The sequence below is a fragment of the Corylus avellana genome, chromosome 6 (genome assembly GCF_965113065.1).
Source record: "Corylus avellana chromosome 6, dhCorAvel1.hap1.2, whole genome shotgun sequence".
In the NCBI taxonomy this organism is placed as follows: domain Eukaryota; kingdom Viridiplantae; phylum Streptophyta; class Magnoliopsida; order Fagales; family Betulaceae; genus Corylus; species Corylus avellana.
In genome coordinates this window covers 11,472,681-11,537,881 of record NC_142495.1, presented here as the reverse complement: position 1 = coordinate 11,537,881, position 65,201 = coordinate 11,472,681, and the positions used below count along the sequence as shown (strand labels likewise).

Below are 65,201 nucleotides of genomic sequence, written 5' to 3'. Positions count from 1 at the left end.
GGCCCACACCACTAATGATGTGCGTCCTGTAGTGACCGCACATTAAGGTTGCGTCAGTCATGAAACAACCATTGGATCCAATGTTCATATATCAACACACACATTTGACCATAAAGTTAACATGTATAGTAAGCCCATGACTGTTATCCCGCTCGTACCGGTGTACCATGTCATAAGATGCAATTTTATCTTATCCGTATTTTACATACATGCTTTTACAAGTCTCACTTTCGTTAACATGTTAAGTACAACGTTTTTCATAAATGTTAGAGTTCATGTGCAGCAGAAAATATGTTTTCGTGAGAGTTGCAAATATGCATGTTTTTGTACACAAAATAAACATGCAAATGTAGGAAAATAAATTATAAGCATTATGTGAGTTAAAACTCACCTGCGTAGATTAAAGTCTCTAAGTAATCCTCCAACAAGTTTGGGTTCACCAAATATGTAGAAAATCCTCCCATTAGTCCTAAGTTCACTAAAACAAACCTTAGACTAAAAAACAAGGGTCATTGGGTGCTTGGCCAAAAATGACATCTCCTGAATGTCCAAGGCGACCGCTCGACCTAGGGACGAGCGTTCTTCTAGTGAAGTTCAGGTGGAAACCTCATTTGACACACTTAATTCCCGAGCTTTCTAACTGTTTCTTATGCTATCAAAAGGCTTTCTAACACTATTCTAAGCCTAGCAATGTTTCTAACAGTGAGATTAAATCTAAGCAAGAGGAAATGCTAACCAACAATAAGGCTTACAACAACTAAGCTATTAGAACGAAACTCAAAGAAAATGGTATAAATTACCTCAATCGAGCAAGTCCTCCAAGTAAACTCCACCAACACTCACAAAATCTCATTACTCTCATAAAACCAAAATGACAGAGTTTCCCTAAGCTTCTAGGTGGAGAAAATCAAATGGGGTGGAATGGTATTTATAGGGGATGAATCTAAGGGCAAAATGGTGAATAACAGGAAAGGGGCGAGCGCTCGTGGTACTACAAGAAGCGAGCGCTCGTGTACTGCTGCTTAGAGGGGTCAGGTGGCAGGTGACACGTGCAGATAAAAACCAGCTGTCAACAAAAGGTCAACGAACACTCGACCTGGTCCCCACACGAGTGTTCGTGTACGGTTGCCAGGCGAGCGCTCATGTGTGGTTCCCCACACGAGCATTCGTCTATTGTAGCTTCGAGACCCAAAAGTTTCAAAAATGCCCCTCCATGTGTCCTTAGTGACCCAAAGCCCAATTAACCTTCTAATTAAGCTGTCTTAAGCCTAATTGATTATTTGGGTCACTACACTCGGTACCCGGTTTCGGTTCAAGTTTTTGGCACCCGGTTATAACCGGGTAACCGGGCATATATATAAAATAATATTTTTTTTTTATTTTTTATTTTTTTTTTTTAGGGCATTTTTAAACATTGAATTTTTATGGAATTTGTAAACATTTGATTTTAAGGGCATTTTTAAACATTGGATTTTTATTTTTTTAGGCCTAGATTATTTTGGGATTGTTTTTTTTGTTTTTGTTTTTTTTTTTTTGAACAATCACAATAGAGCCCAACTTATTGGGACAAATATTCTAATTGTCTTTAAAAAAAAAAATGGGCAAAATTAAGCACAAAAATAGACCCAATACCTCAAATAAGTTCAAAAATTAGGCTCAATACCTAAAATAAGCTCAAAATGATTTGTTTTTTTTTTTTAAAAAAAAAATGGGTTACCCAGTCCAGATAACCGAGTACCAACTGGAACCGGCCGGTTTTCGTATAACCGGATAACCAGTTCCAGTTTTCCAAAATAAAAAAATCGGGTACTCCAGTTCCGGTTTCCAATTTTGGCCAATAACCGGGAACCGGGTTGACACCCCTAATCACTAGTCACTTCAGCCTCTCCCCAGGCCATCGATCCTTACTAGCTCAGAATTTTTGGGTCAAACCTTTCAACGGTCCACGAGTTTTCGGGCATGATTAGCCTCTTCAATCAGCCCTTTCTCTCAATTCAGCTCAGCTGAAGAGGCGAGACGGTCCATGGGTTTTGAGCCAAATTAGCTTGTTTAACCAGCCATTTTCTCTTCACTCAGCCGAACAAGCGAGCTAGTCCATTACTAGTATATGGTTTTCGAGTCAAACTACCACCATGTGACTTAGGCTCAGATCCAAATGCATGACTTAATTCAATCAAGGCCGATCACAACGACCCAATCCACTATTACATCAGTAGGCCACTGGTCTCTGACAACTTTTATGGCGTCACTACGGCAACTTTTTCAGCACTAGTAGCTTTTCTGGCGCTTTAACTCTTTCTTTCCCTTTCTTTTTTCCAAACTCAAGCTTACACCTTGAGTTTGAGGAGGGATGTTAAGAATATATTTGATATTATTTTAGGGTTATTTCCTTCCTTATGTTTTGTAGGGTTTCTTTAGTCTACTAGGTTTACCTTTCATTAGTTTACTAGGTTTACTTGTCTATCACTCATAGCTTTTTTATAAATAAAGGTCTCTCTAATACTTCATAATAATCAATCTTACTACAATATAGTCTATTATATGCTTCCGCTCTCTTCTCTCCCTCTTTCTCTCTCTTCTTTAATATATCTCTCCAATATATTTAACATTATTCTCACCTGATAGCTAATGAATCCATGACGTGCAAGTGCTATACCAAAAAGTATTCAATAATTTGATAAGAAAACAAATTTGTTTGAAAACTTCTTTCTATGCAATTTCACTATTCAACTTAGGCTACATTTAATTCGGCCAAAACTTTCCTTCTGATAAATATTTTCTAACAAATTCATTTTTTTAAAAAAAGAAAATTTGAAAATATTTTTCTGCATTTGGTTAGTATAAAAAATGAGCAATGGCGAAAAACAGCAAGCGGCTTCTAACAACCTCCGATAGTAGTCTAATGACGGCGATTTTAGAAGGAGAAACTCAAACTCAAAAAATAGTTTACAATTTTAAAAAATAATAATAATAATAATTTAATAAAAACTAAAACAAATTTTCTTACCAAACCGAAAATGTTTTATGTTTGATTATAACTTTCCATTGCACCAAAATATTGAAAAATACCAAGAATATTTTTTAAAAAGGGATAACTGCAAAATTGGTCTCTGGCCTAATTTACAAATTACTCCATGTGGTTTAAAAAATAATTTATAGGTCCTTAGGGTAGGCCAAAATAACATTTTACTCCCTGAACTCATTTTCCGTTAAATTACTTAACAGAAATCGTTTCATTGCCACCTTGCACCCAATAAAAATAAGACACGTGTTTTTTATTTTATTTATGCTTTTAAAAAATGACAAATAAGATTTTTCACGTCATTTTGAGGCTACAGCACACACTCCACATCAAATTAAATAAATCTAATCCCTTTATATCTTCATTGTGCCACCGTCGTCTTCATCTTCCCCATCGATTCACTGTCCATGCCGTTGTCTTCATCTTCCCCACTGATTCTTGCGTCCATCTCCAGGTGAGCTGTTGAGTTTCGTAGCACGATTAAAATCACCGAAAACGTCAGGACGATAATTAAGCCACCTTACTTTGGAACTTTTTTACTTTCGCTTTTAAGATTTTGAGCATCTTCGATATGTGAGTTACTCAGAGATTTTTGGGCATCTACATTTTTGGAGTAGTGCGTTTTTAGACAATCTTTCTATGAAAATTTGGATTTGTTTTTGGGCATTGAAGCATCTTCAAAAATTGTTTTTGGGCATCGGAAACAATCTATCCCTGTGTGTGTGTGTGTGTTTTTTTTTTTTTTTTGGTTCTTTGGCAAGCACTTTACTAGTAGGCACTGATGAATATCAGATATCATTTTGGAGTAACATCAGGCACAAAGTACAAATGGTGGATACCACAAAAGAGTGTCTTAGCAAAGGAACAAATAAAAAAATAAAAAATAAATGAGGAAAAAATTGGGTGATGGCTAGCAGTCAATTTTTTGTTTTTGTTTTTTGTGGATTTTCAACTCTCAAAATCAGACATGAAGATGACGGCATAGACAGTAAATCGGTGGGGAAGATGAAGATGATGGCAGCATAGGGGGATATAGAGGGATTATGTTTATTTAATTTGACGTGAAGTGTGTGTTGGAGCCTCAAAATGACGTGAAATGGCTTATTTGTCATTTTTTAAAGCATAAATAAAAAAGAACACGTGTCTTATTTTTATTGAGTATGAGGTGACAATGAAACAATTTCTTTTAAGTCATTTAAAGGAAAATGAGTTTAGGGAGTAAAATTTTATTTTTGCCTATCCTAAGGACCTATAAATTATTTTTTAAACCACAGACAATGATTTATAAATTAGACCAACTACATGAACCAATTTTGCATTTATCCTTTTTAAAAATCATTACTTTGTTGTAACAATATTAACCGTATTAGTGAGCTCGTGAAGGCCTATATCGTTTCCATTTTCGTATGATGAGGCTAATTATGTTCGTGGTTGTCGGAAAATGAATCAGGAATACTCACAGAGGCACACGTGGCTCCTCCTTGTCTTGGAGATAAGTTGATGTGTGACTCATACTGCTCTCTTAATCTCAACGTACCCCATCACCCTTATGAAAATTAGTGGACTTATCCATAATGGATTAAGTCTTTATTTGCAACCTTTTTAGGATAATTTTTTTTTTTTTTTTTTTTTTAAAAAAAAAAAGCAATTCAAAACACAATATATTATTTTAAAAAAATTATTATTATGTCACATCACAAAAAAAACAAAAACAAAAACAAAAACAAAAAAAACAAAAAACAAAAGAGGTTTGATACGGATACAACACAAACCCAACTCATGACCAATTTTTCTCCTACGTGTAAAAAAATTTTGAATTTTAAATCAAATTAATTGGTTTTTTTTTTTTTCCCAAATTTTTAGAATTCCAAAATCCTTTCTGTCAATTTTTTTTTTCACAATGGAACCTTAATTCCTCTACACCTACATTGAAAGCAAAGTTTTTGTTTTTATTTTTATTTTTTTTCTATTTTTCTTATAGCAACTTAACCATTCGATTTGCAAATCAGACTAATATGTTTTATTTAGATAATTTAAATAAATAATGCTATATACAACATTTTTATCTCACAATTATTTTACAATTGCGTACAAAAATGAATTCAGGAATAGTCATAAAAGCACATGTGGTTCATGTGTGACTCAAACTGCTCTTTTAATCTCAATCCTATCAGCTTTATAAAAAGAGGAATGCTAGGCTTACAAACAAATTAATTTTACTAAAAACAATTTACAACCTGATGTGACACAACATAATTGAAAATAAGATAAATTCAACTTTTGAGAAACTTAATTATATTGTGCCACATCATGTTGTAAATGAATTTTTTTTGTAAAATTTGTTTGTAAGCCTAACATTTTTTTTATGAAAATTATTGGACTTATCCATTAAATGGATTAAGTCTCTATTTGCAAATTTTCAGGATAATTTTTTAAAAAAACATAAAAAAATAAAAAAGAAATTCAAAACATAATATATTTAAAATTATTTTAATTCTTATGTCACAGACAAACGGACCTTAATTCATTTGACAACTACATTGAAAGTAAGGCTTTCGTTTTGTTTAGTTTTTTCTTTTTCTTTTTCTCTATTTTTCTTTGGAGCTAGATAGGTTGAAATATAATCCACGTACTATCATTACTAACCATTAGATTTGCAAATTGGATTTATATACTTTATTTAGATAATTTAAATAAGTAATGTTGTACACTAATTTTTATCTTACAATTATTCTACAATATTAATTTCTAACCAAACTTTAGTTTTTTTTTTTGAAAAAAAAAAGAAGCAAATGATTCAAAATAATTGTAAAATAAAAATATAATTTTTAACCATACTCTAACTCAATTTAAATAAAAGTAATTGTTCTTCACAAAAGCACTTTTCGAATTTGTTGGGATTTCCATGGACTAGCTAGTCCCACGCTACCCAATTTCCACTATTGTCGGGGATCCCAATCCCGATAGACAGGTTCAAAACCTTTCTATAATGGGGAGTGTTAGAGAGCCAAACAAATGACCTTAGAAAAAATTTTAAATTGACATGGCAGACCATAAGTGGTAGACAAGAGAGATAAAATTATATTTTTTTAATTTAAAAATCCTTGTCATATCAATTTAAATTTTTTTAAAAATTTATTTATTTGGCTCCCTAACACTTCTCTGGTACAATATCACCCGACATGTTTATTAATTTACACTCTCAATGATCCAACGGTCAAGATTATTGATTGCTACTTTCTCTTTACCCACCGTCCTTTATATGGTCGGGGACGGAAACGAAAATAATTTAATACAATAGTGCTTCACATTTTTCACGTTTCACATTATATTTAAACGTAGCAACACCTTTTGCTTTTGGTGGGTCCAAACAAAAAAGCTTTTTACAGCTCTTAATTATATATTATAATATTATACATTTATCCTTGGGAAAAACATGCGATACAAAACGCAGTAAACATTATTATAATATAAAACAAATAAAATCCAGCACGTGAAAGCAAAATTGCTGTCACTTTCTCCTCTTACACTACTATTTTTTTCTTGTGTGGGTACTGTGGACAAAGCGCCTTCAAATATCCATCACCCCTTCACAGCAGAACTCTCATCATATTCCCCTCTCTCTCTCTCTCTCTCTCTCTCTCTCTCTCTCTGTGCACCAAGATGCTTCCAAGGTTCAAGAGCCCCTTCAGATTGGAAGATAGCTATGGAGGCCATGCGTGCTCAGAAAAGAAGTCATTAGCTGTTGGGTTGCGAATCCTTGTACAGATTTCACATGGTGAATCCAACATCCTTGTGAAATCCGCGTTGAGGAGCTGCAAGCCCTCCTCTCAGACCAAACCCCTTGAATATTCTTGCTTTCTGAAAACATGTCAATTATGCAACAAGAAATTATGCCCCGATAAAGATGTGTACATGTACAGGTAATAATAACACATCAATAATTAATGTTAATTTCTTGGTTAATTAGAGATTAATTATCTTGCTCTGAGGATTGTTTATTGTTGGAGCTAAAATTGTTTGGTATTACGTTAATGCAGGGGAGACCAAGGCTTTTGCAGTATAGAGTGCCGGAGCCGACAGATTGCTTTGGATGAAATGAGAGAACTAGAAACTTCCACCAAGAAAATGGTGGCATCTTATAGGCATCGCTGCAACATCGGCCCAAGTGAGACTCAGATCCTCCTAGAAGAACTCCAACAGAGGCGCGAGCACAGGCCTATCCGTTGCCAACGAAATTGGGCGATAGTGTCATAGATTCATAAATCCAATTCGGGTTGAGCTTTATACGAGGCAGGCTCACGAGCTTCTATCGAAGTTTGTCAAGCCGACGGATTGTCGAACGGATTTATTTATTTACTCCCCTAATACTTTATAATCCATACACCCTTCTATTACTATTTAACTTCAGGAGGTTTAGATCCGAAGCTAATAAGTATGATGAAGATGATCGGTGGGAACAGAAAAGTTTTTAGGAGTAGGGATTTGTGTCGCATGTGTTTTGCTGTTTCTGTGAGTGTAAAAAACAGCTATTTTCGACCGAAAAGAAGCGGTACTTTTGTTTCCAATTCGATTGTAAGATAATTATGACTTATCCTTCTTGCCTGTCACTTTCTTTTCTTGTCTGTTACAATAAGGCCATTACAATTTACAAGTGGGCTGGCCCCAAATTAAGATATTTTGTGCCCCCATTATCAATTCTTTGATGTTGGCAGCAGCGTTTTCTAGTAGACAAAAATGGCAGCACTTCACCATTATTTCGTTGTTGGGCCACAAAGAGAGCTCCTACAGCATCCATGCTGGAGATATTCATGCTGTGTTTTTAATCTTATTAGTTTCTGTTCTAACCTTCACCATGATCGTGAAAGAAGTTTCCGAGAATATTTTTTCAAATAAATGAAAAACATTTACGAGGTTTTTAAACTTAATTAATGTCTGAAAAATCAATGACTACCATGTGAAGATTTGTTGCAATGAAAATCTAACTTTGCTAGATTTCATAATTTAGCCTCGTTTAGGAAGCCAACAATGGTATATATGTCTACAGTCTATAGCTCAAGTAAAAGTAAAGGTTGATAGCTGTTTGGGGCTGAAATGTTAGCCGTCCATGGTGTACCAAAATGGTTTGTCAATATGCTTGACATCTTTAAAAAATATATATATTTTTTTTTTCTGTACATACAATTCAGAGCATTCACATTAGTCTCACCAAATTTATCGGTCAAAATAATTAAAAATTTTACATTTCTTTATTTTAACTATCTACCTTTTTCAAAGCACCTACAATTTCAATATTTTATTTATACATTTTCGCTACTCTACTCAATGTTGCTCGGCTGCAAGTTGTTACTCTATTCAGAGCATTCACAGTAGTCTCACCAAATTTATCGGTCAAAATAATTAAAAATTTTACATTTCTTTATTTTAACTATCTACCTTTTTCAAAGCACCTACAATTTCAATATTTTATTTATACATTTTCGCTACTCTACTCAATGTTGCTCCGCTGCAAGTTATGCATGAAAGAAGTTGTTACTTACCTTAAACTTTCACTTCATTAGGATAGTTCAAAGAACCTAAACTTCCCAACAAATGAAAATGATTTGATAAAAAAAAAAAAAAAAAAAAAAAAAAAGTAAAATTGGTCCTTGTAGTTGGCCTAAATTAAAATTACAAATAACTCCCTATAGTATAAAAAATAATTTATAAGTCTCTGTAGTTGGTCTAAATTACAAATCACTCTATGTGGTATAAAAAATAATTTGTAAGTCCTTAGGGTAGACCAAAATAATAGTTTACTCTCTGAAATCAATTTTCGTTAAGTAACTTAACAGAATCTGTTACTTTGTCACGTCATACCCAATAAAAATGAGATATGTATTATTATTAATTTTTAACTTTAAAAAATGACAACTAAGATTTTTCACATCATTTTAGGACCCTAGCTAATATTACACATCAACCATCACTGTACGTTATACTGCTATAGTAAATTAACCTAATCTCTTCTATCCCAAAAGTTTTACTTCGTGCGTATGACGTGGAGTGAGGGTTGGTGTGTAATCTTAGCTAGCGTCCTAAAGTGATGTGGAAGATCCTAATTGTCATTTTAAAAGTCAGAAATTAATAATGACATGTCACGTTTTTATTGGGTATGACGTGGCAAACTTAACAAAAATTGATTTCAATGAGTAAATAGTTATTTTGGTCTACCTTGAGGACCTATAAATTATTTTTTATACCACATTGAGTGATTTATAATTTAAGTCAACTACAAGTACCTATAAATTATTTTTTATATCACATTGAGTAATTTATAATTTAGGCCAACTACATGGACCAATTTTGCATTTATCTCTAAAAAAAAGTTCATGTGTATTCTTCTTGAACTCTTCGTCTTTTTAAAACTTACAACCAAGAAAGATTAATTTGACTCAACTACTATTCACACGAATTTGTGTGTTATCTTGGAGAGTAGTTATCAATCAAATACATCATGATAAGGAACAACACTAACTAAATATCAAACTAACCAAGACCATATCTTACTTGGACAAGTCAACCACATTAGAGTCTTCTCTCGTTAGCTGCTCGAATTGGCTACGATTCGCTTACACCAAATTGCAAGTAATTCCCATTCTTGAAAAATAATATGCTCAACTCAGTTCCTTTTTTTTTTTTTTTTTTTTTTTTTTGTCATTTAGAGGTGTAATTATAATTTTACGTTATTTAAGTTTTTAATTTTATATAAAAGTGAATAGTATTAAAATTAAAAACGAAAATCTTAAAATCAAATAAAAATAAAAATAAAAGGAATGTTAAATATAATTTCCTCTCCTTTTAATCAATCTTATTGTTATGTATTGGTCTTGACACCACTAGAAATATGGGTTTATATAATGTTGGTACAGTTTCCGGTATGATGGACCCAAGGGCAAATCTGTAATATTGAGATGGTACGTTCTTTCTTTCCTGCAAAATAACAACACTCGTTAAAAGGATGCGCCAGGTCGTGGCCAAGGCATTCCTCCTCCGATGGTTAAGTCAGTGTCTGTGCAAACTCAATATAGACCTTAGTAGAGTATAAATCATGTGTATACTTGTTTATGTTATCTATGAGCCTTTTATAATTAGGCACTATGAGGATGGTGGTGATGATCGGGTGGAGGATCCGGGATTCTGGTCGTAATGGACGAAGAAGTTAATATTCTGATTCCCTGATCGTTATGGTTGATGAGAAACCGTTCATGCTATTGATATCGTTCCGAGAATGGTATGCCGCGGTTACCGTGGCTGGCGTGATCCAAAGAATGGCACATAACCGTCTATGTTATTTAAGTGTGGATCGTAACCGACCCATTGATTAAGCTATAATCAAGCTGTTAACATGATCGGTGCATATCTTGTCCATAATTGTCATATTCATTCATTGTGTACATCGTTGGTTCAATAAATGATACGAGTCAGGTGAGCATGGTCTTCCGAGAGTGTGAGCTGGGTGAAGTGACGTTGTGTTCATGCTTCCGAAACTGGGTTACTTCCTACAAAGCCCATATGAATGTGCTGAGCTTTTACCTGGATCAACGGGCTATGGGCTTGATTGCCAAATGATAGGCCCAATAACCCTAGTGTAAATTTAGGTGTAACATATAATAACATAGTTGTTATTTATAAGATCAAACACTTGAAATTGTTAAAATGCCTTGATCGTAATGCAGGGATGTGTTCCTTTATTTATAAATGAATAAATTACAATACATGGTTATCTCTTTACAACAATAGTATCCTATATGACTAGGTGAACAAGTAATTAATTGAGAAAGAAATACAATAGATTTTGATAATTGGAGCTTCATATCCTTTTTGGTTGTCGGACTACTTACCACCTACATACGTACCCCATACAAATTATTACTTTTTCAAATGGCTACTGTATTCAGATAGATTAACAATAAATTAAGGTCTACATTTAAGAGAGATTAAATTATAATGTTTTTTTATTCTTTGGTGAGTGAACAATTTTCAAAAAAAATTTCTGAGCACTGTTCACACTAACCAAAGACAACAAATTGCTGAAGCTGAAGGAAGAGGCGTTTAAGCTATTTCAGCAAATTGCTAGCTACTGTGAATACTATTAGGTTTAGTTCATTTTCCATTACTTTAGTTGAATAAAACTGGAATTAATCAAGATGTTGCACCATTTTGCAAGCCATGCATGAAAGAATTTGTTACTCACCCTAAACTTCCCAACAAATGACAATGATTTAATAAAAATATATTTCTTATGTTTTATTCTTCTTGAACTCATTGTCTTTTTAAAACTTACAACCAAGAAGATTACTCTGATTCAACTACTACTCCTACAAAGTTGTGTGTTACCTTGGAGATTAGTTATTAATCAAATGCATCACGTTAAGGAATACAACTATCGAAATAAATATCAAATTAACTTAATAACCTCGCTTCAAGTGGTATGATGTTTTCCGCTTTGAGCCTCAGCCCACACGGTTTTGTTATTAGATTTATTCCAAAATGTATCATACCATTTAGAGAGAGCATGCTCTATATAAGCATATCCCCTTGGTCACACACATGCAATGTGTGACGTCACAATTAACTTGTATAGTAAGCATATGACCGTTATTCCGCACGTACCGGTGTATCATGTCATACAATGTAATTTATTTATTTATTTCCATATTTTACATGCATGCTTCTACAAATCTCACCATTTTCGACATCTTGTTTAGTTAACATATGTTTTCACAAAATAGGATTCATAGTAATCCAAAATACATTTCATGACAGTTGCAAAGATGCATGCTTGGTACACATAACATAATCATGCTATTGAAAAAAAGTAACAACAAGTATTCATGTAAGTATGTACTCACTTAGGTCGTAAAGCTCCTCCACAAATTTTTCCAAAGGTTCCACATCCTCAAAATCTGATAAAAGTTAATATGTTCCATAGGGCAGAAAAGATACACTTCTAATATTTCATCATCATGTTAACATTTAAGATGTTTTGACCCTACTCTTTCCGCAATCAATGTTTCATGTTATGTATTTACTATAATTATTAATTGAGGTTATTACATTTTTTTCCCATAAATTATAACGCATTATCAATTTTCTCCATGATTTGTCAATTTTACTGCCCGACCTTATCAGACTACCATTTTCTTCTCAAAACCCCATTCCATTAATCAAAATCGTTAAATTGGATGGAATATTCTCTTTTAGATGTAAAATCTCATTAAAAGACAAAAATACCTCAAAATAAAAAATTCAAACAAAAAATATAATATATGAAATTTATAAATTAATTTAAAAACAACCGGCAGCCACCCCCTTTGGGGAGGGGGTGGCCAACAAGCCACCTAGGGGTGGCTCACCGCCACCCCCCAACCCACGGGGTGGCGCGCGACCACCCTCGGCCACCCTGGGGTGGCTCACGTGCAACCCCTCAGGTGGGGTGGTCGTTGGGCCATTCCTAGATCTCGCTGGGGGTGGCGGCGAGCCACCCCCGACCATTTATGGGGTGGGCACCTCCTCCCACAGAGGGGTGGTTGCTGGTTGGGAGCCACCCCCCAATTTTTTTTTAAAAATAGTTTATATATTTAATATATTTATTTACTTTTAATTAAGAATGATAGTATTATCATTCTATTGGTGATGACGTGATACACTAATGGAGTCCGCCAAGTATTTTGACAGAATTTGATTATAGGGACTAAATTGTTATTTTGGCTTATCCCGATAATCTCTGAATTATTATTATTTTTGTTTTTATATTACACAGATGGATTTTTAATTTAGGCAACCACATTGACTGATTTTGCATTGATATTTTTTCTTTTAGTTTGAGTCTCTTTTAACTGTTTTTTCGTTTTTTATGTTTACTTTTTTTTTTATTTTTATAAATTAATTTATAAGTGTTTTTTTAATTATAATATATTTATATATTTTTTTTAAATTTTTATTTAATTTTTTAATTTTAATTTTTGATTTTTTTTTTTAAATTAGTACGGATGTATTAATAATATATATATTTTTGAATTTGTTTAATTTTAAGGGTATTATATGTAATTTTTGTTTATAAAGTTAGGGTATTTAGGTCATTTCAAATTTTTTAATGAGTTTGATTGACGGAATAGAGGTTTTGAAAAGAAAATGGTAGTATGATAGGGTTGGGCAGTAAGGTTAACACAGTTCATGAGGAGAAATTAACAATGCGTTATAGTTGATGACAAGAAAAAGTAATTACCCATTATTAATTGCTTTGGACTTCCAACTAAGTACTTTTATGCCTCTTAGGCTCTAAGTTAATAAACCTAATTAATCTACCCATAACAGGTTGAGGCATTAGACTGATATTCTAGAGTTATAACATGGGAATATTTTTTAATATTAAAATAATATATTTTAATATTATAGTTAAAAATAAAAATAAAAAATATTAAAAAATAATAAAAAACACGGGTGTGATGGACACCCGTGTTCTCTCTATCATCACTCGATATTCTATTGCATAACGAAGAGAAAAAACATGTTCTTCACATTTTTACCATTAACTGCCCGACTTTTCACTCTCATTCCGATGAAAATATGTAAAAGATATCTCTTATAATTTTATATATATAAGAGAAAAAGGGAAGGGACCGACGCCAGAACACAACATAAAAAAGGGTTGGAAAATCCAACAATAAACCTTAATATAACCGAATCAATGCAAAAAAAATATAAAATAGAAGAGAATGCGTCAACGTTTTGGATATTTTCTAGTTTTTTGTTTTAGATCCATTTTCCTCTAATTTTTGACCCATACAGGACTTCAGGCCATCAGGGCAATACAAAGAACTCTCATTGTGATTTGATGAAACACGAACGATTTTGGGAGAGAAGAAGTAAAATAACCAACAACTATCCTACCAAGAATGGCTAAGAACTCTGTAATGTACAATTTTCCTTAATTTTCCCGATTAAAACGAACTTTTGTACTCTTTTATAACTATATATATATTTTTTTTAACAAAAAATGACACAGAAAGGCTCCCGTAATCAGCAGCTTCAGGTTCATATGTTTACAATTAGACGGTAAATAATGCTCCCCATTTTCCTCTCATGTCGACTTCAACAAAATTTATGTATACTCAGTCGACAAAGAACACCTTTCCTACTACTCCTTTCCAGGGATTTTGCGTCTAAAGGCGAGTAATGTTTTACACCGCACTTCGTGCGTGCGTGCGTGCGTGCGAGAGAGAGAGAGAGAGAGCGACGAGCGGGTGACGAACTGGAGAGCTTCGAACAAGTGGGAAGAGCACTCGTGTAGCCAAACGAAGATCAACAAGAAACCAAAGGAAAAAAAAATACATAACCGAAAGAAAGATATATCTAGGAGTACTAGTAAAAGTACTAATTAATCCTGAGCTTTTCTTTGACTTTTAATCTGTCGATTGGAGCACTGACAACGTTATTACATTCACAAAGTCCGAATCATATGGCCACCCACTTGATGCAAATTATCCTAAAAAACCTTTTATCTTATTGAATTTAGGCCCTACTATTTGGTTGCCTCAATCCTTTGAAGAAAAAAAGAGTCTTTCTGCTAGTACTTGTTTAATAATTGTTCACATTTACACCTTTGGATTTTTCTGTTCGGTTTCCAATCAGAACTTTTACTTTATGAGTTCGTCAAAGGCCCTTAAAATTGTAAATCTGTCTCTGTCTCTCTCTTCCCCTCTCTCTCTCTTCTTTTTTTTTTTTTTCCTAGTTTTGATGTTTGACCTGAGGTTAGATATGTGGTAATGTATTTGTCTGACACCCACTTTTTTAACATTTGGGAATAATGTAATTTGATTTTAGTGATTATGGGCATTTAAATTTTGATTTGTGTTTCTTTCGTGGAGTGTAATTTGTGAGATAAAAAAAATTCTTATTTTTATAGATTCTTTGTCGAAATAAAAATATTGGGTGTGAATTTTAAGTGCCTAGGGTTACCTTTTCGTACTTGCTTCTCTATTCCGTGCTTGTTTATGATTTTACAAGCTGCGTACTCACTTGGGTCGTCGATATTTCTTGATTTCCTCATCTGGGTAGTTGAAAGTCCTTTGATTTCCCATATGGGTCGGTCAGTTTTTCTGTTTTGTCATCTGAGGCGGTGAGTTTTCCCGTTTTTTTCCATCTAGGTCTCTGCTATTTTCTCGATTTCAGCAGCGTTCGACATTGAAATTGAGGGCTTTCTGTCGTTTTGATTCGATCAGTGAGGGGAAGTTGATTGAGTTTGCTCGTATATCTGTGATAAAGGTATAGGTTTTGGTTTGTTTGTTTCCTGGATTCAGTGATTAGGGTCTTCTAGTGTTTGGGTTGTGAATTCTTGCAGGATTTGGATTGTTTTCTGGTTAGATTTTTTGTTTTGCTTGTGGCTCTGGATTTGTTCTGGGTGATCTTCTCTAGGGTGGAAATTGGTACTGCAATTGAGGGTTTTAATCCAGTGGATGTCATGATTTTCGGATTCAACTCTTCTGTAAGGAGCTTGTGAGGCTTTGTTGCAGGAGATAATTGGGGTATCTACTCCCCGGGAAAGAAAACTTGCATTGCAAATGATGTTTCATCCTCAAGGAGCTTCAAAACAATCTTGTAGTCTTCTTGCTGTCACCTGTGGGGAAAATTCCGGAGATAAACTTAAGAAGGATGATGCAGAGGATAAGCCGAGATACCCCTTTCCGGAGTTGGTATCTTCTGGACGTTTGGAGGTGCAATATTTGATTTTTCGTTGCAACTTTTATGTAATGAGTATCAGATATGAAATGTGTCACATGCTTATATTTCCTAGTTCATTTTTCTGTGGCTCCTTTTACAATAGTTATCATTCTGCAGGTTCAGACTCTGACGAATCCAAGCAAAGAAGAGTTTTGTAAGACTCTGGAGTCATATAAGCCGAGTATTGTGTACTTGCAAGGAGAGCAGCTTGAGAATGATGAAGTTGGGCCTCTGGTGTGGGAAGGTGTTGACATTTCCACCCCTGAAGCTATATCGGAGATCTTTGCTACCGCATTGCCTACCGCTGTATGTGATATTATCTAAGTTGAGCATGCTAAATGCATTTCATTTTGTAATATTATAATTCCATTCTCCTTGGGGTTGGTGGGTGGGGGAAGAAGGAGAGAGCAGGAAGTTTGGGATTGCCATAAGTGGGCAGTGCATCTTTTGCTTATTGTGTTTACTATTTTGTGGGCTGGCTGGCTTGTTGCATGGATCTCGGCCACTTGCTTCCCTACATGATTGTTCTTTCTTTATCTTTCAGTATTGACTTTAAAATTTCATGTTTAGTGAACATCTGCATAACAACCAGTAAACACAGGGACATCTAGTTAATAGTGTCAGCAAGGTAATGCGAGATATTGCACCAGCTCCTGTATATTCTCAGTTTTAGAACACTGGTTTGCAATGGAATTCTAATTTTTTTTTTCTACTTTTAGATCTATGCTTGGAGTAATAGGGTTGAGTTATTAATTCTGAAGTTTATATTCTGCCTGTGGAGTCGAATGTCAGTATGTGCTAACTAAATTTTAACCTCAAGCTTTTGAGAAATATATTATACCTCCAAAACTTTTGGTTTGCCTTGGGTTATGGCTAGATGTGTAGTCGATCTGTATGCTTGTTGGCCGACTATCAGCAATACGCAGAGTGCTACTATGTGGAAGATGGTGACTACATGCCTTTTATGGTATTTATGGAAGGAAATGAATGATAGATGTTTTGAGGACCGTGAAAGGACTTTAGAATAGATTAAGTCATTTTTCTTCAAAACTTTGTAACTTGGGACAGCTGTCTATGTTTCTCCTTTAACAATTAGCTATAGTGATTTGCTTTTTTTTTTTTTTTTTTATTCCTTCTAGTTAGGTGCTTCATCTTGTATACCTTTTGTGTACTTAGGAGCGCCTTTATGCTTTTAATGATATTGGCCGATTACTTATAAAAAAAAATGATATCTTCAAATGTGTCTATTAAATTAATATTAAGCTAGAAATTGTGGAAGGCTTGTGGAAAAAGGAGAAGGTCAGTGACTAGAGACAAAATAAACATTAAATTTGCACTTATGCTCCTTAATCAACTGATTTAAACAACATGTAGCAGTGAAGAGAATTGCTAAGGAATTTTTGTAATGTTAAGAGCATAGAACAAAAGTAGTTCATGGATAATTTATGTGGTTCTACATGGTCTTTTTGTTCCTTAAAACTCCAATGCAGCTTATTCCCATTTACCATTTCTGTGCTCCAATTTTTGTTGATGATTTGTGTTATATGTGTCGGCATTTGTTCTCTTTGATTTGGTGACAGTACATTTGGCTTTTGATATGATATAATTTTTAATGTCTGTGCAGGTTTATTTGGAGATCTCAAATGGAGACAAATTAGCGAAAGTTCTTTACTCAAAGGTGACTTTCTTAAGCAATTTCAAATATGCATTTCAGGTGCTCACAACTAATGGTTGCCAAGTAATGAATAAGCTTGGTGTTAGCTACTTAGCTTTCAATTCTAGAGCTGCAAGCTTGCATTTAATGGTTTGATATAATTATAGTTCATGGAAAAAAAATTGATTGAATTGGCTTGCTTCCTTTTTGCAGGGGATTCCTTTTGTGATATATTGGAAGAATGCAATTTCTTTTTATGCTGCTTGCCATTTTCGTCATGCATTATTTTCAGTGGTACAGAGGTATATTATCTTTTACAAAGTAGGTGCTGGTAGTGGCTCTTACTTTGTCCCGTAATGTTTACTCAGTGTCTACTTGAGTTCTTGGCTAATAATTGCAATCTTGCTTGATTTATTTTTATATATGCATAAATACCAATAAAAAAGGTTTTATATATGCATAAATAAAATGTTCGTGTGACTGTGTTGTGTTACTTATACATGGAATGCTATATAGGAATTCAATCAACTGGGTTGTTGAGGATTACCTGCGTATTTTAGGCATTGTATGAACAATATCTCTATCTGCATGTTTGGAGGCAAGATAAATCATCTCTCTGGGTCACATTATATGTATATATTTTTTATGTGCACTTGCCCACATGGACACATGGATTTTATAGATTAATAAGATAGTAAAATGATAACTTAGAAAATTTTTGTATTTGGTTTGTTTGGTTGTTTTGCTTGTTTGCTAAATGGATTAATCTAATCCTGATTCAGACATTGAGGTTTGTCTAGATCTGTGCTTATGTGACCCCTCAGCAAGGGAGTCTGGCACACCTACCCACTTAATTTTCCTAGATTTATGATAAGTCCCCAGTTGGAAATCAAGTCTATTTATGCATCCTTGACATTAATCTATGGCGCTGATTAATTGTAGCTTATGGAAAGCACTCATAGGCTGCTCCGCTTGTGTTTTTTTTTTTTTTTTTGGGGGGGGGGGAGGGAAGGGGGGAGGGGTGGTGTTGGAGAGGTAAATTAGTAAGATATTAGCTTCAGATGACATTTCATTGTTGTCTTTTGTTGGATTGCAGTTCATCAACTCATACATGGGATGCTTTCCAACTTGCACAAGCTTCCTTTAGGATTTACTGCATACGAAACAACCATGTCCTTCCTGCTAACAGCCATAAAGTTATTGGTGAGCTGGGGCCATGCCTTCTTGGGGACCGTTTGAAAATCAATGTTGACCCCCCTGAGATGGATGTTGAGGGAGATGATGAAGGTTCTTTAGGTGCTCTGCCTGCTATAAGGATACATGATGATGATGTGAGCTTAAGGATTCTTGTTTGTGGAGTGCATTGCACATTGGTAAGCTGGGATGGATCTCTCTTTACTGGTCTATATTGTTGCTTCTTCTTTGCTTACGAACACATGGACGCCATTGTGAACTTAGACAAAAACAGCCATCCACCTACATATATATTTTGTTGATAGTTTGCTTATGAGTTGATTTCTTTTCAGGATGCATGTCTACTAGAATCATTAGAAGATGGCATCAATGCCCTCTTGAACATTGAAGTAAGTGGTGATGGAATGCCTGCACGGGTCTTGTCTGTGTGTTTATTATCATGTTTTTGCTGTGAGGACGTCTTGATTTTTCTTACTTAATTTCTTAACTTTTTTCTGTGTTATTTCAGATACGTGGGAGCAAACTTCATGGCAAGTTTAGGTATTATTCATCTTGGACATTGTTGATATGTACAGCGAATATCTTTATGATGTTACACTGTTTTGTCTCTTTGAATTCTTTTGGTTTCCATCAGCTTAATATTTAAAAATAACTGTGCAGGTTTGCAAAGAGGTGCTTATGCCCTTGTTTGCAAGAAAACCTGCTCTTATTTTGTTGCTCTGACACTTTTTGGGTTTTTGAACATCTTGAAATTTTTTTAATCTTTTAAATTCCTTGTATTTTGGCAATGTTTTATGAATACTTGTTTGGGTCCTCATTTTCTTTTATGTATAATTTTCTAATATATCAATTCCATTACAATTGGTTCAGTGCCCCTCCTCCACCTCTTCAGGCAGGGACATTTTCTCGTGGTGTTGTGACCATGCGATGTGATGTGACAACCTGCAGTTGTGCCCACGTCTCACTTCTGGTGTCTGGCAGTGCGCAAACTTGCTTTGATGATCAGGTAATCCAAAAGAATTTGTGTAAAGGTTTTGGTATTGGAGATGTTGGATTCTTATACTTAATGACATTGATCTTCAGCTCCTGGAGAATCATATAAAGAATGAAATTATTGAGAAGAGTCAATTAGTTCATGCACTGCCTGACGGTGAGGAGAACAAAATTACTTTCTCTGAGCCTCGTAAATCTGCTTCAGTTGCCTGTGGAGCAACAGTATTTGAAGTTTGCATGAAGGTCCCTACATGGGCTTCACAGGTATTTCAACCACCACTCTTTCTCTTCCTAATCCCCCCCCTCCAACCCTTTTCTTCCCCCCACCAAAACAAACAGTACCTTCTTTGTTAGAGTGATGTTATTGTTATGAATTTGCCCACACTCTGTTTCACTTCTTCCTTTTTGGTAAGCATTATGAGTTTCCTCTCAAGGGTTTTGCTTTTTCTTGAACATGCTCCTCAATTCCAAACTTTCAGCTTGATTCATGTAGACATAATTTTTTCAATATTAAATTGTCACTTGTGTGTAAATTGCCCTAACTTTTTACAAGTAAAAGTGCACCTGGACGGACAATGATTGTATTTTAATGGCTATAGAACACAAATCTAAAACAATGTTCAGTTGGCGTCTTTCTTTTTTTTTCTTTTCTTTTTTTCCCCTTTAGTCTGTAAACCTTCAGTTTGATATTGTTAATTATGGGGATCTGGATATGGGTGTGACACCATGGAGCTTAGATATAACTGCTGTAGGTAATGGTTAGAGATATCTCTATAAATGGCATCACTGTTTTGGTAGGCATTAAATGTTGCAAAATGTAACCTAGAAGATACAAGACTTTTTATTTTGTAAGTTCTAGCAGATTCAAAAGCACGGCTTGTAATTGTTAATTCTGATATTTAGACCTTTTCCCCTTTTCATTTGAGAAATGAGGAGCCTGGGATTGCAGCTGATTTAGTTACAAGTGGGCTGATAGCAACCTGGGGGAAACTTTATGGAAATGAGTATTTATTATATTTATGTGGTTTATAAATATGTAATTATTTGGTTTTCTTTGAGTAGTGACAAACAAGATGAAATATGTTGGGTTGTACTTTGATTGTTGGAAATCTTTATTGCGCATTAGCTGGATTAGTCTGTACCTTACTCTTTATTATCCTTTAAATGTTCATAAACCAAATTAGCACTTGGGGTGGGTTCACTGTTCACCGGCCAAAGCTGGAGTCAAATCTATACTCTTTCCATATATTTAGATCCTGAGGAGTTGGGACGTTATGATTCTTTAAGATATTTTGAAGTGGTAAGCATTGAGAATTATTAAGCCTTAAATTGAACATGGAGAAAATTATTAGAATTTCAGCTCTTGAAGATCAAGTTCTTTGAATTTTTAAACCTCGTATTGTATGGAAAATCACTTCTACAAATCTGAATTTTTCTCAGATAATCATAGTTTTTTATTAAGCACACTTAACCCTGTTGAGCTAGCACTTGATGTTGTTACCATGCTTGTTCTGTTTTGTTTTCAGGTTTTGAGGCAGCTAGCACCAGATGTTTCATTTCGTAGTTTAGTTGTACTTGGTGTTGCCAGCATTCAGGGATTGCCTGTTGCCTCTTTTGAGAGAGATGATGCTGAGCGTCTACTTTTTTTCTGTTCAAGGCATGGGAAAGATGCTTTTACAGACAATTTAATTTTTAGCAGTCCCCCTAGTTGGTTGCGACCACCTGCTCCTAGTCGAAAGAGGGCTGAATCAAGCCAAGGGACTGGCCCTGCTTCTCATGATGGTGCATCTAATAAAATTGATGAAGAGGTCAAGGACACTGGATTGCGGAACGGGGTTAGCATGCCCTTGCTCCCAGCTAGGAAAAGATTGAAGGTTGCTGCAATGAGGCCTATTCCCCACGTTCGACGCCATAAAATGACACCATTTTCTGGAATGTCTGAAGCAGATGGGCATGATGGAGGCCAAGCTAAGGCTAATTTGCCAGTTGTTACCCCCGCAAAGCACAATACTGTAGGATCAACTCCTCCAACGCAACGAAGATCATATTCAAGCTCATCTCAGGCTAAGCAGATTATTTCCTTGAATCCACTACCATTGAAGAAACATGGGTGTGGTAGAAGTCCAATGCAGAATTGCTCTGAGGTGAATTGTCTAATTTGTTTTTGCAGGACCAGTTACAAGTTTGGCTGTCAAATGTGGTTCTTTTGGGATTCCATTTTGTCTGTTCTTGCATATTGCATTAGGTTAAAGAAGAAATGAAAAATATACAAAACGAAATGATACATCCAAATTATAGTCATTTCTGTAGTGAAAGTGGAAGTAAAAGCTTTTACGTTACGAGCTTCATGAATTTTGTTTACTTGATCAAAATATACAATAAGTGAATTAACAATTTTTCTTAATGTACCAATATCTTACCCACGGGACTCGTTGAAACACAGTAACTCTTGTGGTAAATGGTCTCAAAATAAATAGATTGAAACTAAATGATCCAAAGTTTTGAGGCAAAGCGGGCATACATGTTAAAAAAAAAAAAAAAAAAAAAAAAAAATACTGGTCTTAAGTTCAAAGTACCTTATCACATTCCTACTCTGATTGCCTATCTCTTCGTGCTATATGCAAGTCCATCCAATCATGAGATATTATGTGGTATTCAGATCCTTAGGAAATCAAGTTCCAGATAACATTAAAATAGACTTTAAGATAGACTCTAGAACTCTTACTTCTACTCTGGACCCTAATTTGAGACATTTTCTTGTTTTCCTAAATATTTATTCTGCTCTTGCAGGAGGAGTTTCTGAAGGACGTGATGCAGTTTCTAATTCTTCGCGGCCACACTCGACTTATCCCTCAAGGTGGAATTGCTGAGTTCCCAGATGCCATACTTAACGGGAAGCGTCTTGACCTCTACAACTTGTACAAAGAGGTGAGTTCATTGCATTTTTCTGGTTTGAAAGAATTAGTACGCTTTCTTACTGAAGAGTTTGGGTGTTCTTAGGTGGTTACAAGAGGAGGCTTTCATGTTGGCAATGGTATCAACTGGAAAGGGCAGATCTTTTCGAAGATGCATAATTACACAATGACGAATAGAATGACTGTATGCCCCATAATCCTTTCTCTGATTTTTGTTCTTGATTTTGAGATATATCGGGATACAGCGTTTGCTCCTAGAGTATTTAAAGAAGCGGGGACATTAATGAAGCTTGGCTAAATAAAAGAACTCACATGTGGATAAGTTGTATCGAGCATATTTAGAATCTACAAGTTTAATCGTATAACACTCATCAAACACCAAGTATTTTATTAAACTTGCATTTGATGCTGGCAATCTATTTGTTTCGACAGGGTGTTGGTAATACGCTTAAAAGACATTATGAAACATACCTTCTAGAATATGAATTGGCTCATGATGATGTTGATGGGGAGTGTTGCTTGTTATGTCACAGGTTCGTACTTTTCTCATTCTTTGTGCTGTTTTGGTACGTATTAATATTTATGTTATATCAATTTTTGCTCACGTTGGAAGTGTACAAATGTTCAACAGTAGCGCAGCAGGGGATTGGGTGAATTGTGGCATATGTGGCGAGTGGGCGCACTTTGGCTGTGACAGAAGGCAGGGTCTCGGAGCGTTTAAGGTATCAGTGTTGCAACTCCATTAGCACCTGTAGTTTGTGACAACACAAGAGTTGGATTTGTTTCAACAAAAAAAAAAAACTATTGTTTTGTCATAATTTGTTTTCAACTTGCAGGATTATGCAAAAACAGATGGACTGGAATACATATGTCCGCATTGTAGCATAACGAATTTCAAGAAGAAACCGCAGAAAGTTGGAAATGGATTTCCCCCAGGGTTGACGGTAACACGACCACTGTGATTCAGTTTTTCATTCCTTTTCTTTTCTTTTCTTTTCTTTTTTTCTCTTTGGCTCACCAGTTTTGGGGTTTCATTTCCTTATATCACGTATGAGAGAGACAAAATTTGTTCGGCTGTTGGGTTGCATATACTTAGTTATGTTCTCATCCATTTTCATTGGAAGTAAATTTAGGGGATTATGGGGGGGAAAACACTAGTAGTAGAGAAGCATACAGGTCAAGAAATGGAGCATAACATTACAAGTAGGAGTTATTATATATCTTTGTTTTAGTGGGTGGTGAGGTATTTAGGGTAAATATGCCCCTGATTTGTGAAGGGTGGTTGTAAAATATTTTCATTTTCCATTGAACATTTGACTGATCCATGTAGCTCAATGACAATGATGGATATATCCGTTAAAACAATTCTCTTCATTCAGATATCCAGAATCGTAGACCTATATTATTGTTGATGTATACCCTCAAAAGTTGTTAAAAATAAATGTATTCCTGTTTTGTTCTTCGCTAGTGGTGGACGTAAGTTTTTATTACCGAACGCTCCAAAATTATTTTGTCTCTATTTTCTTGTATTCCGATATTTTCTTTAATTTTTTCATTTCATTATGGGAATCTTTTGGTCTTGGCTTAAGAAACAGTACAAGAACTCCAAGGGGTTAGCTTAGTGGTTGGACAGCCTGGGACTTTGAGTATGCTCCTCAAGGTCTTACGTCGAAACCCACCACCAAGTGCAAACTGCTTCTTGGGGCCATTGGACTGGGGGTTTGCTCTTTCAATTAACCGAGGTGCACTTACGAGAAACTTCTTGCTGAGGGCTTATGCACCCCCGGGATTAGTCAGTACTCGGTGCCAAATAAAATAAAATAAAATAAATAGAAAGTACTAGGACTGGACCACATCCATTACTCTAAAAGCATCCTTGGCTTTTTATCTCACTGCATCATTGTTTTGTGGTCTCGCGGTTGTAGATAACCTCTCTGAACCTGCTGGCTCAAGAGCACCAAAGAAAATGGGCAGGGAGAACAAAGCAAGAACAGTGGAGAAATGGTAACCACTGTTTACAAGACAAAATCACTGATGAAAAGAACAGTGGAGAAATGGTAACCACTGTTCACAAGACAAAATCACTGATGAAAAGGGTTGAATTGTCACACCACTTTAACATACAAGAATCAAATGACAAACAGAAATATGGGTTGCCATCTGAGAGCCAAATGCAGTTATTGCAGAAACAATCGTCGTAGACATCCTAAAAGAGATATATATAAGGGTTCATACAAGTGGATATAACAAGTCTATCAATCTCACTTCATAGGGGGCGTTTGGTGCGTGAAATGGTTATTCTATTAGAAAAAGAAATAGTTATTCCTAGAAATAAAAGATGAAATGAAATGGCTATTCATATTCTTCAGTTTGGCAACAATACATGTTTTCACCGATATTAAACCAAAATTATTAAATAATAATAAAATAAAAAAAAAAAAAAAAAAAGCCAAAACTCTGTTTATTTAAGATAGAACTTTGATGGCCAGCGAACTCTAGGTGGCGGATTTCGACAAACTCCGAGATGGATTCCAATAGATTTCAATCAAAATATATATATATATATATATATATATATATATATATTATGGGGTTTTATATATATATATAGGAATAGCTAATCCTTTTTTCTTTTTCTTTTTTTTTAAGGCTAAAAAGCTTACACTACAAAAATGCAGGGAATTTTTAACTAAGAGTTTTTGACGTGTCAATGATATTGACACATCAAAAACCCCTTTTGACGTGGGCCTTTTGACATTCCTCAACGGTTAAAACGGGGGTGTCAAAAATCCCAGATTTTTGACGTGTCTATAATGCCACATCAAAATTTTTTGACATGGGAATATCGCCACGTCAAAAGTTTTTGACGTGGGAATATCGCCACGTCAAAAAGTTTTTGGCGTGGAATTATTGCAACGTCAAAAATTTTGACCATCTTTTTTGACATGTCACTCCGTTTGACACGTCAAAAATGTATTTTTTCTTTTCTTTTTTTCCAATTAAATGTAAATACTACATTCATCCAAATACAATTACAATTAACCTGATATCCAAATACAATTACAATTACAATTACAATATCCAATATCCAATATCCAATCCAATACAATATCCAATATCTAATATACAATCCAATATCCAATACAATATCCAATATCCAAAATCTAATATCTAATACAATATCTAATATCTAGTACAATATCAAATCCAATACAATATCCAATCCAATCCAATACAATTTTTTTTTTGACGTGTCTAGGTCAAAATTTATTGACGTGGCAAACATGATTTACTGTTTGCCACGCCAAAAAATGGCCTTTTTTTTTTTTTTTTTTTTTGTAGTGTTACCAAACTATAAAACAGCTATTTCCATTCCATGAGTTTAATTCTTCTACCAAACTTACCATAGAATAGAAAAGGAGCAACATGAAAGGCAGTCTTCAAAATTTTAATCCACTAGCATAAAAACTCCCCTTGGTAATTCTCTGTGATTAACTGTGTTCTCTGGCCAACTGCATCAGACTAGAGCTCTTGATTTTTTTCCTTTTGAAATTAACATATTTTGACTATAAAAGTATTAAATTGTGAATTTCCCAATTTTAACGTTTGTGAAGCCAAAAGAGTAATTAAAAATCTTGCCAAACAGACCCTTTTGTTGGATGTTTAGTTGAGAAAGAAAATCACCTTCATACACCTCAAAAAAAAAAAAAAAAAAAAAAAAAATCACCTTCATATACTCTGTTGAAAAGTTTGCCCTTTCGACATCATTCAAATGATCAGAATCTTTCTCCCTCTCTCGCAAGAAATTCCATTATAAAAGGTTTAACAAAAATGTAAAAGGTAATATAATTATTCATGTAACTCTAATAATGCATATGTCGCTATATAATTAGATTTGATGTGACACACTAGTAGGATCCGTCAAGAATTAGATAAAAGTTGATAGTAGAAATTTATTTGTTATATTTGCATACCACGAAGAACTCTCAAAATATTTTTATATCACAAAGAACTTATTACAAATCAGTATAACTACAATAACTGTTTTCACATTTTCCCGAGTTTCGAAACATATATATTCATCTGCCGCACAAAACATTGGGTTTGGGCCAAAGCTACTTATTTCTAATTAACCTTTGTTTTCTTCGATAAGTTCTATTTGCTTGGAAAGAAATAAAAATAAATGGAGGAGAAAATGAAAGAAAGGAATTGAAGAAAGAAAAAGTCACAGTAGTACAAGGATTTGGACTTCCAGCAATTTGTTAATCGGATTGCTAGCAATCTGAATAATAAATATATAAGAGCCTTTATGCGGCCCACCTGTCCCAACAAGTAGGGCAGGCTACCCAAGATCTGTTAGAGACAGATAAGCCCTATAGGAACTCACTCACATTTGTTGCCTCCGAATGGCTAGCAATCTGATTGTTGAAATTCATTGGGCGAGTTGAATTTGTCCACGTGGACTAAAGGGCAAGTGCTTATTGGGATTCCCACCACTACCGGACTTATCAGCCAAGTCGGGCATGAGAATGGGAAGCAACTGATGTATCCAATTCAGAGAGGTCCATGGGTCCAAACAGTTAGGCCCAAAACCGTTGGCCCCGTGGGTCAAGTGGATCCGCCCATTAAGCTATTCTGAGACCAAGGAAACACACGTACGTTATAGGGAATCATCACATCAGCATAATTGTCTCTTATGTTCCTCGCAAAGAATGAGGTGATAGGTCCAGCATGCTTAGGAGCATGGATGCATTTATGTTGCCCTCATTCAACCAACAGAAAACAACATGGTAGGGAACCGAGCGCCATGCACAACAAAAACACGCCCAACCAAGAAGTGACAGCTGGCCATACTAATACGTGGGATCAATGCTTAATATAAAGAATAGGCAGCCATGGCAGCTACAACCTCTTACTCTATGGAGACATTGTTGCTCCGGTTCTCTTCTTCGACATCAAAGCCATCTTGCAAGCATTCTCCGTCTAAAGTTGAATGAATGTACGATCAATTGCAATATAAGGAATGGGTTAGGCAAGTCTCTTTAGAGAAACAGTAGCTAGGTGCTGTCATAATGTTTTGAGAAGTATTAGAGAGCCAAAGAGAATTGTTCAGAATTTTTTCCAAACTGACTTGGCAGAATTCCAGCCACCCCTTGAATTTTATTTTAAAATTTTGTTACGTCAGTTTAAAAATTTTGTTGGACAATTCTCTTTGGCTCTCTAGCACTGCTCTGATGTTTTTCTCGTATTCTCTTAATCCTAAGTAGATATTATTTTTTAACAATCGAGTGCAATAAATAAACACCACTTTTTTTTTTAAAAAAAAAAAAAAAATTACTTAAGAGCATATTTAAGATTGCGTTTGAGATATATATCTTTTAAATCAAAAAGCGCTTTGAGTAAAAGCATCACTTTTAAGCTTTTACCAAATGGGGTTCTGGCCATTTTAGAATATATATATATATATATATATATATATATTTGAAATTTTTTACCAAACATGCCAATTTTTGTTTATAATTTTTTAAGTACTAAAAATAATTTTTAAGCTCTCTAACGATGCAATCCCAAACAAACTTTAAAAAAACACCAAAAAAAAAAAAAAAAAAAAAAAAAAAAAGGCATTCCCGTGTGTTTAGGGATAAATTAAATAGGTGGGGTACCCGTCCTCTATCTTTGCATTAAATCAAATTCAACTCACGTTTGACCACAGATTTTGTTTGTCTGTACTCTGTAGTCACTTCTCACCCATACGGGTGTTCATATACATTTATCATAAAACTCATCTACAATCATGAATTAATAAATATGAAATCTCCGATCCAAGTCTATAATCTATTATGATTTTGCCCATCTTCATCATTAAGTAGCCTTCTTTATTTATACACCATTTTCCTCTTCATAATTTCAACGGATTTGGATTGCCTCCAGTGAATTTTTCACTTGACATCTCCTGTTAACAAAATGAACAGACAAGATTGCTTTCAATCTTTCAATCTTTCAATCTTATCCGTTCACTGTTTAAGAGTCCTCCAGTGAAAAAATCAGCAAGTAATCCAAATCCAATTTTAACTACACATATATATAATTGGTGCTTAAAATGTGTGATGCATTTAAATCATTACTTTTTATTCCGTTTATTTGGGGCTGCTTAAGTGCCACGTAATTATGTCGGCAGGGTTTGACGATTATAATGTAATTGAAACTAGGCTTTGTTTCAAGGATGATAATAGTGTATAGTCGTGATCGATCAATGAATCTATGAGCCCTCTCAATTAAGTGATAATAGTTTATTCTGGAGTCCACGTCCATCAAAGCTGTAAAGATATATTTTAATCCAAGATTGCAAGACTAGGATGTTCTTGCTAAATAGATATATCCTTTAATTTGTGTTTCTTTGACAATTAATATGCATATTATTGGTGCAATTTTTGTCCACATTACTGTTTGCCAGCGGTTCTTCTTCGTTGTTGGGCTGAGAAGGAGATTCATGTACATATATGGTGTTCCTACAAAATAAAAGTACAGTCAGGGATCTCCAATTGGGGCGCCGAAGACCCTCCGACGCTCAAGTTAGCATCTCATATATGGATAAAAATATATAGCTACGATATACCTCAAATACTCAATAATTTGTATGCAAGAAGTGAAATATGTGAGAGGGAGATGAGTGTGAGAGAGTCTAAGTTCTCCTAGAGAAGGAGACCAAGAGAAGGGGTTCAAGTTAAGGAGAAAGGAAGATCTTTCTCCTTTTATAAACCAATGGTGACACGTGTCACCATATGAATGGGTAATAGCAAAACGGTAAATAAATATAAATATGTGGGCATATTTTATCCCTAACACATATATAACAATTTTAATTCATTTACAATTGTTATATATATAAATTAGACTTTCAAATGTCCTTGTTTATCATGAGCTAAATTTTGTTTATTTTTCCACCATCTACATTCATAATGGTGTATGTATAAATAGCTAAATAGTTGTCCTACCGACAATGCAAATAATCTAAGGGAAATTGTCATATAATATACATAAATTTCTTACCAAATGAGTTGTAGAAAAAGGGCCAAAAAGCTTTTCAACCCAGTCTTTAAAATAATAATAATAATAAAATTTTTTTTTTTTTTTGACATGTTCAAGGGATACATAACATTTGTAAAGGCCAGATTGACGAAATTTGTACAATCCAATTCATAAAAAATTTATAACCTAATTATAAATAGTATTTAATTAAGAGCAACGACCCACAAGACAATATATTCAAAGAACACACACACTTTTAGAAACTAAATTGAAAAAATTCTACAACTCAATTCATAAAAAAATTATAACATAATTATAAATAGTATTTAAGAGCAACCCACATGAATGCACTAACTAAGAGTGTGTGCATGGTTTGAAAAAATAATTCGGTTTCTTTCATATGTCACATTGCCATCACTTTCAACAATCTAGGGTTTAGCAAAAGTTAATAAAGTTGGTTGACAAAGTATTGAAGAGGGTGATTAATCATGAAGATGGAAGAAGGAAGAAGGAAGAAGCTTCTTCATCAAACCCAAAACTTTTTCTTTATGAACGTGGTTAAAGTTTTAAAACAAACAACATCCCTTCAGTCGCTATATTAATTGGAGAAGACAATATATATTGAGTGGCTTTTGCTTTGATCCACAACCACAGCCAAAGAGGACCCTACATTCTCCCTCTTTGCTGTTATCTCTGAGCCTCCCAATAATTGCACTGTAGGTACCACCTGATCCCTCTGTATCCCATATTCGTTTAACTTTCCTCCACCGCCTCATATACATATATCCAACCAACATTACCGTTGCTTTTTCTCTTCCCCTTCTTTTTAGCAATCGAGGTGTTGGACTCTTCCTATGTTTGACTTTTTGGCAACAGAAGAGGGTAAAACTGGTGCTCCCTTTCCACTGTGTCTTTCTTTATGGCGATGTTTTGAAATTCAAAGATGGTGAAACCAGGTCCCCACCATTAGATGTTTTGGTTGAGATCTTGAAGATGTGAAAGAGATCAATAGGACCAAACACAACACAACACAATACCAGAATGTCATCATCAGCACAATTCAAACATAGGATGATTGCATGATATTGTTAGTTTATTCACCCGATCGATCGAAAGGGAAATCACAGCATAAGTTTGTAATAGCTTGGCCCACCCTCCATTTTTTTGCTTTCCAAAAATGTCAATGATGGTTTAAGATGAACGACAACTGTCCTACATTTCCGCAGTAGGACTTACTTAGACGGTTAGACCAAAATTAATCTCATGCATGCGTAAGTGAAGTGCTTGCCAACTTCTTTATAGCCTCTATGGACTAGGTGTACTCAACAGTCTCAACCTAAATCCTCACCAAAGTTTCACTGCTTCTTTACTGCGCAAGTCTGAAGGGATTTACAACGGAAAGAACGTACAGTAATTACGTAAGTTCATAACTTAGTAAATAATTAAGGTACTTTAGAATTTACTTATGTGATGAGCCTTAAATATAAGGACATATTTCACAAATCTACGTAAAATAATAGGAAATGACACGAGTTTAATCAACAAAATATGTCATTATTGTCTTTGCTACTATGCTAGTATATAAAATGATTTTAATGTTGAAAAGAGTACAAGTAATATCGGCGGCAATTTTTATTTTAATGCATGAAATATGATAATTACATAATTATTTATTGTTTGGTTGTAACTTTTTTTTCACATGGTCTACCCGAGAGTTTAACCACTTTTCAGCAGGGTTACTACTGTCCCAAGGTTGTTACATACCATCCATCAAAAGTGGCCCAACCAGGCCCAATCGCGGCTGATCTACACCATTTATGAAGTCTGTCCGTAGTAACTATCAATTAAATATAGTTGTGCCAATCACACTATGAAATATTGATAACAAGGAAACACTAAACTAGACTAGACAATTGAATAGAGTGTACACACAATACCCGTGCTTGCCATCCGTACATGACAATCCACTGCATATTGTCCTTTTTATTCAAAAATAGACATATATTTCAAACACATTAATTTTTTTTTTTTTTTTTTTTAAAAAAAATGGACTTATAACATAAATCCTTATTCTTTACTCATAAAAAATAACATTTGTAGAGTATGCATTTTAAAGCATGAAGATTTATCCATTCTATAAGTATTTACTTACCTTAACCATTCAGACATCTCAACTCCTTATCACTACAAATATATGCCAAGATCAGTCAGTCTACAAATCTAACCCAAAGCGAACAGGTTAAAACCGTAATTTAAGCTCTATTGTCTAGTCGATCGATCGGTCCTGTGTAACAGCAACTCAAACTTAGGTTTAACTACCCACTTTTGATCCAAACAATAAACCTACTACTAAAGCATGCCAACAAGTCCGAAAACATCGCATCTAGCATACATGCACACTCAAATTATGTTAATCAATCACAAAACCCGATTTGAATTTAAAACGTTCCTAAATGGTAGATCTATGTTTTAAAAATGGAATCCTTTCAAATCTATGTAATGTAATTAACCAACTCACTGCATTCAAGTGCTTTTAAAGGTTGATTAAATCTTAAAAAAACGAAATACATAATATCAAACATGTGAGAAAACTGGTTCTTCCTAAAAAATGAATATATCTATCTATACATTGTTATAAAAATAGCTAATCATAACTTAGATATGAATAATTTAAGTATTAATGTATTATCATTTTATGTTGTGTCAGTTGTCTGAATTCTGAACTTTTTTTTATATGTTGTTTTTTTTTTTTAAAAAAAAAAAAAAAGTTAACTGGTTATGATTTAATATTTAAGGAAATTTTTTTAAAGTACAAGTAAATGTAAATTTTGGGTCAAATATTTTTGATTTTTTAATATGGGCTCTTTTTATAGCAATTGGGCTCAAGAAGACATTAAAAATAAATAAATAAAGGGTAAAAAAAAGCCCTAAAATGCCTAAAAAGCAAAAAAAAAAAAAAAAAAAAAAAACCAGAAAAGCCCTAAAGAAAGCAAAAAAAAAAACCAATTTTAAAAAAGCGGTTAGCGGGCGATTATCTATTTCACTAACCGCTAACCGGCGGTTCACCGTTAACCGTTAACCGCTAGACAGTTAGCAGTTGCGGTAAGTGAAATCTACTAACCACTAAGGCGATTACGGTTAGCGGTTATTGCCAATAACCGCTAACCGTAACCGCTTTGACACTTCTACACATGAGGATTAAATTGGGCCACTTTCTCCCTATTTTCTAGAACCATTTCCACTCCAATTTTTTTCCTTAATAGATTTCCTCTTGATGTTGGGAAGGATCCCTTTTCATTTTCCTTTGCTTGTATTTGTCTCCTTTCTTTTATTTGTTTCTCATTAAAAATAATAATAATTTTTTTTTTCTTTTTTTAAAAAGAGCAGTTCTATGCATAATCAAATACCTCTATTAGTCTTAGGGCCTGTTTATGTTTGTGATTTTAAAAAGTACAATTAAATAACGATTTTAAAACGTGCAATTTTAAAATATGATTTTAAAAACGCTATTAAAGTGTTTGGCAAATTCGTAGTTTGGCATTTAAAATCGTAATTTATCCTTTAAAAGTATGACTTTCAAAAAGCACATTATTGTCTGCGATTTAAAACACATATTTTATGTAATTTTTTTTTTCTTTTCAATGCCAAACAATCAATTTTCTACAATTTGATTTAAAATCACACTTTTTACCTATAAAATCGTAATGTAAAACACACCCTTAACCAATTAATCTCAGCTACTACATCAAGGCATATATACAAAACGACTTCGCAAAACATTAATAATGAGTAGTCAATTCAAAATACGATTCCTTTTGCATTGATTGATTGGATGAGTCCTCTTCCATATCTTAGCCGATGAACCTATTGTTGCTCTTTTATGTATGAGTAATGCTACGAACCATCTTTTTATATTCTTTTTATCCCCATAAAACTGATGTGGCTTTTAAAATCACCATTAAATTTTAAATGAATCATACTTGAATTTTGATCCAATGATGATTTTGAAAGCCACATCAACTTTAAGAGAATAAAAAGATGATTCCTAGCATTACTCTTTTATGTATGATAGCTCAACTTATCTTCCTACTAAAAAGAATAAATCTTTGTTTCCACTATTCTCTTTTTGTTCTACTTTTGTTGGATCTTGAATTCCGACCTAAAATTCCTCCATAAATGTAAATATTTTATTTATTTCATTATTGTTGAGACTGTACGATCATACATAATTTTTCAGTAATTTTAAGAAAATATTAGTTGTTTGTATACTATTATAATATGAATCAATGGAACACAAATTTAAAATTAAAATTACCATTATCTTATCAGCTCATTAACCAACAAAATCTGCTTAATTACACACAAATATCATTATGGGCAGCTATTATCTACCCGAACCGTTAGCAACCTGTTTTTTTTAACTCCTTTCATCTTGGTGTTCATCTTTGAACGAAACTGTAGAATGAATTGTAATTTTTTTTTTTTTGGCCTTTTATTTTAATTTCCACTTGTAATTTTATTCACTCTTAAAAAAAAAAAACATGTAAAATCCACGTATAAGAGTACTAGCAAGCAATAAACACCTTGTTCCTTCCCTATACATAAGGAAAATTTCAGAAAAAAGCTACAGAAACAAACATGCAATTGACACACTACAACTTTTTCTAAACTATTGGGTAGCTACATCCTTAAGGTTGGCAATTTAAACCGCAAACCCGACATGTAATTTTAGGGTTAGGGTTTAAGTTAAACAAGTTTCGGTCACCCGTTTAATAAACATGCCGTGTTCGAGTTCAGGGGCGAAACCAGACATTGAAGTGTAAGGGGACATAACTGAAAAAAGTTTAAAATTCAAGGGTAATTTTAAAATTTTGGGGGGACTTATTACATAAAAAGCACAAAATTTAGAGGTGATTTTAAAATTTTGGGGGGACCAAAGCCTTACCTGGTTCCGCCCCTGTTCGAGTTTGACATAAACAGGTTCACGAGTTAATCAAGTTCACGGATTGACATGTTTATACAATTCATTTATTTAATTTTAATTTTAATTTTTGAAAATAAATTTTAAGTTTAACTTAATTTAGGGTTGACAATTTAAGTCATGACCTGCGAACCCGACACGAACAACACGTAATTTTAAGGTTAGGGTTTAGGTTAAACGAATTCGTGTCATAAACGGGTGACCTGTTTATGAGCCGCTTAATAAACGTGTTGGCGGGTTAACTGGGCTGACATGAACCCGACACATGAACCCGTTTTGCCAACCCTACATCCAATGGCTTATTATAAATCCATAGGTTCTCTTTTCTCTCTTGTCTCACATAGTAAAGTAAGACCAAAGAATAAAAAAGTATTTAATTTATAAAAAATGATACATGTAATTTTTAATAGATTGGGTTAAAGAAAGTTCCTCCAACTCAGTTTGAAAAACAATTCTGTTGAAAAACTACAAGTAAAGTTATTGTCTAGTATATTTGAATAAAAAAATAAATAATAATTTAATTTCTTAAATTTAAGAAAAATCGCCACTAGTGTTCTAAGAGATGACGAAGCACCGAGAAGAAAACTTCGAGGAGGGTATTTTGTTGTACCCGCAATAGTTTAATTTGAAAGAGGGGAAAATAATAGGGAAAACATAAAACAATTGAGTTAATCATCGGAAAGCAATATTTTTATTTAGGGGAAGTTGTCTGCACTTTCTGCATGTAGATATATTTCTTCTCCATAGTGAAAGTGCGAAAGATACAGTGACAGCCACATTAGAATATAGGAATATGTCCCTGACTTTTACGGTGGATGCTACATTAAAAACCGTGAAATCTATATTTGGTAGTTGGTTCGAGCCCCCACGTGTCTTGCAACACAAATTACACAATTGTCTATGTCTCCGTGAAACCCCACGTATGATTCTGCTACCGTGACATGTTGCGGATTCTTCATATTTCTGAGCTGTAGACGACAACTCCCCGACACACTTCCACACCATCAAATTTCTCCTTGGCAAAGATATGAAATCCCACGTAGGTAAGGCCCTACTTTTAATTTATTCATTAGTTTATTGATTTTTCTTTTTTACTTTCTACATTAAAGAGATAAATATATTAGTTAATATATTTTCTCAGAGCATACACGTTCGCCTCAATTAAATTTTAGTTAAAATATATATATATATATATTTTTTAGCTATCATTTTTTTTAAATAACTTACGTCTGATTAATATTTTAATTATTCACTTTTACTATTTTATTTAAATACCTTTTTATTATTATTAAGGTTCAAGTGTGTCATTCCATAGCAATCGGAAGAGAGAGGATAAAATAATTTTGTACTGAAGGTGAAATGATAGAACAAATTTTATATTAATATATATTATGAATTGTTGAGCTACCGTGCTAAGCAAATTTACTCAACAATAGCTTGGCCATTGCAGCTAACTGGATGGAATTATGCTTCTAGCTGCACGGCTCAACAAAATAGCAAAATGACTTGGCTACATGCCTATTCCACCATTTTCAAAGATGAATTGTTATTCAAAATTAACAGCACATCATTTGTTACATGTATCTTATTTAACACTTTGAACCTGTTTGAGATTACGTTTGACATGCCTAAAAGTGTTTTTAACATTCAAAAAGTTTGTTTGAAGAAAAAAGTACTCGTTTGATAAAAAAATTAAAAGCGCTTTTAAAGATCTAAAAAGCCTAAAAATAGCCAAAACGCACTTTTAACAAAAACTTAAAAATAAAGCTTTTACCCAAAAACATTTTTTAACTTAAAAGATCTATTGCTCAAATACAATTCCAGAGAGACTCTTCAACACTTATGTCAACACTTTAGGATAACGTCACATCAACAAGTTACAAATAATCCATAGAGAAAACAAAAAACAAAATGTGTGAAACACATATAAATCCCCCATTACCCTAAAACCCTATTTATCTTAATCACCTTTGCTTCCATAATTAACGATCCAAATAAAGTCCATTGTTAGATCTTCTTCTTACCTTAGAATTTAGGGTTGTATCTTTACTATACAATAGAAGAAAAGCAACCCATAAATTACAAAGATCTCAAAGGAAAGCAAATATCAAAAGGGAACTTATTTGTTTTGTTTTTTTTTAATAAGAAAAAGGGAACTTATTTGAAAGATGAATAACAGAGCTCATATGCTACTGTTGCTGTCTTTACTGCTGGTGCTGGCTACTGTATTGTCAGAAGGAAAAAGTTGGACCTTGCTTTTCATGGACAATTATATTTTTTTTTTAGGGGTAAATTTATTTTACCTCAACTATCTATTCATTTGCACTTTTAATTTCAATATTTAAAAAGTAATACTTTATTCACATAAACTTTCAAATTGTTGGAATTTTACCATTCTAACTTTTTTTTCCCCAAAATGCCCTCATCCCAAGTTAAAAAAAAAAAAAAAAAAAAAAAGTCAGAATAGTCGAATTGCAACAATTTGAAAGTTTGAGATGGTTAAATGTTACTTTTTAAACATTAGGATTAAAAAGAATAAATGGGTGAATAGTTCAGTGGGGTAAAGTGCATTTTTTCCTTTTCTTTTTTACTCTTGAAGTGTATTTGCTTAATTAAAATTACAAGGTGGTTGTGGCAAGTTCAACATTTTCTTGTGATCATCAAAGATTCATTAGGAGGCAAGGCAATTGAAATAAATGGGGTTTAAAATTCGAAATCCCCATACTAAATCCAAATATAATAAAAACTTAATATAATGTTTTAACAACTAAATATAAATTCCTCCACCCCCCGGGCTCTCATGGATAACAATCAAAGCAAGATTTAAGGTTGAGATTAGGGCTGTATTCAAGCCAAGCCAAACTTTAGAATTTTATGACTGGCTCGTTTATGATGATACTTGTTTGAACCGATCTATAAAATGTGTGTTCAAGCTTAGCTCGTTAGAAGTGATCAGCTTACGAGAATGCTTATTCGAATCGAATTCGAGTCAAGTTAAGCCGAGTAAGCTATCAAACATACTAGTTTATTTACGACCCTAATTGAGGTGGTTGATGAAATAAACAGCTTAGCAATTTTTTTTATTTTTATTTTTTTAATTTTTAGTTTTTTTGATATGGACGTTAATCCGTTTTAATTAAGTGATAATTGCGTAATGGTAGTCCTTTTTATGAGACCAACTTATATATATATAAAGAAGATTGCCAAGATGTTCCCCCCTCTCCCTCTTTGATTAAAAAAAAAAAAAAACAGATTGCTAAGATGTTACATCGTGTATCCATAAGTGGACCGGTGGGCCTAAATTGTGACTTGATTCATTGACTTAAATTGTTAATCGTGGAAAAACCGGAGAAGAAGATAAGACTTGAAGCGAAAAATAAGGAGTAAAATGAAAAGTTATAAAAGGTGATTTGTAATCAAATATGATAGAAAATATATATATAGAAAAATAGCTGGAAGTTGAAGAATTTTGAGAGACACAATTCTTAAATTATTATTTATTTTAAAAATTTAAGATAAAATAAATTTAATTATTTAATTAATATTTTAACACTCCCTTTTATTTGAAATATTTAATTTACATGGAAGGTGTGGTTATGAGTTCTGACTCTCATACTATGTTAAGTTATCACTTATTTCAAAAGTTTAAACTGATATATACAATGGGATAAATTTAATTATTTAATTAATACTTTAACAATAAGAATGACAAAACTTATCCTTAAAAACTAACTTGCAAATGAGTTTTTAAAAGCTTCTATATACATAGTTAAAATTAGATTTAACTCACACAAGGCACTAAAATCATAACATAGACAAGGCAAGATGAAGCAATGGGCAGAAGAAGAAGAAGAGAAAGAAACTTGTAGTATAATTTTTATTTTTATTTTATTTTGCATTTTACTACAATATCTTATAAATAAGGAAAAATTCATGTACTCCTTAAATTATTATCCAATTAACAATGTTGTTCCAAACTTTTAATGCGATAATATTTTTCTTAAACTATCAAAAAATTTGATAATGTCTCTCAAATGACAAAAATACCCTTAGTATAGAAAACTAAAACATTTTTTTTTTTTATAAAAAAGGGTGTAAAAATTAATTTTTTTTTTCAAATTTATTTGAATATTTTTATCTTATTGGAAAAGAAATAGTAGAGACAAAATTTTCTTTTTATGGCCTCGTCTCTCGGGAAAATAATGTCAACATTTTAGTAGTTTAAAGATGACATTGTTGCAATTAAAAAAAATATATAAAAAAAACGTTATTAATTGATTAATAGTTTAGAAGAGGTATGTAAATTTTTTTTTTTTTTCTAATAAATTTAGAGAGGTATATCGTAAGTTAAATGCATTTTACTAATTTAGAAAGTGAATGAGTAATCCAACGTGAAGGTCTTTTGGAACTTTTTTTATTTAAATTTCGCATGGGCGGCCAGAAAATCAGTCACAATTAAAGATAACAAAATAAAAATAAGTTAAAAAGAAAAAAGGAAAGAGAACATGAAGAAGCTCTTCTTTTTAGAAAAAGGAGAAAGAAAAAAAGAAAAGAAAAAAGGGGTGGTTATAATTAATATTCCTCTCATCAATATGCGACAAAACATAATTAATAAATAGTTTTATTTATGTAGAAACTAACAGAACCTCACCAATAATTCAAATATTTCCCAAACGAGAACAAAATTCACTTCACTCGTGCTGCACCACTCACCAAGTCCTACCACACTCTCACTGAATTACCAAACTACCCCTCCTCTCTCTCAGTCTCTCTCCTTTTAATGTTTGTCGCTTGCTTCTGTGGCAGAGTAGAGCAGAGCCACCACCATCTCTCTCATCTTTCCAATGGCTTCCTCTCCCACCCTCCTTCTTCTCCTCTTTCTTCTCTCTCTCACCTCCATTTGTTCTTCTTTTTCTTCTGGTGCCGGCGACGACAAGACGAAGACTACTTACATTGTACAAGTCCAGCCTGATGCCAAGCCTTCCGTTTTCCCAACACACCAGAACTGGTACGAGTCCTCCCTCTCCGCGCTGACGAACGCGACGCTGCACCCACCAGTGGAGAGCAGCGGTGGTAGCAGAATCATCCACACCTACTCTACCATCTTCCACGGCTTCTCCGCCCGGCTGTCACCCTCTGAAGCCCAAAGCCTGCGGTCCCTCTCACACGTTCTCTCCCTCATTCCCGAGCAAGTTCGCCATCTGCAAACCACGCGCTCCCCTCATTTTCTGGGCCTTAAGACTTCCGACAGCACTGGCCTTCTGAAAGAGTCGGACTTTGGCTCCGACCTTGTCATCGGAGTCATCGACACCGGTATCTGGCCCGAGCACAAGAGCTTCGGAGACCGGGACCTTGGGCCCGTCCCGTCAAAGTGGAAAGGTCGATGTGTGGCGGCCAAGGACTTCCCTGCCTCCTCATGCAACCGCAAGCTCATCGGTGCCAGCTTCTTCTGCGGTGGCTACGAGTCCACCAACGGCAAAATGAACGAGACCACCGAGTCCCGCTCTCCGAGAGACTCCGATGGCCATGGCACCCACACTGCCTCCATCGCCGCCGGCCGCTACGTCTTCCCGGCGTCCACCCTCGGCTACGCGCGCGGTGTCGCGGCAGGGATGGCTCCCAAAGCCCGCCTCGCCGCCTACAAGGTCTGCTGGAACTCCGGCTGCTACGACTCCGATATACTCGCTGCCTTCGACGCCGCCGTGGCCGACGGCGTCGATGTCATCTCCCTGAGCGTCGGTGGCGTTGTCGTTCCGTACTACCTCGACGCCATTGCCATTGGTGCTTTCGGAGCCTCCGATGCGGGCGTCTTTGTCTCCGCCTCCGCCGGTAATGGCGGCCCCGGGGGACTCTCCGTCACGAATGTTGCTCCCTGGGTCACAACTGTCGGTGCCGGCACCATTGACAGGGATTTCCCAGCCGATGTCAAGCTCGGAAATGGGAAAATCATACCGGGTATGAGTGTTTACGGCGGTCCGGGTTTAACTCCGGGTCGGATGTACCCGTTGGTATACGCCGGGACCACACAAGGTGGTGGCGGCGGGGATGGGTACTCGTCGTCGTTGTGTTTGGAAGGTTCTTTGGACCCCAATTTGGTGAAAGGCAAGATCGTGTTGTGCGACAGGGGGATCAATTCGAGAGCTGCCAAAGGTGATGTGGTGAAAAAAGCCGGGGGTTTTGGTATGATCTTAGCCAATGGGGTTTTCGATGGGGAAGGATTGGTGGCCGATTGCCACGTGCTGCCGGCCACTGCCGTCGGCGCATCAGGCGGTGACGAGATGAGAAAGTACATCACGGAGGCCTCGAAGTCGCCGGCGGTGGCAACCATTGTCTTCAAGGGGACAAGGCTGGGAGTGAGGCCTGCCCCAGTGGTGGCATCGTTTTCGGCTCGGGGGCCTAATCCGGAGACCCCAGAGATACTGAAGCCCGATGTGATCGCGCCGGGATTGAACATTCTTGCTGCTTGGCCTGACAGAGTTGGGCCCTCGGGCATTCCTTCCGATAAGCGCAGAACAGAGTTCAATATACTCTCTGGCACTTCAATGGCTTGCCCCCATGTCTCCGGCTTGGCTGCATTGCTGAAAGCAGCACACCCGGAATGGAGTGCGGCGGCAATAAGGTCGGCTCTCATGACTACTGCTTATACTGTGGATAATCGTGGTGGTGGAACCATGTTGGATGAGTCCACCGGGAATGTTTCCACTTATATGGATTTTGGGGCTGGCCATGTTCATCCGGAGAAGGCCATGGATCCTGGTCTGGTTTACGATATTAGTTCGTATGATTACATGGATTTCCTTTGCAATTCCAATTACACTATCAAGAACATCCAAATGATTACTAGGAAGATTGCGGATTGCAGCCGAGCGAAAAGGGCTGGCCATGTTGGGAATTTGAATTACCCTTCACTATCTGCAGTGTTTCAACAATATGGGAAGCATAAGCTGTCTACGCATTTTATTCGGACTGTGACCAATGTTGGGGACCCCAATTCGGCATACCATGTTACGGTTAGGCCGCCCGGTGGAACCACGGTGACGGTGCAGCCGGAAAAGCTCTTGTTCAGGAGGGTGGGTCAGAAATTGAGCTTCCTTGTTAGGGTGCAAGCCAGGGCAATTAAGCTCTCCCCTGGGAGCTCTCACATGATGACTGGTTCTATAGTATGGTCTGATGGGAAGCACAGTGTCACCAGTCCCTTGTTGGTGACAATGCAGCAACCTCTCTAGGGCAGTGTTTGGGGTTTTGGGTTTAAGAATTTTGCTCTCCTTATTATAGAATTATTACTATTAAGCTTTTTCTATTATGTATCAAGAGAATGCAAGTCCTTTTTTTTTTTTTTTTTCAAGGTTTTCAATTTCAGAAAACTGGTAGAGGGTTGGTTTGTAATGCACAGTAGAGGTTTATCTTTGTTGTTGTAAGATTAAGAATCAAGAATGATTGTAAAAATGCGGTGTGCTTAGAAGAGGCCAATGATAATGGAAACATCCCTTTTTCCTTTCATGTTCATATGTTGCTGAGATCTCTCTCTCTATACCTTTTGTCAAAGTCAAAGATTTGGTAATTGCATGTGCAAAAGGGATGATGATGCCGATTTCTGCAGAAGTAATTTTGAATTCATGGTATCTGGTATGTAGACTAGAGCTTAACAGCAAAGACAATCATGATAAAGACAATCATTAGAACAAAAATCATGTGGAGTTTTTACTAATGGCCAAAATAATTGTTTATTCTGTCTAGTATTTGGTATTTGTGCTGCTTTTATGGGTTGCAAATGTCCTCCCACGGGTTTGAATGAAAATCAGATTGGTAAAGTAATTATTTAGACATTAGGAACCACCAAATGGTCAAAAAATCCCACATGTGCAATTGAAACAGAGAGATTAGACCAGATTGATCACAGCTTGTATACAAAGGTTTGAATATCAAACAGCTGCCAGATGACAAATGAGAGAGACAATGCTTTCTAAAGAGGCTGCAAATGTGCTCAAATTAAATTCCCAACTCTTCTTGGACACAAGTTATACCATGGAAAATGCAAATGTGCTCAAATTAAATTCATTCCCAACACTTTTCTCATCCAAATTGAACTGCTGCCCCACTCACTTAGAAAAGAACAGAAAAACCGCATGCTGCATAATCATTGCTGTGGATGAAAACCCGAGTGGCGCACAATGAATGGCGAGCACTTCCTGGGACTGTCTGCTATCAATGGCGTTGATTCAGAAAGGTGATTCATCCGTTTGAGGGAAGCAAGTTAGCTGGAAAGGAGGGCCACTTGATAAGAACCATGGGCCATGATAACACGGTTTCAGCTGCCTTCTGTTGCTCTGCTTGCCTCATAAATCATCTTCTTTATGGTAAGTGGCTCGTTAATTATAAATTTATAATGGCTCTCTGCAGCTGCCGGCCTTTGCTCTTCTGCTTTCGCCAATAAATCATCTTTTTTGAGGAAAGGAAATTAGTAGCTCATAAATCATAGTGTCTCTTTCTTATGCTCTACGAGAAAAACCCTTTACTTTTTTGCTTTAATTACAAGTTGGAAAAATCTAGCATTTTGCTTGATTGAGATCCCGTACAATTGTATTAGAGAAGTTTGCAATTCTCTCAATTCTGATTATTGATTCGATCTTTGAGACGCTAATGATTCACGTGAAAATAAAAAATAAAAAATTCTCAATCTCATTTTCAATAGAATCTCCTCGCCTCTTTGACACTGCCGCTTCTCCCTTTAGTCCTACGCCATCTCCCTACTACCGATGAATTCCTCTCCCGTTCCCTCCTCTCTCATCTCCACCCCTGTTGTCCCTCCATATTGAGTGGTTCAGCCACCTCTTCAACTATTTTGGAGTAGTCTAATCACCTCCTAAATCCTGTTTGAATTAGCTTTTTGAGAAGGTTGATTATCGGAATTTTTTTTGTTTTGTTTTTGTTTTGGTTTTTGTTTTTTTTTTTTTTTTAAAGGGCTTTTGGGTGGGTCTCCTCATAGTCTTTATGCATGTATGTCAAAACCCAGAAAAAAAGAAAAGAAAAAAAAAAGACAATTAGTCACAAATAAGGGTATTTTGAGAATTTTGAACAGAAGAGGGTAATTAATTGAAAGTTCGATACCCTTTTAAGAGTTTGTAAGCTTCGAGAGTAGTGTCAAAATGAGTGAAAGTTTGTTTTCTAAAGTTTACCTTATAATTGTTTTTCAAACAAAAAAAATATATATTGACACAAATAATATATTACAGATGAAAAAGTATGGAAAGTTTCTAATAAATCCTTGAGTCAATGCGTGAAAACAAAAAACTCCCTCAACTTTTTGTTTTAAATTTTTACTCCCCGAGTCAATAAAAAAGATATCATAAGTCATTCCGTTACATTCCTTCCAAATGTCTAACGTCCATTATTCACTCTCAAAACTCACCCTTTTGTCATGTCAACTTTTTTTTTTTTTTTTTTTTTTTCACATCACTTTTAAATATTAATATTTTTATTAATTTAATTAAAAAATTAAATCAACAAAAATTGAAGGGGTGGCCAGCGGTGGAGCTGCCGCCCTTGGCCACCCCCAAACTCACCATATGTTGGCTGCAGCCATCTCAACAGGTGTTGGGGTGGCCCACCCCAACACCCATGGGTGGCTTTGTGGCTTCCCCATGTGGGTTTGGGTGGCTTGCAAACCCAAATGGGGTTTACTATTATTGGTTCCTCGGAACACTTTGCCATTGGAAGTTTACTAGTAGTCAACTTTCAGCCCAACCTCTGTGTATAAAGCTTTGGATGCCATCCAGGACCAAAGGCCCAAGTTTAGTGACCCATCATCATCTTCTTAGTACAGCAAAGCTCAGCCCCATAAAAAAACACTATCTACACAGGCCTTTTGTCAGCCGATGCCGAACAAACAAAGGCCCACTAACATCGACCAACCCTTTAGGGGGTGTGCATTTTCTGGAGTAAATTGCTAATAATTTAAACAAATAATACAAAAATTTCATATAAAACCTACGTGTTCAAGTAAAAGCCCAAAGAACTCAAAATTGACTTAAATAAGAAAATCCCATATAAACTTTTTTACACTATCAATTAAAAATAAATAAATAAATAATTGTCGTGAATTCTTATCCTCGCATTATGTGTAGTGAGGGGTGACAGTGATTTTATGGGCTGAGATAATTATGGTATCAATTAATGTCACTTCTGTGCAGGCCACCAAAGAGCCAAATCTGGGCAAGATTTTCTTTCAGAATCTAAGCATGTCATTTCAAAAATGCTACACTTTCATTCCCAGATAATGAGATAAAGGTCAAGCTTCGCACAACTTCTACACTTAACGTGTCTGAAATGACAGGTTACTTCATTGATTAATTATTAATTATATATATGTAGATATTAATCAGTAGGTGGCAACAACTACAAGTCGTTGTTAGATTAATATTTACTGAGATTATTATTATTTTTTTTTTGACCCTTTCCACAAAATGCAGACCACCTGGCTAGCTAGCCTGTCTTATACTTTCGAACACTTGTGATATTTTATTCAACTTGCAAATACCCTTATTTTCATCTTTTGGCACCACTCTAGTGGATTGTCATAGTCAGTATGAGATGTACTCTGCATGCAGATTCAAGAACGTCACATCTAAACTCATCAACGGTGGTGGTTTTGTGGTTTTAAGGTAATTTTTTCTTGTGATTACATAAACATTAGAATATAAGTTTGACTCTCTTAATGAAAATTTTCATGTTTGATTAAAAGTTCTATCAATATTTTAATGAAATTGGAAGCTTAATTAAGTTTGAGAAAACGCCTATGATTTTCATAGTTTATGCTTCTTCTGTCATAGGTTCTCAACAGACAGATGTTATTACGATCACGCTTAGAGAAAATAACTATTATAAAAAAATAAAAATAAAAAATGAGAAAGAAGAAGAAAGAAGAAGAAGAAGAAGACGACATCTTATGATAGGAATCAATGTGGTCCTGGATACAGAGTAAAAGGCAAGTCCAATCTCTTTCCATGAATCTTTGGAACTGCCTACTCATAACATTGCCCATCCTTTGTTGGTTGTTTTATTTTTTTGTTTTTTGTTTTTTTCTGAGTAATTTGTTGGTCGGTCGGTAGTTTATGTCGGTAAAATGTCATAAAATTTGCACCCATTGAACAGCACCAGAAAATTTACCATACCTGAAAGGTGAATCATTTTCAAGTAGGAGGGCAAGTTGTCCTCTAATGCACCAAAAAAGAAATTAAAAAAAAAAAAAAAAGACTGTATGCTGATCTGGCAACAACTAATCATCAATCATGTGATTCAGGTATAGATTTTAAAATTATCCTATATGATGAATGACGGAGCTACTTGCACCTTTGAGGTGCCATATTGGATAATTTTAAAATCTTTACCTGAATCACATGATTGATGATTCAGGTAAAGATAATAATAATAAAATCATCCTATTTTTTTTATTATTATTCTTATGGCTTTAACCTTTCTTCAAGTTAACCAATTAGTTAACCCGAGTTAATTGCAATTGTCCTATACCAGATTGTAGCGTCAAACCCCAAGATCTTATTACACCAAAAGACACAACAAAAATCTATAATTTGATTCAAACGTACCTCTATTGAGTCTATTTGTCCCCTCCCAATGAATGGCCGAAATACTTGACTTTTCATCTATTGCTTTACGAAGCATTGGTAGTTAGTAAATGGTTCTATTTATTTGGAGCAATCACATTTAATCGACTCTTATAGAATTGTAGTGACATAAAAATTAGTTACTATTATTTATTTATTTATTAAGTACTAATTTAAAGATTAATTCTCATTATTATATTATCAAATTACATGAGAGTGCACAACAATTTATTAAATAACAATACTCTATTTATTTATGTCAATATGTGTTACCTCTAGGAGTCAATAGTGGTGATCTTACACACCCCATTAGGGGTGTAAGCGAGAGAGCTCGAAATCGGCTCGTATAAGGTTAATTTGTGCTTGTCTCGATTATTAAATGAGGTATTTCATGAACACAAATTTTGGCTCGAATATTAAACGAAACAAACTCGGCTCGGCTCGCTTATTAGGCTCGACTCATATATTTTTTATTAAGTAAAATAACATTATATCGTCATTATTATTCAATAATAACAAATATACTAATATACTCTATAACTTATTTTTATTTTGTTATTTATATGTGTCATTTGTGTATATATTATATAAACACATATAAGAAATATAAAATATATATAGTAAATAATAATAAATATTTGATATAATCATTAATCATTATATCATATTATATAATCATATGGTATAACTGTATAATTTGTTGTATTAGTATACAAATTCATACTAATACAATAATTAAATACCTAGAGACTTAGTTCTAATGTATGTTATAAACTTATAAGTCCATACATGTTATAAATTATAATTATACATATATGCATATTGAATAGTATAAATATATAAGATCAATACTTAATTATATGATTCAAATTATTCAATGACAATTCAAATACTAAATCAAGTTAATCATATTATTTATGTACAATAATAATGTGATTCGTATAATATTAAATTAAGTAATTGACATTAGATTAAACAATGTATTACTTATAACCACAGTTGAAGTATTAATGTATTATCATTATAATTCATATGATTATATCATATGATCAATTAATGATTATATAATATGATTAAATAACAAATTATACATATATAATATGACATAACTCATAAGTATACAAATTCATACCAATACAACATTTAAGTACCTAGAGACTTAGTTCCAATGTATGTTATAAACTTATAAGTCCATATAAATTGTAATTATACATATATAATACAAATTTTTTTTTATTATATTTTTTAACCATTTTTTCTTAATTTCTTAGTAATTTTTTAAACCATTTATTTTTACCAATTTATAAACCGACATTGTTTTACACAAACAATTGTTGATTTCTTACTCAAAAACGACGTAGTTTTCCAATGGGTATATATTCATTACTTTCATGATTTCATCTAACCCTAAACCTAAGGAGCTTCTGAGTTCTCTCACACTCATCTCTGTCTTTGCCGCCTGCCTCAATGCCTCTCACGCTCGTCACTATCTCTCCTCGCCGATCTCTGCCTCTGTTGCGGTCTTTGTCTCTGTCACCGATTCTTGTCTTTGTCCCCGGTATTCGTCTATGTCGCTGGTATTTGTCTCTGTCGCTGGTCTCTATCTATCTATCGTCAATCTCTATCTCTGTTGTCGGTATCTGTCTTTGTCTCTGTCGCCGGTCTCCATCACTCCTCGCCGGTCTCTGCCTCTCTCACCGAACTTCTATTTGGATTATGTAAGGATTTGTCTCTCGAGCCTGAACTTGAGCCCTCGAGCCTAACCCTATAGTAAATGAGCCGAGCCCGAACAAGGGAAGCTCGGTCAGGCTCAGCTCATTTACACCCTTACACCCCATCAAGAGAATAATTTCAGTGCGGTCGTTGCACAAAACAAGGCTTTTATGCCCACCATTTAGAGGTCACCACGTCAGCTTCGAATAAAACAAATACATGCTAACAAAACACATGTCTTAACCCACCATTCTTATTCTTAAAAAAAAAAAAAAAAAACCGTTCAACACCACCTCTCGCCACTGCCACCAACCACGCCAAACGTCACTGCCCGCTGAACCCCACCACGTCACTCCCCGATATCTCCGTCAGTCTCTCAGTCTCTCTCTCTCTCTCTCTCTCTCTCTCTCCCCCCGGTAGTTTTGATTTAGTAGGGGTAGCTGCCAATCGGAGGGAAGTGGGGGAGGTTGGCGGCCACCCTCGGCCACCTCTGGGGAGGCTCATAGGCCACCCCTAAGGTGGTTGGGAGTGGCTCGCGAGCCACTAGCCACATCTAGGGTGGTCGGACCACCTCTGGGGTGGCTTGCAAGCCACCCCTAAGGTGACTGGGGGTGGCCCGCAAGCCACCCCAGCCACATTTAGGGTGGCCGACGGTGGCGTGCGGCCACTCTTAGGCCATGGCAGTGGCTGCGCGCCACTCTTAGCCAGATCTGGGGCGGCTACGCGCCTCCCTATGGGTCGTGGGTGGTTGCAAGCCACTACCAGCCAGATTTGGGAGTGGTCACGCGCCACCCCAGCCATATTTGGGGTGGCGGGCCCACCCCCCCACTTGGGGTGGCAGGTGATTGGCAAACACCCTTTATGATTTTTTTTTAAAATTATTTTTAAGGTTTTTTTTTTTTTTGCTCATGTTTGATATAATCAGGTGTAGTTGTGTGTGTGTGTGTGTGTGTGTGTGTTTTTTTTTTTTTTTTTTCTTTTTTCTTCTTAACTTAAGTTTGGTATGATGGGCTTAGGTGTCACTTCCTGATTAGTAGCACAAATCAACCTCTTTGTGCCTTGACCGCATAGAAGATGGACTCCCCCATCAATTAGTGAAATGTGTAAAAGATTCAGTGAAAAAGTTCCATCAAACAACACAAGTTTATAGGGATAATATGGTGGAACCGAGTTGGAAGAAACCTCATTGTTAGTTCTTATGTTGGCTTAATTCAGTTCTAAAATGCAGATGTTACTGTTTATAGGCTCAAACATTGATATAGAATGCTCAGAATCTAATCTCCACCGTTCATAATGTAGATTCATGTGTCATGAACGTTCCTGCAAAATTTCAGCTCAATCGGACCACAAATGCCCATTGATCGGAGCTGTTGATCAAGACTGGACAACATTTCCAGAATGTCTATCCAGACCACCAGAAGCTGGGTCCGGACCTGAATTCCAAAAACTACATTTTGAGGGGGAGGTGCGGACCACCAGAAGCTGGGTCCGGACCCGATTTCCAGCAAGCCATTTTATATGGCCTGTCCGGACACAAGACTTGGATGTCCGGACATCACTAGGTTACGCATATGTAACCCTAGCCATGTCCGGACCCCAGATTAGCCCTGTCCGGACATGGCTGCCGATTTGTTAGTTTATTTTCTATTTAAACAATCTGTTTTGCCTATTATACGTACATATTTTGAGAGCAAAAACAGAGAGCTTAGAGAGAGATATTGTTCTAGTTTATGTGAGTAAAGATTAAATACGTGAAGCCAATCGGAGTTCCGGTGAAAGGAAATCTTATAGAAGAATTGTGTCAGATGTTCTGGAAAGGGCTACTGTGGTAGAAGTCAAGTAGGTCGCTTGTCGTATACAAGGAATAGTAAATTACAAAGGTTTTGTAATTCTTCTTGTTTTCCTTATTCTTCTTATAGTGGATTGATTTCCTGGGTTTGGCTGCGCCGGAGAGGTTTTACATTTAGAAAGTTCTCTAAATGGTTTCCTCTTTCGTAACCAAATATCTGTGTTCTTAATTTTCATTTCTTATTCCGCTGAATATTTGTGAATCACCTAGACATTTGAATAGGTGTTGTTTGGAGTCGTTTTTAGGGGTGTCAATGCGGGCGGTTAAAAACCGTCCACTAACCGCTAACCGTTATAACCGCTAACCGCTTAACCGCCTAACCACTTAACCGCATTAACCGCTAACCGCCTAACCGCTATAACCGCCTAGCGGTTAGCGGTTAGTAGTTATTGGGTCTACTAACCGTAACCGCTAACCGCATTTTTATATAATATATTTTTATAATTATAGTTATAAAAATATTTATACATATAACATAATCACTTCATCATTAAATCACATTTTTTTTAAAAAATAATTAAATCACAATTTGAGTATTAATATATTATCACTATAATTTATATGATTATATTACATGATCAATTGATCATTAAATCATTTGATTATATAATAATAAATTATACATATATAATATGACATAACTCATAAGTATACCAATTCATACTAATACAACAATTAAATATCTAGAGATTTATTTCCAATGTATGTTATAAACTTATAAGTCTATATATGCATATGAATAATATAAATGTATAATATCAATACTTAATCATATGATTCAATGACAATTCAAATACTTTATTATGATTCGTATAATATCAAATTAAGTAATTGACATTGGATTAAACAATGACCAATGTGTTACTTATAAACACAATTTAAGTATTAATGTATTATCATTATAATTTTAGTAATTTATATATTATCACTATAATTGATATGATTATATCACATGATGACTTAATCATTAAATCATATGATTACATAATAATAAATAATACATATATAATATGACATAACTCATAAGTCATAAGTCTACAAGTTAATCATATGATTCATGTACAATGATAATCACAATTGATTCAATTGAATTAAACAATATATTACTTATAACTACAAGTCTACAATTTAATTAAAGCATTATTAGATTCTTAAGGAATTTAGGATTTAGGAGTTTGAACATTACCATTTACCATTAGATATTAAGTTCAATTCAAAGAAAAAAGATTATAAGTAAATATGATAAGAATTTAAATAATTAATCATATGAATCATATGATATAATTTAATGAGACTATATGATTATATAATATCAAATTAAGTAATTGACATTAGATTCAACAATGTGTTACTTATAATCACAATTGAAGTATTAATGTATTTTTTGAACATTTTTTAGAAAAAGAAATTTAACCATTTTTTGAAAAAAAAAAAAAAAAAAAAAAAAAACCATTTTTTGAACAATTTTGAATTTTTTGAACCATTTGTACAATTTTTTTTAAATTGAATTATTGATAGTTAATAGTTTTATCCTTTAACCCTTTTTTTTTTTTTTAAAAAAAAAAAATTATATAGAAGGCAAAACTACGTCGTTTTACACCTATATATATTCATCTCTTTCTTCCCAACCCTAAATCTCACGAAATATCAAAATCACTCAAAGTTACTGAGCAGCCTCTCTCAAAGTTACTGACAGTTGTCTGAATTCTGAACTTCTTTTTGTATGTTGTGTTGAATTTTTTTTATTTTTTTAAAAAAGTTAACCAGTTATGATTTAATATTTAAGGACATTTTTTTAAAGTATAAGTAAATGTAAATTTTGGGTCAAATATTTTTTATTTTTCAATATGGGCTCTTTTTTATAGCAATTGGGCCCAAGAAGATATTAAAAATACAAGAAAAAAAAAATGAGGGTAAAAATAAGCCAAAAAAAAAAAAAAGCAAAAAAAAAAGCCCAATTTAAAAAAAACGGTTAGCGGGCGGTTATCTATTTCGCTAACCGCTAACCGGCGGTTAACCGCTAACCGCTAACCGTTAGGCGGTTAGCGGTTGCGGTTAGTGAAATCTATTAACCACTAAGGCGGTTACGATTAGCGGTTATTGCCACTAACCGCTAACCGTAACCGCCTTTGCACCCCTAGTCGTTTTACAATTTTCACTCATGAGGTGTTGATTAAAATAAATTAAGATGCAACTCTTGATAAATTGGAAAAGAAGATGGGTGTGAGGGTCTATGGGTGATATCCAAAATTGTTAAGGGGTTTGTTCCAGCAACTATGTGTACTGTAATGCCATTTATTACCGACTCAATAGTAGTTGAGGTGGTGATAGCTTGGAAGGCGGCTGAATTTTTAGATATTTGGGGCTTAAACGAGTAATTTTAGAGGGGGACACGCTGAAAATTATGCATGTTTTGCCATAGAAAGGCTCTTGTTGGAGCCGGTGTGAACAATTGATCGAGGATATTCGAGGTATGCCAAATGGCCTTCAATTATGGTTTGTAGAACATAGCAAAAAAGAAGCCATAAAGCTCCTCATCATCCACAAAAAACAGCTCTTCATCAATCTTTGGACTAAGTATAGATCAGAATAGTCCCATTTTTATCCAAAATATTGTACTACTGAGCAAGGTTTCTCTCTATAATTTTATGAAAATCTGAAGTTTTCTTTAAAAAAAAAAAAAAAAAAAAAAACATTTTTGTTTATTTCATAATATCTTACTTAATAGTAAATGTTGGTATATCGTAAAGTTTAAGGTCTTTGGATAAAGTTTGGATTTCTGCCCATCACCTCATGACCACTTGAAATGATTATAGAATTCCCTTGACAACGTTTTTTAGTCTATTTTTTATTTGTTAGGAAAAAAAAATTCAAAACATAAAATACTTAAAATTAATTTCACATTCACGTTACATTACAATCAAAATATAAAAAGCATTGTCAAACTATCTCATTGTCTCTTACCGGAGACATCATCATATGATCAGGCCATTATAGCCGTTGAGCCAGTCAACGCTTTTCTTATGACGGCCAATACAAAGCAACATATGGATAGCACATCATCTAGCTTGTCCACTCGATGCTCAGTAACAATCTCAAATAAAATAAGGCCGTTTCATTTGCCGAATAAATCCTTAAAATAAAATTATCATTTTTATGAAATAGTTATTTTTTTTTGTAGGGATTTATTATTAGGTATAATTATTTTCCTGGGAATAACTAATCTCTTAGAGCATCTTCAGCTGTGTAATTAAAAGGGAGATATTAGCTACATTTAGCTATTTTATTCTTTTTTTTTGCTCCAACATAATAGCTTCATATTAGCTATTATACCTTAACTGCTATAGTGAATAGCTTCATATTGCTATTCACTGTAGCACACTGGATTGTTGAATATAATATTATTTTCACATTATTTTCTCTCTTCTCTCTCTCCCTCAACGTTTCTTTCTCTTCTCTCTTCTCTCCCTCCCTCAACGTTTCTCTCTCTTCTCTGTTTATGAATTTATGATACAAATTTAAGTCTTTTGAGTCACTAAAAACTCCAAAAAAAAAAAAAAAAAAATTGAATAGCATGCATATAATCGACAAACTAAAAATGAAAAAATAAAAATAAATAAAAATGACACACAGGTATGCTGCGTGAATCAATTCTATTGCAATTTACAAGATGATGCAAAAGCAGTCGCAGATAAAAAAAAAATTAAAAAATAATATTTAATAAAATAAATAATAAAATAAAGAATCTGTTGGAGTTGGTATTAAAAAATGAATAGATAAAATAGAGAATTGTACTTTTTGATTAGGTAGAATACCTCTTACTGCTGGAGATGCTCTTACATAGAGAAATAGCTATTCCTTTAAAAAAAATGAGAAGAATAGCTATTACTGAGAAAATAGATAAGGTTTTTCAAAAAACAAAAATTTTTCTTTTAAAAAAAATTCTTTCGAACTTAAGAATAAAAATAAAAAATAATAAAAAATGTTAAACGTGTAGGTGGTTGGCCGCCCATAGAAAACCCTGGCCACCCCCTGATCCACACCGAGGTGGCTGCGTCAAGGGTGGCCTGGCCACCCTCAGGGCCACCCACGTTCAACTTTTTTTTAATTTTTTAAAATTTGAGTTTTGAAAAAAATTAGAAATCATGTGAGTTTTTTAATAATTTTAGTTCAATTCCAATTATGAAAGATGTGTTGGTATCAAATTAAAGAATATGAATAATTATTTAATTCCAACATCCTACATTTTTAGTAATAACTATTCATTTTCCTAAGATAATACTCATTCCGCAAACTAAATAAAGCCTAAGAGTAATGCTATACACATTTTCACTTTTATACTTTTTAATTTTTACGTGATTTAATTAATATTAAATTTATGATAGATCATTATCAAATTTTAATCCAATTTCAATTCTAAAAGCCACATCAAATAATGTAAAGATAAGAGTATAGGAGTGAAGCGTGTACACCACAAGCTCTGCCTCCTGGTTACCGTACCACGCTCCTTAAAATACTGGTTCAAATCTCTTCTGATACCAAAATAATAATATTCCTTTGATTAGATTATAATTGAAAGTTGTTATTAAATTATGTGCAACTTGTTTGGTGGAGTTCCATTTTCCATGAGCAGAAAGATAAAGTTGGGAACAAACAACAATAATGACAATTATAGTAATAGAAGATACAAAACCAAGTGCTTGGGTTAAAGCGTTGAAGGATTAGCACATTGGAACAAAGGTTTACAACTTGCAACAAGCTAGTAAAATAAAGCATTGAACCTCCAAGACTTAGTTCCTAAATATGGGAGATGTCACAAGAATCCTCTCAATTTTATACAAGAATAATATTTATTAGCATTTAAATTTGGTGCATTTAATAGTCTATATTATTTAAAGGTTTTAAAAAATGTGTTAATATATATATATATTGAAAAAGAAAACATTTCATACTCATTCATTGATGAAAAGACTGCGAGCAAGAGCTCTTACAAACAGAGCATAAAGCTCTGAAGCAAATCATAGCCAAAACTAAGGTTACAGACGTCAAAGATACAAATATAACAATCTAGCAATCAAGACCTATCAATGACATCAATATCTACTAACCTATTACTAGTCTTCAGTTTTAAAAATAGGCTTGTACCAGACTAAATCCAATGCATAGGCAACTCTTATTCTTTGGCCCTGAAAGCAGAGAACTTCCATGTCGAAACTCATCATCCTCAACCCGAAAGTCAGACCATCGTTCACATCCACAATCCAATGGTCAGGACCAAAAGCACATACCCCGAAGAGCACAACTCTAAACCCACGCATCTTGACACCCATTTCAGGAAGGTAACCATGGCTCTGATACCATTTGAAGGGAGATAAAGCGGTTACAGAGTTTTTACGAAGAGTACATTAATATACATAGTTAAACACAACTCTACCCCAAAAGCCTAAGTTAATGGGCTAAGGTCCACTTAAGTATATTAACTACTATTTTCTTTTATATTTTATCAATGTGGGACACAATATACTTATAAAGTGACCACCAGCTCATTCCATAACCAATGTGGGATAACTCCAACAATCTCCCCCTCACACATCGGGCTCTAAGTTATAGTAGCGACAACCTGTTTCTCCCGTGGACTATTGGACCGAGACTTGTTGGTAAACCTGGGCTTTGTTACAAGTGTTGGGTGGTTTTGGGCTTATCTCAACGCCAAAAGCTAGCTCAAGAGGTAAGACTTTTCCTCACACTTATAAACTGACCACCAGCCCCTTCTACAACCGATGTGGGATAACCCCAACAACTTTCATGATTTCATCTAACCCTAAACCTAAGGAGCTTCTGAGTTCTCTCACACTCATCCCTGTCTTTGCCGCCTGCCTCAACGCCTCTCACACTCGTCACTATCTCTCCTCACCGATCTCTGTCTCTGTCGCGGTCTTTGTCTCTATCACTGGTATCCATCTCTGTTGCTGGTATCTATCTCTGTCGCTGGTCTCTATCTATCTATCGTCAGTCTCTGTCTCTATCGTCGGTATCTGTCTCTGTCTCTGTCTCTGTCGCTGGTCTCCGTCACTCCTCGTCGGTCTCTACCTCTCTTGCCGAACTTCTGTTTGGATTATGTAAGGATTTTTGTCTCTAGAGCCTAACCCTATAGTAAATGAGCCGAGCCCGAACAAGGGAAGTTCGGTCAGGCTCAGCTCATTTACACCCCTACACCCCATCAAGAGAATAATTTCAGTGCGGTCGTTGCATAAAACAAGGCTTTTATGCCCACCATTTATAGGTCACCACGTCAGCTTCAAATAAAATAAATACATGCTAACAAAACACATGTTTTAACTCACCATTCTTATTCTTCAAAAAAAAAAAAAACCTTCAACATCACCGCCCGCCACTGCCACTGCCACCAACCACTCCAGACATCACCGCCCGTTGAACCCGCCACATCACTCCCCGGTATTTCCGTCACTCTCTCTCTATCTCTCTCCATGATAGTTTTGATTTAGTAGGGGTAGCTACCAACTAGAGGGAAGTGGGGGCGGTTGGCGGCCACCCCCTACCACCTTGGGGTGGCTCGTAGGCCACCCCTAAGGTGGTTGCGAGCCACTAGCCACATCTAGGGTGGTTGGGCCACTTCTGGGGTGGCTTGCAGGCCACCCCTGAGGTGATTGGATGTGGCCCGCGAGCGACCCCAGCCACATTTGGGGTGGCCAGGGGTGGCGCGCGGCCACTCCTAGGCCATGGGAGTGGTTGCGTGCCACCCCCAGCCAGATCTTGGGTGGCTACGCGCCACCCAATGGGTCGTGGGTGGCCGCAAGCACCACCAGCCAGATTTGGGAGAGGTCACGCGCCACCCCAGCCACATTTGGGATGGCGCGCCCACCCCCCCACTTGGGTTGGCTGTCGATTGGCAAACACCCTTTCTAATTTTATTTTATTTTAATTAATTTTTAAGTGTTTTTTTTTTTTTTTGTTGCTAAATTTAAGTTTGGTATGATGGGCTTAGGTGTCACTTCCTAATTAGTAGCACAAATCGACCTCTATGTGCCATGACCGCATAGAAGATGGACTCCCCCATCAATTAGTAAAAAGTGTAAAAGATTTAGTGAAAAAGTTCCATCAAGCAACACAAGTTTATAGGAATAATATGGAGGAACCGAGTTGGAAGAAACCTCATGAGGTGTTGATTAAAATAAATTAAGATGCAACTCTTGATAAATTGGAAAAGAAGATGGGTGTGGGGGTGTGATGGCCAAAAATGTTAAGGGCTTCGTTCTAGCAACTGTGTATCATAATGCCATTTATTACCGACTCAACAGTAGCTGGGGTGGTGGTAGCTTGGAAGGCAGCTGAATTTTTAGATATTTGGAGCTCAAACAAGTAATTTTAGAGGGGGACACGCCGGAAATTATGCATGTTTTGCGACAGAAAGGCTTTTGTTGGAGCCGGTGTGAACAATTGATCAAGGATATTCGAGGTATGCCAAATGGCCTTCAATTATGGTTTGTAGAACGTAGCAGAAAAGAAGCTCCTCAACATCCGGCAAAAGCAGCTCTTCATCAATCTTTAGACAAAGTATAGGTGAGAATAGTCCCATTTTTATCCAAAATATTGTACTACTGAGCAAGGTTTCTCCATATAATTTTATGAAAATCTGAAGTTTTCCCCAAAAAAAGAAAAAAAAAAAAAAAAAACTTTTATTTAATTCATAATATCTTACTTAGTAATAAATGTTGGTATATCGTAAAGTTTAAGGTCTGTTTTGGATAAAGTTTGGATTTCTGCCCATCACCTTATGACCGCTTGAAATGATTATAGAATTCCCTTGATAACGTTTTTTAGTCTATCTTTTTATTTGTTAGCAAAAAAATATTCAAAACATAAAATACGTAAAATTAATTTCACATTCACGTTACATTACAATCAAAATATAAAAAGCATTGTCAAACTATCTCATTGTCTCTAACCGGAGACATCATCATATGATCAGGCCATTATAGCCGTTGAGCCAGTCAACGCTTTTCTTATGACGGCCAATACAAAGCAACATATGGATAGCACATCATCTAGCTTGTCCACTTGATGCTCAGTAACAATCTCAAATAAAATAAGGCCGTTTCATTTGCCGAATAAATCCTTAAAATAAAATTATTATTTTTATTAAATAGTTATTCTTTTGTTTGGTAGGGATTTATTATTAGGTGTAATTATTTTTGTAGGAATAACTAATCTCTTACATAAAGAGGTTTGATACGGACACAACACAAACCCAACTTTTCTCCTACGTGTAAAAAAAAATTGAATTTTAAACCAAACAAATTGTTTTTTTTTTTCCCAAATTTTCAGAATCTCAAAATCCTCTCTATTAATTTTTTTTATTTAAATGACACGTAGGAGAGAAGTTGGGCTATAAGTTGAATTTATGTTGTGACCTTAACATTTTTCCATAAAGAAATAGCTATTCCTTTAAATAAATGAGTAGAATAGCTATTACTGTAAAAATGGATAAGGTTTTTCAAAAAACAAAAATTTTTCTTTTAACAAATTTCTTTCAAACATAAGAATAAAAATAAAAAATAAAAAAAAAATGTTAAACGTATAGGTGGCTGGCCACCCATAGAAAACACGGCCACCCCCCGATCCACACCAAGGGGGCGCGGCCAACTCAAGTGTCGTCAGGCCACCCTCAGGGCCACCCACGTTCAACTTTTTTTAATTTTTTTTTTAAATTTGAGTTTTGAAAAAAATTAGAAATCATGTGAGTTTTTTAGTAATTTTAGTTCAATTCCAATTATGAAAGATGTGTTGATACCAAACTAAAGAATATGAATAATTATTTAATTCCAACATCCTACATTTCTAGTAATAACTATTCATTTTCCTAACATAATACTGATTCAGCAAACCAAACAAGGCATAAGAGTAATGCTATACACATTTTCACTTTTATACTTTTTACATGATTTTTAAAATTAATATTAAATCTACGATTGATTACTATTAAATTTTAATTCAATGTCAATTTCAAAAGTCACATCAAATAGTGTAAAGATAAATTGTGTAGGAGTGAAGCGTGTACACCACGAGCTCTCCCTCCTGGTTACCATACCACGCTCCTTAAAATACTGGTTCAAATCTCTTTTGATACCAAAATAATAATATTCCTTTGATTAGATTATAATTGAAAGTTGTTACTAAATTAGGTACAACTTGTTTGGGAACAAACAACACTAACGACAATTAAATCAAATTATCTTTCCATGAGCAGAAAGATTAACTGGGGAACAAACAACAATAATGACAATTATAATAACTAATAGAAGATACAAAACCAAGTGCTTGGGTTAAAGCGTTGAAGGATTAGCACGTTGGAACCAAGGTTTACAACTTGCAACAAGAAAAATAAAGAATTGAACCTCCAAAACTTAGTTCCTAAATATGAGAGACGTCACAAGAATCCTCTCCATTTTATACGAGAATAATATTAATTAGTATTTAAAGTTGGTGCATTTAATAGTGTACATTATTTAAAGGTTTTAAAAAAGGTGTTAATATTGATATTTTTTTTTTTTTTTGAAAGGGAAAACATTCCATAAAGCGCTGAAGTAAATCATAGCCAAAGCTAAGGTTACAGACATCAAAGATACAAATATAACAATCTAGCAATCAAGACCTATCAATGACATCAACACCCGCTAACCTATGATTGGTCTTCAATTTTAAAAACAACTCTGCACTAGACAGATTCAATCCAATACATAGGTAGCTCTTATTCCTCGTCCCTGAGAGGAGAAAACCCCAATGCCGAAACTCATCCTCCTCGACCCAAAAGCCAGGATATCGTTCACATCCACAATCCAAGGGTCTGGACCAAAAGCACATACCCCGAAGAGTATCAATCAAGTAGATTAAGAGAGAGGACAGAGCCTTATTACAAGCAAAAAAAAAAAAAAAATACATGAAAAAAAAAAAGAAGGAAAAAACAAAAACAGGGAAACGGAAAAACAACAAAAGGAAGCCAACAAAAAACAGGAAAAGAAACAACAGAAAAGAGCACACTAGGCGGATGACAGCTGTCGGAAAAAAAGCCGATCGTGTGTTTATCGGAAACCGATGCTGAAGGTGGCGTTGGAAGCTCACCGCAGAGGGAGACGCGTGTGCAGTGGACGGTGAACGGTGGCTGGTGCGTGTTAATATTGATATTATGTAAATTGTTAGATACACAAATTTTAAATCATAACCATGAAATAAATACTATTATTTTCGTTTGGAATGGAGGTGATCAAATTCTCCCCTTAAAAAGGTAGCACACAGTATGGCAGCTAATGCTAAATTTTGAATTGGCTGCAAACCACCTGTATTAAGCCTTTTAGAAAAAGAGGGACTTGAGATTTTATTAAGAAAATTGACTCTTTTAAGTCATGTGCATGAATGAAGTATCTTGTGCTCTAATAATATTCTATCTTTTTTCTAATTGTTATCTTATTGGAGGAAGAGAACTAAAAAAATTATTAAAAGTAGGGATCACAAAGCCTAATTAAACCTAAAATCCTAAAGATTGAAGAAAATAAGGGGAAATTTGAAATAGCTCTAATTAAGTTTGATTTGTTTGATATTTTTGACTTGCCTTTTGTATGAGCAACCAATGGCTCTATGTACTTTCTTTATTTGATCCTAGGTATTTAAGGGCATTGAGAGTCACAGTTTAACGCCCTCTATTAGTCTTATTCAAAGTGATTATTATAAAAACCATTTTTTCCCCCTTATTTCTGATAGGCAGACACAAGATAACAAACCAACCAGCCATTCCTCAGTTTTAGTGAAAATGAAAATAATCTGCAACATCTTTTATAATTTCTCACATAATTTTCCTTTCCATCTTATCTAGTATGACTTATGTTTGAAACAGATTTTTGGAAATGTCAAATCGGTAACGGTGCTCCTTAAAATGTATTAGGGATAGTGGCCTAAACCGTTAAGAATAGCACCCTAAATTCCAATTAGATTGTTTCCAAGAGGTAGTTTAATCGGCTAAAACCACGCCTAATGAAGTGGAGGTCACTAATTCGAATCCCCTCTCCCTCTTGTGCGGACATTTCGAAAAAAAAAAAAAAAAATTCCAATTAGATTAATGTTTTGTTTTAAACATAATAAAATTGTTAATTCACTAATATATTTAATGAGCATTGGACATATAACATATTTACATGCTTTTACTTTATGATCATTATTTATCATGTGCATGTAAATGGTCCTTAGATTGCAGTGAATATGGTATATCATGAGAGTAATGAAATTATTACACAAAAGATCATAGACCATAAACCGTGCAATTTACAACTTAATATTCACAATCAATAATTGAATTTAGCATTTCATTTGATAAGACTGTAACACATCAATCATGATAATCTATCTTGATCATGTAAAGTCATAACTTTAGATTGATATGTTGGTGCAGATCAATGCATTGAACGGACCAGCAAAGTTGTCATTCCTCTAAAGCATGATCAAAAGAAATGATGTGGAACTCCATGACTTCTTATGATATTGATTATAAATTCTAAGATAATCACTTTCATTCATTGATTATAAATCCTAAGACAATCACTTTGATTCATTTAGGAGTAACACCGAATAGTGATCAAAATTCTTAGTGGGTTGAATGATCATACCTAACATTATGGGAACTCCATTTTCATGAGGAATTCAAATCATTTGATTATATCAAAGAGATAAGAAATTTTTCCTTAAAATATATTTAATATAGGAGAAATTTCACAAAATCCCCTAAACTTCTATTCGTTTTGACATTACTTTTTCAAAGTTTAAAAATTTTCAATTAAGAGTATCGAACTTTTAATTTCATTCAATAATCTCATTATTTTAATATTTTTTTGTTAAATCTTGTCAAAAATTTTAAAATATATTTTTTTAATAAAATAATTACAAAAATATTTAAATATGATTTTTTTTTTATATAAAAATAAATGATCCAAATAACAAAAAAAGTTACGAATGATGCAACTTGTGATACCTTTCAACTGAATCAACCCAATAAATTTATTTGTTATTATGAAAAAAATTGAAAACACAGAGGATTCAAACTCCTTTTAACCACTTAATTATAAATAATAGAGCCCTCACCCCCACACGGCAGCCCAAGTAGACAAAATAAACATTATATAACCCCGGAAGACAACAAAAGCTCGGGGATCAGCACATTTCCGTCATCATGTGTGGTTGGCCCCACACCTCTGACTGGGACCCGCTTCCCACCTGTTTTTTCCTTTAAACTTTTTTTGAAACCTTGTCGTTTTGCTTCCTGTCTCTATCATTCCAGATTTGCGGTATGTTTGAGTGCATGAATCTCATTTTTTTCACCTTCCGCGTTCACGAATTGACCATTTACACCCTAGTTGGCCCCGCTGTAAATAATGAGGAAGATTCCTTTAAAAGTATCCTCCCCCTTTTTTTTTTTTTTTTTTTTCTCTTCCCAGGTTACCCTTCTATTCCTCATAGATTAACAAATTTGGTCGTTTTACTATTCCAATGTCAATGAATGTTCCAGGTGAGACTAGTCCACGAAATTGACAAATCCCTTTTACCAAAGGATGAATTCGAACAAACACCTTCAACGGAATTTTTTATTTTTTATTTTAACAAAGTCCTCTCAATCCTGAGACTAGTTCAATGATAACCTTTTTTTTAAATTATCAATTGTGGTAATTTAATTTTTAAATTATTTAAACTATTAAAATAATGACAATATATTTTAACGTTAAAAAAATGACAAAATTACTTTACCTAAAATAAAAATAAAATACTACACCTTATAAAAAATAATAAAAAAATTAAAAAATAAAACTAAATCAAGGTGGTCCTAGATGGTGGACGGACCACCCTAGATAATTAGGAATGGTCCGGCCACCCACCAAGCACTAGGGGTGCCGACCACCCCCCTCTTGGCCCATTTGGGGGGGGGGGCCAAGGGGGTGGCAGGAGGTAGATGAAGGTGTAATACCATACCAGAGGTAGTGACCAACAGGATGATCAGGTGGATGGGTTTCTATGTGGGGATACCACTGTTCATAGGGGTTTTGTTCTTCCCATTCTTTTACTATCTGAAAGTTGGACTGAAGATTGATGTGCCCACATGGGTGCCCTTCATTGTGTCATTCTTCTTCTTTGGGTCTGCTCTCTTAGGGGTGAGTTATGGGATTGTTTCTGCTAGTTGGGATCCTATGAGGGAGGGTTCCCTCTTGGATTGGAACGAGGTTCGGAAGAACTGGCCTGTTTTTTGGCAATCACATCGGGGTAGATCTGGGAAACAGCAGAGGGAACCTTCCTCTACTGTTTGACGGGTTGGAGCTTCCTCTTGTTCTTGGCTGCAGTGTAAAGAAAAATATGGTTCCTGTTCTTGATTATCTTGGAAAATTGGGTGTTAGGAAATCCACTTTCACTGATTTCTTGAGAAGATACCCACAAGTTCTCCATGCTAGTGTTGTTGTTGACCTTGCTCCAGGGGTCGCGTATCTTCAAGGGATGGATATCAAGCCAAATGATATTCCTCGTGCTCTTGAGAGATATCCAGAAGTATTGGGATTCAAGCTTGAGGGAGACCATGAGCACATCAGTAGCCCAAATGGGGTGGTTGAGCCACCACATTCCGGCCATGGGGTGGCTCGCCACCCTATTCTGGCATTTGGCGGTGGCCGGTGGCCTTGGCCCAATGGGGTGGCTTGGCCACCGCCAACCTTTTTAATATTATGATTTTTTTTTTTTAAGTTTTAAATATATTTATTTTCAAATTTTAAGGGATATGTTTGTCTTATTAAAAATTTTATAAGGGTAATTGTGTCATTTTATTAGCATAGTAGGATATATTCTTATTGTTTTGGTAGTTTAGGGAATAAATTATTGCAATTGATAGCTTGAAGGGAAAATTGTTATTAATGTGGCAGTTTGAGAGAATTAAGAAGACTTTACTTTTTTTTTTTTTTTTTTTTAAAAAAAAAACCTAGAGAACCACTCCAACCGAGCGAGCCACTCCCAACACACTAGGTTGACTTGCGCCCGTATGCCTTCAAAATTAAATAATTAATCTTGATTAATTTGGAATGTTATTAGTAATTTCTCTAGGCTAATTAATTAGTAACAGATCAATTTGTTTTATCCTAAACGTTAACTTTATTAGAGTATGAACATGCGGAAGCAAAAACAAATTATCCGAAACAATTATGATATGGCCTTAAATAACACATTGTATTATTAATATAAGGCTTAGAATTTCCAAACAGATATTATAATAACAATTTCAATCACATATATCTAAGCAAACCCGACAATGTGAGCTATTCACTTGGCATTTTCATCTGAGTGAATTTCTCACTCTACAGCCTCACAATCTACTAATCTGCAAAATATTGAGGTGTTTGACAGGTGGAAGAAAGTAATTGCATAATTCCATGATTTAGTAAGTAAATTTTTATGAATATGGTTTATGCAATAGCTTAAGTAACAGTTTGTAACCTTTGAATATTAAAGGTGGGGTTTTTTGCAAGTATGCGTCAAGGAAAATGAGGTGTAGTTTGAAGTAGGGTGGCATACTCCTCGTAACAACTCATGTATATTTTGATGCAAATAAATCATGCAATATATAATTGTATACTTAACATCAATCATAACTCTCATCTTTATGGTATTTGATAAGTGGCAAATATTGCATATTTGGACCCCTTTATTTACATTAGTTAATCCTTTAGCTGTGTTGTTATTTAATATTTTGTGTTAGTTTTGTGCTTTTAGTATTTTGTAGGTCATTGAAGAAAAACTACAGCTTTAAAGAGAAAAATGCAAAGTTTGAAAGAAATAATACTTTGAGAAGACCTAGATGATGTGGCTAAGTCTAACAAAATCCAAGAAAAGGTTAAATCAGATTAAAGTTCAGGTTGGATAAGATTTCGGATCGGATTCAAATACAAATTCTGTATATGTCTTAGTATTTTGACCATAACTCTCTGTTCAAATATCGGATTGAAGTGATTCAAACGGCATTGGAAAGCTAGCTCAAAATACTACAATTTGTTGTGAAATAGGATTTTCCTAATTCGTACGGTTTATATGCCAAAATCGCCCCGCAATTAAAGGACACAAATTTGGACGAATCCTATTCCGATTTCAGACTTCTATTTTGACTGGGAGACAGACCTCCGAATTATCTAGGTTTACTTGGGCTTCTAAGACATTCCTAAGCCTATAAATAGACTTCTTTGCATTCAAGAAAAGAGACACAATCCCAAAGAGCAAAATTCTTTTGTTTAGTTTTTCTTTAGGTTTAGGTTTAGGTTTAGATTTGATTTTTATGTGGAGCTAAATTCCCAACTAAGGTTGGGGATAAAGCCTCACCGATGAAGAATATCAATACTTTTATGTAAGTTTTTATTATTCTGATTTTATTGGGTT

The 65,201-nt window shown here is 34.8% G+C and overlaps 4 protein-coding genes across 4 annotated transcripts; all 4 read left to right on the top strand.

The window, feature by feature from the left end:
• Nucleotides 1–6,630: 6,630 nt before the first annotated feature.
• Nucleotides 6,631–7,621, top strand: LOC132188251 (FCS-Like Zinc finger 17). Its single transcript, XM_059602667.2, has 2 exons — nucleotides 6,631–6,945; nucleotides 7,063–7,621. The coding sequence occupies exons 1-2, from the start codon at nucleotides 6,686–6,688 to the stop codon at nucleotides 7,277–7,279; spliced, it is 477 nt and encodes a 158-aa protein (XP_059458650.2). The 5' UTR covers nucleotides 6,631–6,685; the 3' UTR covers nucleotides 7,280–7,621.
• Nucleotides 7,622–14,227: 6,606 nt separating this feature from the next.
• LOC132186667 (AT-rich interactive domain-containing protein 4) lies at nucleotides 14,228–23,925 on the top strand. Its single transcript, XM_059600660.2, has 15 exons — nucleotides 14,228–15,780; nucleotides 15,905–16,093; nucleotides 17,412–17,465; nucleotides 17,655–17,743; nucleotides 18,538–18,814; nucleotides 18,968–19,024; nucleotides 19,144–19,175; nucleotides 19,506–19,641; nucleotides 19,719–19,892; nucleotides 21,155–21,772; nucleotides 22,419–22,556; nucleotides 22,629–22,727; nucleotides 22,976–23,076; nucleotides 23,175–23,265; nucleotides 23,380–23,925. The coding sequence occupies exons 1-15, from the start codon at nucleotides 15,628–15,630 to the stop codon at nucleotides 23,503–23,505; spliced, it is 2,334 nt and encodes a 777-aa protein (XP_059456643.1). The 5' UTR covers nucleotides 14,228–15,627; the 3' UTR covers nucleotides 23,506–23,925.
• Nucleotides 23,926–39,282: 15,357 nt separating this feature from the next.
• Nucleotides 39,283–42,053, top strand: LOC132186939 (Subtilase family protein). The gene has a single exon (XM_059601062.2). It carries the CDS (start codon nucleotides 39,398–39,400, stop codon nucleotides 41,777–41,779), a length of 2,382 nt encoding a protein of 793 aa, XP_059457045.2. The 5' UTR covers nucleotides 39,283–39,397; the 3' UTR covers nucleotides 41,780–42,053.
• A 20,696-nt stretch (nucleotides 42,054–62,749) lies between these two features.
• On the top strand, nucleotides 62,750–63,551 carry LOC148584872 (protein PAM68, chloroplastic-like; the record flags this gene model as incomplete). Its single annotated transcript, XM_088517546.1, has 1 exon — nucleotides 62,750–63,551. A coding segment is annotated over one exon (348 nt), but the record flags the coding sequence as incomplete, so codon positions are not given.
• Between the last annotated feature and the right edge of the window lie 1,650 nt (nucleotides 63,552–65,201).

Excerpts from the sequence above, each read along its gene's own strand:
- LOC132188251 (XM_059602667.2), top strand. The coding sequence starts at position 6,686 with ATGCTTCCAAGGTTCAAGAGCCCCTTCAGATTGGAAGATAGCTATGGA. Across the intron at positions 6,946-7,062 it reads AAAGATGTGTACATGTACAG|GGGAGACCAAGGCTTTTGCA; the intron begins GTAATAATAACA and ends ACGTTAATGCAG.
- LOC132186667 (XM_059600660.2), top strand. The coding sequence starts at position 15,628 with ATGATGTTTCATCCTCAAGGAGCTTCAAAACAATCTTGTAGTCTTCTT. Across the intron at positions 19,025-19,143 it reads ATGCCCTCTTGAACATTGAA|ATACGTGGGAGCAAACTTCA; the intron begins GTAAGTGGTGAT and ends GTGTTATTTCAG. Across the intron at positions 23,077-23,174 it reads TGTTGCTTGTTATGTCACAG|TAGCGCAGCAGGGGATTGGG; the intron begins GTTCGTACTTTT and ends AATGTTCAACAG.
- LOC132186939 (XM_059601062.2), top strand. The coding sequence starts at position 39,398 with ATGGCTTCCTCTCCCACCCTCCTTCTTCTCCTCTTTCTTCTCTCTCTC.